At 33.3% G+C, this 72089-nt stretch overlaps 3 protein-coding genes and 1 pseudogene across 3 annotated transcripts; 1 reads left to right on the top strand and 3 right to left on the bottom strand.

Annotated features, from left to right (window-relative positions):
- Window positions 1-1351: 1351 nt before the first annotated feature.
- On the bottom strand, window positions 1352-2157 carry LOC109123484 (ATP synthase subunit beta, chloroplastic-like; annotated as a pseudogene).
- Window positions 2158-18728: 16571 nt separating this feature from the next.
- LOC100243491 (NAC domain-containing protein 104) lies at window positions 18729-20397 on the bottom strand. Its single transcript, XM_002266784.4, has 3 exons — window positions 20097-20397; window positions 19724-20004; window positions 18729-19625 (listed from the first exon to the last, which is right to left on the bottom strand). Exons 1-3 carry the CDS (start codon window positions 20257-20259, stop codon window positions 19491-19493), a joined length of 579 nt encoding a protein of 192 aa, XP_002266820.1. The 5' UTR covers window positions 20260-20397; the 3' UTR covers window positions 18729-19490.
- Window positions 20398-31431: 11034 nt separating this feature from the next.
- LOC100248628 (L-type lectin-domain containing receptor kinase S.4) lies at window positions 31432-33369 on the top strand. The gene has a single exon (XM_010659261.3). It carries the CDS (start codon window positions 31432-31434, stop codon window positions 33367-33369), a length of 1938 nt encoding a protein of 645 aa, XP_010657563.1.
- Window positions 33370-37251: 3882 nt separating this feature from the next.
- On the bottom strand, window positions 37252-60348 carry LOC100253726 (dynamin-like protein ARC5). Its single transcript, XM_002266693.5, has 17 exons — window positions 59883-60348; window positions 50442-50606; window positions 50234-50356; window positions 49610-49831; window positions 47380-47513; window positions 47201-47293; window positions 45408-45471; window positions 45037-45085; window positions 44775-44857; window positions 44217-44374; window positions 44047-44107; window positions 41522-41584; window positions 41285-41385; window positions 39050-39107; window positions 38328-38675; window positions 37737-37901; window positions 37252-37620 (listed from the first exon to the last, which is right to left on the bottom strand). Exons 1-17 carry the CDS (start codon window positions 60219-60221, stop codon window positions 37525-37527), a joined length of 2322 nt encoding a protein of 773 aa, XP_002266729.1. The 5' UTR covers window positions 60222-60348; the 3' UTR covers window positions 37252-37524.
- Window positions 60349-72089: the final 11741 nt, after the last annotated feature.

Genomic DNA, 72089 nt, shown 5'->3' on the forward strand with positions numbered 1-72089 from the left:
GGAGTTAGACATCACTTTTCAATAAGATTAAATACATGATAGACTCTCTTGAAAAATATTAGCATGGTGTAAACAAGGTGCTCTACCTAATTGAGCTATATAGTCCTTATACGTGTGATACATATTTTATCACGTAGATAAGTTATTTTCAAGATGAATATTCCTTGATCCAACATGATAGATCTTTTATCTGTTTGATTGGTTTTGCTTATAAAAAATATTCTAAAATATTTATCATGTTTGGTATTGCTTTTAAATAGTATTCTATTTCATATCATTTATTATCAAGATGAGTATTCCTTGATCCAACATCATAGATCTTTAATCTGTTTGATATTGCTTATAAAAATATTCTATTTATAATCCATCGATGTGATGGGTTCCACTTGGTTTTCCTTCAGATGATAAATGACCTATTTAACTTAGTGGTTAGAGTATTTCCTTCATACGGTAAGAGTCATTAGTTCAAATCCAATAGTAGGTAGAAATTCTAAGATACCATTGATTCTGGTGTCTAATAAGTTTTCTACCCACCTTCTTGTATTGATTCTGTATTTTTTTTTCCATCCTATTCTATTTTCTATTTGTATTTGACTTTTGGTTTTAAAATGCATTTTTATTTTTTCATAGGATCAAAATCTTATTCCATTTGATTGTATTTAATAGGCATAATCAAAATAAATATATAAACAAATTTTTTTTTTTTTTGGGGCACATGACTATTTATGAAGTCACATTGATAGTGCCTACTCATGTCCTAACTCATCTAAGAGCTAGATTTACCTTAATTATTCATTTGTTGCCTTCAATTTTCCTCAAGTTATCTTCCACTATTTCAAGAGTTCATTGAGCTTTCTATGGCTCAATGTCACTACCCTTCTCTACATCATTTACCAAAACAATGATCTCATTATTGCCTATTCTCATAGAATTACCCATCACAGCCATCCTTAACATTAGTCATTAAGGTGTACTCTTAAAATACCTATATCTACAACTTTGCCAATACGAGCATGATTTGATAATATGTTAATTTGTCCACTATTAGTAGATAAAATAATTACCTTTACTTATGAATTCTCAACAATTCAATTAGGGATTAGCACATAAAGATTTGAGGTCATTTCTTCAATTTTCCCTCCAATTCAAAGTTTATAGACTTTGTGGTAGCTTTATCAATGTTACCCACCAAATAAAAGGCTTTTTTGAGAAAATAACCTAATTCTTTGAAAATGATCAATCGAAACCCTCTAATTGTCTTTGCTAGGCCAACATATTTCCCTAGAGAACTGGTAAATACTTCTATCATGAAAAGGGGTTGTGATAAAATAAATAAAAAATACTCAATTTATCATGCTCTTGTTATGATTAAATTATCATCGTTGGATAATAAGTCTATCCCAAGGATAGCTATAATGGCTTGAAGTTCTTTGTAATATTGTAAAGTTTGCTTAACACTTTGTGCAATTTCATAATGTTCCTAACTAACAACACGAGGTTAGACCATAGTTAACATTGAATCTAAAGGATCAACTATTGGATAGATACCTTTGGCAGCTAATCCTCTTAGTAGTACAATAGTAGTATCTAAATGTGCACATGTTGTGGTAGGGGTAGGATCGATCAAATTATCCATAGGTGCATAAATTGCTTGAATAGAAGTTATGGACCCCTCTTTAGTATAAGTAATTCTTTCTTGTAAAAAAAAACTCATTTTGGTACTAAGGGTAGGTTGATAACCCATAGTGAAAGTCATTCTACCTAATAAGGCAAATATTTCATATCCTACTTAGATGAAACAAAAAATATTGCAAATAAATAGAAGTACATCTTGGAAATATTCTATCATAATAACTAGGGCAATCAAACTAACTCTCATACAAGCTCCCAACAATTCATTCATTTGACCGTAGATTAAAGCAACTTTTTATTCTGAATTTGTTCATTAAGCACCCTAGATTCTTTTATTTCCATGTAAAGATCGTTTCCTTCATGAGTACGTTCACTGACTTCACTAAATACAGATATACCCCTATGAGCTTTGGCAATGTTATTGATCAATTCCATTATGATTACTATTTAACCCACTTTAGCTCCCTCAAATACTCCAATTCCTCCACCATGGTGATAAGGAGTTAAAAGATCCACTACTTTCATTCCTATTTCAAACATAGATAATTTTGGATCTGATTATATAAAGGTAAACACAAATCTATGAATAGGAGATATTATGTGAGTATCTACAGGAACTAAATTATCATTAGCCTTTCCAAGCCTATTGAAATTTGTTTGATTCCTTTAACATACTGGAACACTTAAAGAAACTCTCATCTCAATCACTCTCATTCCTCTCATTAGACCATCCATATCATTTATAACCATAACTCTAACTTGATTATTTCATAATAATTGTTGTATCTCATAAGTCACGTTAATTTTTTGACCAGTTATATCTCAACCCTTACCAACTAGTGCATTGTAAATATTAGGCCTCTTGCCCAAGGAAAAAGATACATCTAGGATCAAACCAATGATTTGAGCAGTACACCCCAATTTTTTATTTTTTATTTTCAAGCATGGAAACCCTAAGACCAAAAGTAGTAGGATTTATTATCATAGTAATAACAAAGTCAAATTAATTTTTTGTGACAATTATCAAATCCAAAAGTTTGATAGAAAGTCATTTGATTAATTTGATAAGAAGTGGGAGTTAGCACCTAATTTCATTGGTACCATCCAACCAAATCCAATCCAATTTTTTACTTATTCAATGAATTAATTTTTAAGTTCAACCAAGCCATTTTCAAAATCATGAGTAAGATTGTAAATTTTTTTCATTTGTATATCATTTTAAACAATCCCAACCATTTTTTATTTTTATTTTTTATGGAATTTGAACTTGAATTCTATTCAGGATTTTTTTTTTTTTTTATGTTAGTTCTCACTAATTCTTATTTATTTCTTATTTTAGCATATTGATTTACACCTAGCATATTGATGAATTGTGCACATTTTCACACCTAGGATTTACATATACAACATATGTTACAGTCAAGGGTGAATTTATTATTATTTATATTTAGATATTTTGATTCAAAAAAGAAAAAGGTTAAAGTAAGGAATTAAAAACTTCAAAATTAACTTGAGAAACAAAGATTAGGTTGCACCATGCATATGATTGAGTATAAAATAATAATGCACTTGGGGAATTAAATACCATAATCTAATAATGAACCATTTTAATTAGTTGATAATATTAATTGAGAATTTTGTGAAAGATTCCTGTGAAAAACTTCATTAACACCTCATTCATGTCTTGTAGACCTTGTTTTGTTGTCGTGAGGATTCTTAATTTGTGAGTTGAAAGGAGATATTTATGTCACCACAAACAGAGACTAAGGCAAGTGTTGGATTCAAAGTTAGTGTTAATGATTAAAAATTAGCTTATTATACTATTGCATATGAGACCAAACCAACTGATATCTTGACAACATTTTGAGTAACTCCTTAATGTGGAGTTCCATTTGAAGAAACAAGGATCGTAGTAGCTATTGAATCTTCCACTAGTAAATGGACAACTATGTGGTCTAATGGACTTCCTAGCCTTGATTGTTACAAGGGATGATGCTACCTCATCGAGTCTACTATTGGAAAAAAAAATCAGTATATTACTTATGTAGCTTACTCTTACCTTTTTAAGAAGGCTTTGTTACTAATATGTTTACTTCCATTATGGCTAATGTGTTTGGGTTCAAAGCTTTGTGCATTCTACATCTAAAAGATCTGCAAATCCTCCTACTTATTCTAAAACTTTCCAAGGCTCACCTCATGGCATCCAAGTTGTGAGAGATAAATTGAACTATGGTTTTCTCCTATTAGGATGTACTATTAAACCTAGATTAGGTTATCCACTAAGAACTATGGTGGATCAATTTATGAATGCGTCACAATGGACTTGATTTTACTAAAGATGGTAAGAATGCAAACTCCCAACTATTTATGCATTGGAGAGACGATTTCTTATTTTGTGGTAAACAATTTTTAAAGCATGGGTTGAAACAAGTGAAATCAAAAGGCATTACTTGAATGCTACTATTGGTACATGCGAGGAAATGATCAAAAGGCTACATTTGTTGGAAAATTGGGAGTTGCTATCATAATGCATGACTACTTAATACAGGGATTCACTACAAATACTAGTATGGCTCATTACTGATGAGACAATGAGATACTTCTTCACATCCATCATGCAATGCATGTAATTATTGATAAACAAAAGAATCATGGTATGCACTTCCATGTACTAGCTAAAGCCTTACATATGTCTGGTGGAGATCAGATTCACTTTAGTACCACAATTGAAGGAGAAAATGATATCCTTTAGGATTTGTTGATTTATTATGTGATGACCTTGTTGAAAAAGACCAAAAGTGCGATATTTATTTTACTCAAGATTAGATATCTCTACTAGATGTTCTACTCGTGGCTTTTAAGGTTATTCACATTTGGTACTCACTCTGGCTAAGATCTTTGGAGATGATTTCATACTAATGTTCAATAAAGAAACTTTAAGACACCCTTAGGGAAATGCACCAGGTGTTATAGCTAATTGAGTAGCTCTTGAAGCATGTGTACAAGCTCATAATGAGGAATGTGATTTTTCTCACGAGGATAATGAAATTATCCATGCAATTAGAAAATAGAGCCTTAAACTAGCTACTACTTGTGAAGTATGGAAGGAAATCTAATTTGAATTCTCGACAATGGATACTTTATAATCCAATAATCAATGTTCATTTCCTTAATTGAATTGCAATTAAAATCGACCCAATCTTTTACTAAAAGAATTGAGTCGAACACAAAAAGACTATTGTATGTATATATTTTATATAAATACATACTTAGATACACAATGCTCAAAGACTCAATAAGTCAAATTTTCTATTATTGTGTTAGATCAGCAATTAATCCCATGGATCCTTAGGATTGGTGTATTCTTTTATATCTTGTAGTTTTGGTAATATATTGATCCAAGTGTCACAACTCCTTCTACCCCATTGTGTATATTGTCTTTTTGATTCCATTTTCGAATAGAAACTTATTATTAGATGATATTCTAGAAACAAATTGTGTATATGAGAGAACACATACTTCTATTTTTTAGATGTGAATTTGGCACCCATGGGAGAATTATATCTCAGATACTCCCACAAAATATAATCATTTCTTTCAAGACTCACTTTATTTGTAACTAATCTATATATATATATGTGCTTATTTTGATAGGAAATGAAATATTTGAATGCGTTTCCATCAAATGACTATTAATCTATTGTATTTTAATGTAAATAGGGGGGTAAGAAAGCTCTATGGAAAAATGATGGTTCAATTTGATGTTGTCTAACAAGAAATTAGAATATAGATGTGGGCTAAGTAAATAATCAATAGTCTTAATTCTATTGAAAATATCAATGGAAGTCAAGACTGGTTTATAAATAATAGTGATCAAAACATTAATAATTAAAGTAAAATTAAGAGTTCTAGTTGTAGTAATGTTGATCATTTATTTAGCGTTAGGGACTGTTGGAATTCATCCGTGATAACACTTTTAGAGTTAAGAATAGGAGTGGGGTTAGTTATTTCATATATTTTGATATTGATAATCAGACTTTTTAGATGAATAACAATCAGTATTTTCTAAAGTTTTTTTTTTTTATAGTTATCAAAATTCTAGTTATCTGAATAATGTAAATTCTAATTATCTAAATAATCTATGTAAGAGTAATCATTCCCATTATGATCATTACTTGTATAATATTAAATATAGTTGGAATAAGCACATTAATAGTTTCCCCTTTTTTTCTTATAAGAAATCAAATAATGGCATCATTAATGACAATTCAATTTTACATAGAAAAGTGAAAAATAATTAATATGATTTTGAGTAAATAGTAAATCAATTAGTCATAAAACATTCCTATTAATTCACAATTACAAAAAAAATATGAATATTGAATTATAAAATGAGCTAATGCAAACTAGTTATTTATGACTATTTTAGAAATTATAATTTCAATTCAACATAAAAATATATTATAATCATTCAATAATAAAAAATTAAAATAAAAAAAGTGTTAGCTACAGAACAATTTAACATAGAAACCATTAATATTGTCAAATTATTATAAGTTGCAAATGAAATAAATAAATAAATAAGAATGGGGCGAGAGAAACTCGAACTCATTGTCACATGATTATAAGTTGCAAATTAAAGAAGTTGATCTTATAACTAACTAAATGACAATTCAATTTTACATAGAAAGGGGAAAAATAATTAATGTGATTTTGAGTTTGTAGTAAATCAATTAGTCATAGAAAATTTAGACTAAATCACGATTACAAAATATATGAATACTAAAGTATGAAATGATCTAATGCAAAACAAATCTATTTTAATCATTCAATAAAAAAATAAAAAATAAAAAAACGTTAACTACAAATCAATTTAGCATAGAAACCATTAACATTGTCACATGATTCTAAGTTTCAAATGAAATAAATAAATAATGATGGGGTGAGAGAGACTCAAACTCTCGACCTTAGGATAACTTAGACCCTATGAGACCTACGCTCTAGCCAACTACGCCACCACCCTATTATTTTATGAATTGCAACTACCAATACTTCAACTATAACTGCTGAGGAAATGAAAAGAGAAAACGGAAGAGTAAAGAATCTAAGGTTATGTTTGGTTCTTTGAGAGTACTAAGGAAAGAAAAAAAATATTGAGAAAAATTATTTTCTCATGTATGGTTTCTCAATGGAAAATATGAAATAAAATCAAATACAATTAAAATTCGTTAGAAATTTATAAATTATTAAATTATTAAATCTTTAAATTGAAGAGAAGAAATATGTGAAATGAATTTGAAATAGCATACAAAAAGAATCTATTAACTTTAAATATAGTTTTTATTTTCCTTCACACTCTCTTTTCCTCACATTTTTCCTCAAATTTTTTGGCAACCAAACATAGCCTAAAGGAAATAGAGAAATTGAATTTCACCTCTTATAAATCCCTTAGAGATTCAATTAAAGTGAAAAGCCATTTCCATTAAATGTTGACTACAAATAAACCTTTTTATGTATCCTATTATTGACTTCAAATAATATCTTGATTTTTCATAAAATTATATTTCAATGTCTTAGCAAATAAAATATAATATCTTAGTTGACAAATCTTATAAAGTTAAATGAACACCAATTTTTATCAATAACACATCAAAGCACCCAAAATTTTCACGGTGATTTTGACTAGTTATGACAAGGCAAGATGACTTTTATATGAACCTAACTCGGGCAAACATTTCATCTAGTGGGAATTTGAAACAAAATCACTTATACATTACCAGGGTTGCCCAATGATATTCATTTTCTTCAATCGAACACCATAATCTTGAACATGATGTAGATTCAAGTAAGATTGATGTACATATCCAATTCAACATTGTTCAATATAACCTAAAATTTACAATGAAAATTGTAAAATAATTATCAACCTAACCAATACTACACTAAAAAAATACTTGAACTATTTAAAAATTTCTAAAGTAATAAATATTTTTTGTTCGCCATTTTAAACTATATTGCTCATTTTCCCACTTTCCAAATCATTCATAAATGACTTTTTATGGAATCACAATTTCAAAATTATTTAATTTTTATCTTAATAAAGGAAAAAAGAATTTAGTACATGTCATGAAGGAAAAGAAATTGCTACTAAACATGTCATCATAATTGATCATCAATAGCCTAAAATATTTGGAGAGGTAACTAATTATCTCTTTTATGCACAAGCAAAGTAATGTACTCAATTTAAGTATAAGCATTTATAGATAGAAAAATATCACAATTAAATTACATATCGATAGTTGTCATCCACTACTAGGTAACCCTAGCCCTAGCCCTATCTTAACCTAATCTTCATTTTCTTATATAAAGGCTTTATATAGGGAGAGGGGCTGATGGTTCATCTCTAATCAATCATTTAACTTCATAGGCATCATTACTGTTGCTAGTAGAGTGGAAGAGAATTAGGACAAAAATGACATTGACGATAGTGACAATGATGACCATCTTAAGACCAAATATGTGGTTCATTTGATCGAATCAATGATTTGGCATATGGTAACTTGTTTAATTTTGAGTGAATATTTTGAGTCATTTATGAATTGATAGGATAGACTTTGATTGATGATTTGAGAGTTATACCATTTTGATTAAGTAATTGGTTGAAAAGGAAATATCCAAACCCTAAGCTATCTATGCAAATATCTTAATTATTAGTTTATAAATTTTATTATCTTTTGTTTCAGTATATCCTATGCTTAGTTTCAATTACAAATTTAAATGTGTTTTCAATGTCTTTTAATGACATGATGGAATATGGATTATTGTGTTTTCGTTCAAATATATGTTGGTTTGAAATTTATTTCTTAGAAATAAAATCTAGGACAACCACTATCTACTCCTATTAAAAAAGATTGAATTATTTGTTTACTTTGTTACCCATAGTTTGTTTACTTTAATCATGCTTAACATCACTACTTGTGTGTTTCTTAACCACGTAGTCCCATTGAGTTGATCAATATCTTCGCCAAATGAATAAAATATTGCACCAAATGTCAAAGTACTGAGAATTTTCCTATATTTGAACATTGTGTTGAATATTGTTTAAAAGTTTAATTAATTTGAGCATTTTCAATATCAATCTATATGCCTATTGTATTATTGATGTCACTTCAACTCACAATTTTTTTTTCTTTTTTTTTTCTTATTTTGCTACACATAAATTGGTATTTTATTGCATAAACATTATTTTCCTTTAATTTTAATATGATATTATTCTTCTACTTAAATATTATTATAGATTATTAGCAAATTATACAAACTTATTGGATTATGCTATTAAATATTTTCTTTATCTTTTTAAAAATTTCTTGTTGTTATGCAAACAAAGGGAAAAATGGCTTTTACGAAAGCTTTTTTTATTTTTATTTTTAATAAAACTACTCCTCTCTAATTTGTGCTCCTTCACTAATCAATATCCCATCATAATGAGTCTCCCAATTAATCTCAACTCACTATTCTTAAAGTTAATAATGTTGAACAAATATGGATTTATCAAGATTTGTCTTTGAGAACCAATTAACGATTAATCATGATTAAACATTCCATATTATATATGATTTATCAAAACTTCTTTAATCAATTATGAAATAAATTTAGATGTGAGGATATTAAAATAATATGTGGTATTCCTCTTAACATGCTTCAAAGTTATGAAAGTTCATTAGACCTAGAATGGACAATATCAACATGGAAGAGGGAGTAAGTCATTCCAACTAGTATTAGAATTGATCCACGACTCTACTATGAGACTTCTGAATTCGTAAAGGATGTCTGTTTGTTTGACCCCCAATCCTATAAGACGTTGTTTATATATATTATTGGGATTGAGCCTCTAAAAGCACAACATGACGCAACAAAGATAGATTTAACTATCTCCTTGTTATCCCTTTGGTGTATTGACATTGATTTTAGCATTTAGTCCCATGTCTCTAACATTGTACACGACTTAGGTGCATTAGGAGTTGCACAAAAGATACAAGTCATGGGTTTCTTTGTAAGTAGATAAGTTATCTATAGTCAATTCATGGATTTAGGCAATCTAGTAGAAACTATAGTACATTACCTCTTAATTGGAGGGATGGCTTGTCTTGGCCGTTGGGATGGGTTTCTCATAGTGTGTGCACTGGTATATGTGATGCACACTAGATAAGACCTACGGTGAATCATGATGCAAGCTTATCAATTGTTATGATTTACCAAGCTCTTATACTGTGTGGACTCTCAATCTTAAGAGGATATTGAACCTATACCAAAATCGACAAGAGGCTTTAACTTATGGGTGAGACCCTAAAGTGGTCATATATTCCTATGGATTTGGTCACTGTTAATGGAGGTTTATGGCAATAGGTAATCTCAATATAGGCACCATGATATCTCATGGGGTTGAGACAGTGTGTCCCATTGGGTGATCCAAAGGACATGTGATCATGAAAACTGTGGTCATAGTAATTTAATTAGTGGAATTTGACATATGTTTCTTGAAACTAGAATATGTCAATTGATCACATAATAAGTGGGATCTGTAACTCAAGGATTTGAAAAGTAATTTTAATAGGTGATAGCACTACCTTATTATATTATAGACACTAGTTCATGAGGAGTCTGCATGCAATGGATAGTAGGTCATAGAGTTGAGCAATTGGTGTCTCATTATAATATACATAGGGTACTGGAGTGCAGTCGACTCTCTATAGTGGGATATTGAGTCAATTTCAAAATTTGATTATGAGAGAGCCAATACTCCTATGACTCCCAATGGTTCCCGCTCTAAGCTCGTATTCCTTTATGGCATGGTTTATGAGGGTTAGATGGGTTTCTAGTTCACTTTTGTGCATAAGGGCATTTTGGTAATTACGTAAGGTTGCATAGGGATAAGTAAGTGGTATCTCTAGACTAGGTTAATTGATTAATTAGGGCCTTATATGGTTAATTAATCAACTAGCAACCTTTTTAGGCTAAATTAAGTGATCCAAGCCCATAGTGGGTTTAAGTCTCTTAAGCCCAATAGGAAGCCTATAAATACTCCTTTAGGGGTTAGGATTTCTATGTCTTTCCATTTTCTCTCTACGGTCTAGAGAGAGAACACTAACCTCCACTCTTAATATCTCCGCCACCTTAGTGCCTAGACACAAAGAAGAGTCATCAGGTAGAAGATCATGGTGTTTATGAGATCCATTACAACTTGGGAGTTATCTACATCGATTGGAATCGATCCAAGAACATCCAGATCAAAGGTATGTGGCTTTATTCTCTAGATCTATGACTTCTTTGGTATCAATTTTGGTTTTTGAATACCTAGTTTCCACTGCAATAGTTTTAGAGAGCCTAGGATAGATTTTCATGCATCTTATGAGATACAAGGCATGGGAATGGAGTGATATGGGGTTACTAACACATCCCGCTCATCAGGGTGCATATTAGTTAAGTACATGTAAACATCATCATAATTCTCATCTATGGCGTGCCTTTGATTTCCTCTCATTATGCTATGTAATTAAGCTTAAATCTCATGGATAGCTACAACTTTCTTTGCTTTTGATTTACTCTTTTGATGCAAAAGCTCTCTTATATCTTGTTTAACTTTAGGAGGCACTATAAGACACTTTTTTGTGTTTGAGTTCAAGTTTGAGTATAATAAATGATATTTAAATCAAGTGATGTCTCTACTCTTAATCATTATACCACAATAGTTACATATTATTCCATTTTTGCTCCCCTTCACAAGTGTATAATGCTTCTATGTAGGATCTCATCTCATTTTTCCACTTCCACTTACACTACCCATTTATAACTTGAGCAGTTGTTTTTCTCATTTCCTTTTGGTTCTAAGTGGATTTTTTTTAAATAATTGCTTCTTGCATAACTTAATGTCATCACTTACTAAGAGAATGAACATGAGAACAATACCCTATTCTCCTTACTTCTGATTTTACTTCTCTCTCTTTCAATTAGATCCTTAAACAAACATACCATTGCATCATAATATCAAATAAAACCATAAAAATCGTAACATAAGTTACTCAAGATTCACCTACCTTACCATATGTTGCAATTAAACCATTATCAACCATGAATAATTATCCAATAGATTTAGGGATTCTCATCAAAGGACATACATCTATACATCCTATCACATGTCATTAGGATCTTCTTGAGGCGTTTTTAGGTTTTCCACCATAGAGACACAATGTTTTCTTCCTTTAGGGGCCCTTACCTAGATCTCTCTCTCTCTCTCTCTCGTTCCCTTTCTTTTTTTCGCTATATATATAATATCCTCCCTTCCCCACCCACAAACATTAAAGAACAAGAGCATACATTGCTTTCTTTTTGGGGCTCTTTGCCCTTAATTATTAAATAGCAAAAGCATATTATATAATCACTTTAATGTAATATACAGGCAACAAGGTCCAACATAGCACTCATAGGTTTAGCAAATAGTTAACAAACTTGAATGTTAAAACATCAACTCCAACTAGTATGGATCACCATCACAAGCACAAGTAGTAAAAACAAGGACTATTAACTAAATTTTCTCTTACTTCATAAACAAATCAAGTCCCAATTAAAACTCTTAGAACTTGGTTTGTCAAAAAAATTTATCATGCCTAAGTCCCAAAATAAAATCTTCCCTACCTATGCAAATGATCACCAAAATTCAACAATCTAGATTAACCTATTCCACCTTCTATGTACTTTGCTAGTTTTTTGTTTGCAACCTAGAGGAATTTTGCATTAGAGAAGAAAACAAGGAAGAAATTTGAATTTTAAGTTTTCTAGCCTTTCTAAGTGTCCTATGAATGTGATGACTGAATATATTTTGTTATATCCTTAACAAACCATTTGTTTAAAGACTTCAATGGTTGATTAGGATGATTACAATTGGTTGTTTGTTTTATTGTGTGATTAGTAGATGTTGATGCAATTGTTTGCCTTAGTGATAAACAGTTAACTAATCTCAACAACATATTCATAGTGATGCAATTGCTAACTATTTCTCTGCAGCTAAAGGTTGCTTTACAATAAAAGTGGTTATTTTTTGTCATAACTGATTTAAGGGTACTAAGACACAACTATCAGAAAAAATAAATAAGTGAATTAATCTCAACTTATCTCAATGTTAAACTTTGGTTGTAGCATATAAACTAGGGTCATCACGTCGATCCTCAATAATATATTTCAAAGCATTCTCTTTTTGCCCAATCTTAGTAATTTAGATTCTAACCTCAAGAAAATAGAATATCCTTTACCAAACACTCCATCTTTGGTCTTAAATCCTCTTTGAGGAATTGTCCATAATAAATCATTACCAATGCTACCAATAATTAATAAAACAAAAAATAACAACAAACTAAAAGGGGTAAAGAAAGTTAGATAATAGAATGAACATGGCTAGTCATTAGTGAAAAGTTGTCATTACACCAGATATTTTTAATCAATGTCACTATTTAACATTCTTTAACCACCAAAAAAATTATTAAAATTCTATCCTTATTTTGATGAACCAAACATTGAAATATTTCATTTTTTAAGGGTAGTATCCTAAACATCTTTATCATTTATCTAATGAATCAAATATGATGCATGACAAAATAAGGATTGTGTATAATGATGGTTTTTAGCAATTGCATGTATTATACTAATGTTCTACCAATAAGCATAATACCAAAACCCTACTTTTAGCCATTCGTAAGTTCAGTCTTTCGTAACAAAAACTTAAATGTGTGTTTAGAAATGTTTTGTTTCTCTAAATCTTGTATGGTGTTCCCATTCCCTTCTTTTTTTCTTTTTTGTACTTTTTCCTTAATTTTAGTTTATGAATTTCCTTTCATCATGCATAGGTAGTTTTTAACACTCCAAAGGGTAAGAGGAGTTAAGTTTTCCCATTTTCCAGTTCTACTAACTAATGTTTTATTTGTGCATCACTTAAAAGAATCTAACCTCAATTAATGGTTGCAATGGCCAAAAAGAGTAACAATAGGGAAAAAATGTATGCTTTAATGGTTGTAAAGGTTGTAACTCAAGCAACCCTGGGAGCATATTCAAGTTTAATCTGACTTATTTTATAAGTTAAGCACAAGCATGCTAACAGGAAGAGGAACCCATGTAAATCATCCAATTACAAGGATCTAAAAGAGAGTGATTAGACTAAGACAAATCCTTGTTGAGGTGGTTGTAATTCATCTCAAGTTGGAACTTTCTTGGTGTAAACCCTTAGCTTGATCCTAAAGTCGCAAGCATAGGTTCAGAGCCTTGTTGATGAGTTAAACTAGAATGTAGGAACCCTAGTGAATCTTTCACTCTTAGAGTTCACTTTCCTTTAATTCTGTCTTTTGAATTCGCTTTCTCTTTTTCATTTCTTTTTTTTAATCAAAACCATGTTTTGGATCTCCCAACGAGCACTCATACCCTGAAAACTAGTGTCTCTAATATCCGCATATATAAAGTTCCCTATGGAGACAACCTAACCATTATATAGTTGTTATTTTTTTTTTTTTAAGAATTGAAAGCCTTAATAATAGTTTGGCCTAATTTCTTTTTAGAAAATATTATTATATTTTTTAAAAATTTAAACCAAATATGCATGAACTAGTGGCACATTGTTCGAGGGATGTAGGTTTTTTTATTCATGTGTGCATAAGTGCATTTTGGTAAATATTTAAGATTGCACAAAAGCTTATGAAGGATATGTCTCGATTAGAGTCCAATAGGGTTAATTAATTAATTAGCGTCTAGTAGGTTAGATGAAGTAACTTAAGCCCAAGATGGGCTTAAGTCACTTAAGCTCACAAGGAAGTCTTAGGGGTTTAAGGTTAGACACTTGATTCATTTTGTCTTTTAGAGAGAGAGATCCCTTACCTCCATCCCCATAGAGAGAATTTCAACGTTCTCAAGTGCCAATATCTAAGAGAGAACCATAAATAAGAAAGATTACAAGGTTTTTGAGATCCACACCATCTTCCTCATCAATTGGAACTAATCTAGGAAAATCCAAATCATAGGTAATATTTTTTAGCACTTGGATTTATAGTTTTTTATTTCAATTCTTTCATTGACTAGATCTAGTATTCGTATGAAGATAGTTTTGCATGCATCCCAACAATCTAGGGTTTGGAATGGACTTTTCTAGATGTTCCAACATGAATATCTTCCTCCACAAATCTAGCTTCAAGTAAGCACAATCATGCGGGTAATCTCCTATAGCACTATAGAAGATTATGTACAAAGGGTGTAGAGAGCTCCTTAGTTCTCACTTGCAATTGTATCCTCTAACTAAAGTACAATGGTGCTTATATAAAGCTAGGGCTAAAGCAAAAGGATCATCTTGCCTTTAATCAGTTAAGACTACCATTGATGAGGCACCCTTGTCTTCCAAATAAGTTCTAAAATAATGTGTACATACAAAGATAGCTTGCATGATGGCCATCAAGTACACATAGCATAACCAGTTCCCATTGAATTACCAAAATTCTATAACTAATCTTTGTCCCATTAAAAAAAATTAATGAATTGCACTCCAATATTCTATGATAATTCAGTAAAGCATTAGAAATAATTTATGGCACGCTATACCATTGTATGTTGTTCCCCATGAATTGATATTCATAAACCAATTTAGTAAATGTTACTATTCGCTAATTCACATTCTCTATGACCACTTGATATTATAAATATCCACAAAGATGTATATTAAATTCCAATTAAATGCAATTGTCATGACCATAAACTAATTATGATCATTCACCTTTGGATTACTCAAGGGGTGTAGTTGTTTCATCAATGAGATATCATGAAGTTTACTATTGAAAATGTTTATAAGCAACTATTAAACTAATTATTTCCCAATTTATTGCGAATATATGATCACACTCATATAAAACTCAAAACAATTATTAATTCAATCAATATGACATCTTCTCAAGATTCAAAATACATACAATATAGTAGCTTGGAAATAATACATATTCCTCTTATAGCTTTTATAATATGTCTCTTCTTAGGTCTTTTTCAATATATAAAGATATATACTAGTATATTTACCTTAAAATTCAAAGCTAATGACCAAGATAAATCATTCCACCATAGAAAGAAGGTAATATACTATAGCTACTACTAAGTTATCCAAATTCATGAATTATTACGAATAACTTCTCAAGTTACAAAGTGTCCATTATACATCTAAATCATATATAATGCAACTTGATTAGGCAAAATACTCATAATAATAATTCTCAAAATAATAAACATTTGAACAAATATATGCAAGAACATATTGCATTTTATTAATAAATGTAAATTGTCTTAAAATAACTTTGCTTTCTAGGGTTAACTCTAACATACCCCAATTTAATATATTGTTTTTTCTTCTTCCATTTTTCAAACAAAACAAGATTTATCTCTACCTTTTACGAGAATTTTAGATGCATCTCCAAATGCAATATGACCTCTTTACACATATGATTGTTTGCTTTAATGTTAAAATACCATGTATTTTTATCCTTTATTTTTCTTTTATATTCTAATAATAAATTCATTTATTCTTAAATTTTCTTTTCAACATAATTGTTTTTTGATTCCACATTGTTAGTAGCATTTCTACATTTAAATTTGTAAGGACCAACTTTTTTACAATTATAGCATTGAATATAAGACTTTTCATTCCTTATCATACCTTGTCATTGCTCTGAATCATGTAGATCCTCTTAAGGAATACAAATTTTGACTTATTCTTTTCTTGTTTGATGAATTGAAATCATCTCTTCCTTTATTTTCTTAGTTGCGACCATGCTCATGACTATTTTGACTTCTTTCATTACAAAAATTCTCTCCCTTGTTCTTTAATGAAGTTTCATTCAAATCACTTGTTTCGATTTTTCTTCATTCTTCCTTTTAATTTCACAATTTCACAGGGGCTTGTAATGATCTTCTAATTTAACTAATAGTCATATAATTCAAATATTTAGATCTTCAATTACCATAACAATATTATTAAACTTTGAATTTAAGGATAAAATATTTTTTTAATCACATCAATATTGTTCAAACTTTCACCTCTTCCTTTTAATAGATTCACAATAATAAATATTCTTGAAAAAAATAATTAAAGATTGGTTCCAATTCTTTCATACTCAAACCTTTGAATTCTCCTCTAGAAGTTTGAAGATGAACTTTTCTTGCCTTATTAACTTCATTGTTTATGTTTTATAATATCTCTCATACCTCCTTCGAAGTGCTTGCAATTCAAATCTTCTCAAATATGCCTTTATGTATTGTTTAATAGTTGAGGATAAGAGCTTTTTTGTATCTTTCAAAAAATTCTGTTGATTTTAGGATAGATCAACTTCATCTTATGGTTCCTTATAGCCTTTCTCCCAAATATTTTGAGAACCAAGCAAAACTTTCACTTATATTCAAGTATTATACAACTCCATATTTATAAATATTCATATCTAACAAACTAAAATAGCTAATAACAAAATCCTTGGACTTAATTACTTAAATATAGAAATTAAATATATCACTCAAATAAAAATATTTCAATCAAATTTTAGAAAACAAATATGTAATATGATTTTTGGAAATTTCTCAAAATTTAAGTTTACTTTTTAACACTCTTTATTATTCAACAATCAAAAGTAGAACCTAACATAACAACACAAACTCTATATTAATGAATGTAAAAGCACACAAGGAATATAGGAGTTCATATGCCTTTAGAGGATCAATTAGAAGAACATCAAAGAATGGTAACACAATTGGACAATAGTTGTGAATAAATGTTGCATCATGAACCTTGAGGATACAAGGATTATCAATGCAAAGCATTTAATCATACATTCTATGGGTTGTGTTGAAGCACACTAAGTAAGTTTTAACCACACGTTCATGTAATTAAGTGCAAATGCTCAATGCTCAATGCTCAATACTCAATGTATTGAAATATTTGTAATATGACGGAGCACTCTATTTTATCCCTTCTTGTGATTATTCTCTAGAGCTCAAGCACAACATTTAATTAAATAATCTTAACCAAAATAAATCATTTTTAACCTATTGAAACTCAATAAAAAGTATATTAAAGAAAAAGAAAAAATAAATAAGATTAAGGTTTAAGGTGAGATCGATGAAGATTGAAAAAAAAAAAAAACGAGGTGATCATTTCACATATCCTCTTAAACAATACAAATTAAATAACCAAAACCTCAAGGAAAAATAAGTGAAATTAACCTTAATAATAATGATAATAATATTAATAAGGTGGGGAGTATATTTGACTTAAAAGGACTACAACTACAACTCCTATAAATTCAATTTTCTCCAATTACAAACCTATGTCCACTAACGAAAAGAATCTTGAGGTGATTTATACTTGGTAGAAAATGATTGAAAAAGTAAATTTACAATCTACTATGGTCCCTTGAGCTGCTTAGGCGTGGGCTTGGGAAATAGTAATCCAAAAATGGGTTTATCTACAAGCCAGCAATCAATTATTGGGCCGGGCTAAAATTCCCCTATAACAATCATCATGGGCCAGCCCTATTACATGTAACACATGTATACTGGTATCAAATTATTTTCTATGCTAATGAGTACACATAGGTGCCTTTTCACTCTCTTCAACAAGATGATTTTCTTGGCACAATCATACATATACCTTTTATTCTTCTCACTCCTCTCGTATTTAAACAAATTGACTTTAGATTATCTTGTATAGGACTTTGGATTTTTTAAAATTTTTAAAGACCAAATTGAGTTCAATAGATTTAAATCAAATCAAACCCGAATCGATATAATCTTCTTGCACTTTTAAGTATGAGCTTTAGTCAATCTCATTCATATTCCTAATCATTTATAATCATTTAAACACCCATATACTCATGCAAACTCGAGACATTTACTAGAAATCAATGTACGATCAAACCCTTGTAAGATGATGAATCTAAATATAATGAAGTGTAAATAAAATTTAATGCTAAATATAATTAAATTTTAAGTGCTTGTTAAGCAATTTCTAGTTACGAAAGTTTCTGATGACTGAAAAAGAAATTAATCTTCATCATGTTTAAAATTATTGATATACTAAGGAAATAACAATAATCATCCGTGCATGATCTTATCATTCAAACGTACGTATATAAAGAGACTAATATACACAAGGGGAGTTGAAGTTGAAATGTGCGAATGCTTGCATCACACATGACTCAATGCTTCCATAAGCAGCCACCCATAAAAAAATGGTTCCTTAGCTTTGTGCAACCAGACAACTACCATAGACCATCATACCCGCAAAAAGCTCAAAAGTGAGCATTCCCAACACAGTGCTCCATGGGCTCCACCCCCCTCCTCCTCCTCCTCCTCCTCACAATTATCCATCACGTGACACTCCTATATGATTGCTTCCACCCAAGTTTACACACTTTCCATGCAATGCAAGTCAACTCTTGACACTTGGAAAGACAATATCGCCCAACACAACACTCCACCTTTGAATATCGGTTATCTGAAATCTTTTGATTTGCCTCAATTGGTGGATGAACCTTCTCTTGGAGATTGTGTATATCTATATTTGTGGCACACATGTCTCCCTTAGGCCACATGGGTGTGAAAAATCTATGTCTCCCTAGGTTATTCTCCCCCCCAAAAGGGAGAAAAAAGAAGCATAATATTAGCATTGCTTGGGGAGTGTTAACAATGTGGAGCTACAAACATTTCACTACTTAATAACAATAATGAAATTCTACATTTGGATAAAGCATTACAATTGGGAAAGCACTTTAAGTATTCATCTCAATTTCTCTTGGTTAATTTGGCAGACTTATTTCATCAAGATCATCCAACGATAGGAAAACCTCGTCCAAATAAGACAACTCCGTCCCATCATCATCGTCGTCGCTATTTCTTTCAGAAACCCTACATACAACCCATTTACTATAATCCTGAAAATGAAAATATAACCAAAAAAAAAAATCAAAGTTAGAAACCCTAAGAAAGAAAAGAAAAAGAAAAGAAAAGAAAAGAAAAATATGGTAGTTACTATTTTGGAATGTCCTCTTCTTTTGGACGATGATCGACCGCTACTACTAGAAGAACCAGAATCGGAAAGCCTGTACTCCTGCATTATCCAACTGCTCTTAATCCCAGAAGGTGCCTCTCCTATGTAAAATACCATATATTTCTTCATGCCAACTCTCTTCCCACCACTGCTCATAATAGGCTCATCAATGCCCAATGTCTTCCAGTACCCGTTGTTGGTGCTTCGGTTCTGCGTCCTCCGGCTGAAGTAGTACCATTGATTCCCCTCCGCCAACGCCTTGCCTGGAAGAAGACCCATAAAAAAACTAGTCATATGACATAAGAACCCAAGGAAGTTAATAGTAAGAAAGGAAGCCCAGTAGTATGAATGGTACCATCAAGCTCCCAGGGATCATAGGGATAGAGATCAAGATCAGGGATGACGTCTGGATGGCAGGGCAAGAGGGCGGCCTTGCGGTGGAGGAAATGGACGACGAGCTCTTCATCAGTAGGGTAAAATCGGAAGCCGGGTGGGAGATTGAAGTTATGATCACCCATGAGAGAATGAGGAAGGAGAAGGAGAAGGCGAATGAGATGAAGACAATGATGTATATAGTAGTTGAATGGTGGGGGGTGGTGGAGTTTGTAATTGAAAGGGTTGGTTTATAGTGCAATGTGGCGTGATATTTATAGTGGTAAGGTGATGAAAAGAGAGAGAGGGACTGACGTGAGATACAAGGTGGATTCATCACCATTCTCAAATGCTCAAGCCTTTGTATTGGGTCATTTCAGGGTGCAGACAACCCATTATATCCTCCTACCTTCATTTTCTATACCTTTGGAATATTTAAAACTCCATTCTCATCCTTCATTTCAACTTTCCAATATTTGTCCATTGTGATGTAAAAAATACGTACCAAACCATCCATTCCATCAATATAAACTCCATTTTCATTCTTCATTTCAACTTTCCAATATTTGTCCATTGTGATGTCAAAAATACGTACCAAACCATCCATTCCATCAATATAAACTCAATTTTCATTATAATTAAGATAGACTAATGCTACATTTGATTCAAAAATGTTTTTAGTTTTTCTAATACCTTAAACATAAAAAATTTCAAATATTAGAATCACTGTCAAACATATTATAAGAACTCGTTTAGTAGTAATTTTAAAAAACACTTTTAATATTGTTCGCATTTAAAAAACCTTATCATTTAAATGTTAAAAATATTAAAAACGTTTTTTAAAATCATTATCAAATACACTCCATAACTCTATTTATATATCTTCAAATATAATGCTTAAATGAACACGATGCATATGCTTTAATTCAAGTATGATATATTTAGAATCCGATGAAAAAAACAAAAAGAGAAAAGTTATCTTTTTTTCTTAAAGATGATGTCAAAAAAAAAAAAAAGTTATCTCTTTTTCTTAAAGATGATATCTCCTTTTTGTTTTGTTATTATTAAATATAAAAGGTAAGCGATCATCGCAATTTATGGACCCTAATTAGGGTTTGTAATTAAAGTATGATAGTTTCGAGGCAACCATAAAGTTTTTCTTTAAAATTAAGGTAACGGGGAATTAGTCACAAGCAACCGGAGAGTTTGTTAGTGTTGGAGGGAGCTAAGTATTTAAACCTTTTTCTACATGTTAAAGTGGGTTTTAAATTTGAGAAAATTAATAATGTAAGTCAGCACCATACTTCATGCTTATATCAGCCACATGCTGTTATCCACGTGGCAAACATGAGCATGGGGCTTGGATGTGGAGAGTATGGTTTGTGGGTGGGCCACTATCTTGGAGTGCATATACACCCAACATTATCATAGTTGGATTAGTCTTAAAATAATTGGATCCCCTTTTTTTAAGTGTATAAAAATAAATTTGTGTGCCACGTAAGAGTATAATAAATGGAGGATTGAGATCCAAAGCCTCCATGTGTAAGCAGCAATCAACTATTACTTAGGATGGGAGTCGAACTGATTTTGATGGGTCCACATGCCTCCACATGTACTTGCCCTTTATATATATATATATATATATATATATATATATATATATATATATATATATATGTGTGTGTGTGTGTACACACCGTTAAAGCCTCACTTATTATGGGCCACAAGGGCCAGCATAAACCAACATCTTTTAGCTACTCAAGCAACACCCTTTTGGATTTCCTTTTCTTTTCCAAAGTTATGATTGGTTTTTCTGCAGGTTGCTCTCTTATGATCATTTCTTTGGCAACCCATCTTTCAAATTGTTTGAATTTTAGCTAGATTCTCCTACCTCTCTCATTAGTTCAAATATCTTTTTAAATGAACAGTGGATATATATATATATTCTTTTTAAAATGATTTTTGAAATTCTCAAATTTAAAAAAGGTTGCAATCATATATACATATATAATTATATATGCTCCAAAAATGAAAATGGTAGAAAAAGATATAAGGTCTATTTGGTAATTATTTTTAAAAACAAATCTGTAAAACAATTTTTGAAAACTATTCTATAATGTTTTATAAAACAAAAGTATGTCTGGTAACTTGAAATATTTTTAACCTGTTTTTATTATTTTTAAATATATTTTAAAAATAATTTTTATATCTAATGATTTATTTTTAATCATTCTACATATTTGTATAATTAGTTTTTAATACAAATCTTATAAAATACTTGAAACTAATTTAAAATAACTCAAATATATTATTTAAAAACATCATTTTTTTTTCTCTTTTTTAAAATAAAAAACAAAAAATAATTTTCTGATTGTCAAACATATTTACCTATTTTCTATTCTAGATAATAGAAAATTGTTCTTAAAAAGTTATCAACCAAGTCTATATTTACTCATTTCAATCAATAATAGGGTTGGCACACTTTCCCTCATGCTAAAGTTAAAGTTTAAAAATGATGAAGAAGAGAAAGAAGGGAAGTCCTATAAAGGGTTAATGCAGAAAAGATCCTCAGTTATTTCTTAAAGATTAAACAAATGTTCCCTAATGATTTGTAATTAATATATTATTTTACATATTTTTGAAGAATAAATGGAAGAAATTATTCCTTCAAGTATCATTTTCCTCTCTTCAAGCATGGGCAAGAAAACAAAAGATCTGCCATTATTGTTTGAACCCTCAGCTTGTTATTCCAACAGCTTTGCAATAATGCAAAGCTATGAGCCTTGCCATAGCTTAAATTCTTGTTGTTTTAGGGTAATTTTTCATAAATATGTTTCTTGTATAGTGGGCAAAAGAAGAAAAAGACGAAGTGAACCAAACCCACTAGCAGGTAGCTTTGAATGTTTGATTTAAAGTCATGTCATGTACTCGAGCATTTCCTACAATTTTGAGGTCATAAGTCATGGCCCAAGCATTGGGTTCAAATGGACCATGCAGCCTCTTCATTATCCTATCCTTTGGCAGCCCCACAACCATGTACAGGTAGGTATTTGGTTCCAAAATTTTCATTCTCCATCATACCCACTAAACTACAAGTCCATGCTCAGAAATTCCACTATCACTGCCCTTGGAATATTAGGAAAATTTTCCAAAACCAACTCAAAAACTTATGAAAAGTATGTGTTTCTTAAGGTTTACATTTGGTTTAGTTCACGCACACACTCTTCTTTGAACTTTGATATTGATTGTAATGTAAGTTAAATTTTGATCTAAAGAACATTTTTCCATTGAAAATTATTTTAAAAAAAAATATAGGACCATTCTACTAATGTTTCTATCTAAAATATTTTTATAAAAATGTATTTATAATGGATATAGATGGAAGTGATTTTAATTAATATTATTTTTTCATATTATATTATATAATAAAAATAAAATTTTAAAAAATAAAAAATAGAAAAAGGTCAAGATACTAATTCAAAACTCATTTTAAGTAAACTTTGAGGTTGTCAGAAAGTGACACTTCAATTTTATTTTTTCATTTTTTCATTTTTCTAGTGAAAAAAGATGGGAATTATTTTAATGATTGAAAAAGGGCACAGGCACTACATATTCCATACACTGGATGTGTTGGATCGACTTTTATAGCCATTTTTCAGGGTCTTGATTTTCCATTCTAGAAACTATGAAAATGTACAATGTCCTCTTTAGTACTATGACTTTTATCATGTGCTGCAGCCACTTCCCTCTCTCTCTCTCCCTCCCTCCCTCTCTCTCTCTCCAGATATGCAGATAAAATAGTTGAGGCCATAGTGGAGATATTATGAGAAAGGGTCTATATAAAGTTGAAATAAGGAAAATGACCCATAGCATCTTCTGAGACCTTTTTATTGGAAAACTACAGGTGGGCTGCAGGCAGGCACACAGAAATCCCTTAGGAAGATGCTTCTCCACGCTCCAAGCTCCTACTCATATCTCCTCCCACCACCATTCATCCTGCAATATAAAACAATAACACCCATCTTTTCATCCTTGTTGGAACCACTTTGCAATCAATGTACGTTTGGTATCTCTCAATGTCGAATGTGGATATTTTTTTAGTCTATCTAATTAATTCTCTACTAAATTATTAGCTATATATGCTCTTTAATTTCAACCTTATATATTGAGTTTTGTTCCTTTTATTTTTTCTTTTGGTGTGATTGATATTTGATACCAACCCTTAATTGGGTTAGCTTTATATATGTTAATTTAATGGAATTTATATATATATTGACAAAATTATCTAGTAAGGTGTATAAAAAGGAAAATTATTAAAAAAAAATTACAGATATATTTAGAATGTATTTGATAGTGATCCTACAAAATGTTTCTAATCTTCATAATACTTGAAAGATAAAAAATTTTAAATGTTAAAAGCAATTCTTAGAATCACTATCATACGCACTTGTGGTGTTTGTTTTTTTTACTGAATAGAAAAAGTCAAAATAAAATTAAAAATAACATATTAATATCAATCAACATAACTCAACTCAACTTATTAATAATAAGTTCACTTTAATTATATTAATTAATATCAACATATTAGTTTTAGTTAAATGTAAAAAGTCAAAAACTTTGATTTTTTCTATTCAATCAAAAAACAAACATCACCTAAGGTGTTTGTTATATATTAAACAATTTGATTTACATTGTTGAATCTACTTTATAATCATTTTATTTATTAGAAAGTCTAGCATAAACTATTTCTATAATTCTTAAATTAATAGTACTACTTATAAATAGTCAATGTTATATACATTTTTCTCATAAGGGTCAAGATAATTGGTTTGATATTAGTCCTTTTCTAAGTAGTCAATATTATTAAGATGATAGCTCATAATGCTCATAAAAATCAAAATCAATCAAACCACAGTAAAAATGACTTGTGTGATTATGATAACTCAAAACACAATTAGAAGTCCCTTTCCCCAAGTGCCAACAAGAGAAGCAATTATTATAAGGGTGAAGATAATTGGTTTGATATTAGTCATTTTCTAAGTAGTCAATATTATTGAGATGATCGCTCATAATGCTCATAAAAATCAAAATCAATCAAACCGTAGTAAAAATGACTTGTGTGATTATGATAACTCAAAACACAATTAGAAGTCCCTTTCCCCAATTGCCAACAAGAGAAGCAATTATTGTAAACCCAGATTTGTTGGTGGGTCACAAAGCATGGGGTTTTAGGGGCATGACATTTGTTATTAACCCATCATGATGAAGAGGAAAAGAAGGGTTTGTGCACTTCAAACTTATCCTAAGGTCTAAGGAGCCGTAATAGACTCAAAAGTGCTTTGAGCACATTTGAGAGTGAGAGAGAGGGGGAGAGAGAGGGAGAGAGAGAGAGAGAGAGGGAAAGAGATGACATCATGCTTGTGTCATCTCCTCCTCTTTAAGTGGACTCTGGTGGCTATACTTTCCATGCTCTGATCATGAAAAGAAAAAACAATACAAATTCATCTTGTATCTCCCCCACTTTTTATGATTTTGAACACCCATCTCCTTTTCCACCTAACTACATGGTAATAAGCCTCCATTTTTCTATCTTTCAATCTTAATCCATCATCTTTAAAGGTCCAATAATGAAGGGAAAACGAAATGAGGATGAATCTACATGCTTTTGGTTCTACCATTAGGTTGGGAAAGTGAGTAAGACGGGGGTGTGAATAATTATCATTAGTTTGGATGCATGATTAGAGAGAGATGTGGATATATATTGATGGTTGAGGTGGGGTTCCAAAATTTGGACTTTGCAGGCAAAATTAATCACTTTGGAAAGGAAGTCTAACGAACAAAATGCTAAAAGGAGAAGACCACATGGTTTTGGTATATAATTAGGAGGGTGACACTTGAGTAGATGAAATGTTCATCAATCTTGACAATCTCCTAACAACCATTTCTTATTCCACAATTGGTATAAAAAGTTATGATTGAAAATGGGCAAGTTATGGATGTGGCCCAAATTATTAATTTGTGGGTCATCCACTTTTATTAGAAGATTTTAATTATATATGATACTTATATTAGTTTGATTTTAGAGGAGGTGGCATATACTAGTATAAAAATTTGAAGGTAGGAGGTTGAGAAGCTACATGGAATAGTACATTATGATATTTTTATTTTATCTTTGAACTATTTTTCATAAATGAAAGGGAATGGAGGAATAAGGGGATTAGAGAAATTACACAGTAAAAATTCGGATTTAAGAAAGTTAAATCAGAAAACTCCATAAAAATTTAGAAATAGAAAGTTTGAGAAATCCTAATCCAAAAGTTTCCTTATGTCAAAATTTTGAGCAAATAAGATGATACGGTACATTTGTACACAACATTACATTTAGTAAGAATAGGATAATAATATTTAGAACGGGATAATAACATTTAGATAAGTCTTTATTTATCAAATCACATCTTTGCAACATCTTATATAATCAATATTAAGGAGTATTAACCCTATCACTAAAATGCAACAAATTTAGTTGGTTTTCTTGATGGGATCAATAATACTTGGATAGAACTATATTTGTCTAACCCTTGAATCATTTCATATAATCAATGTCAAATTATGTTGAATCATTTCATATAATCAAGATCAAATTATTTTGATGTTATCACCAAAATGTACAAAATTCAATTGGATTTTTTTTTCAAAGAACAATATAAGATATTAAGGTTATGTTTGGTTCTAAAAAATTTGAGGGAAATATGAGGAAAAGAAAATAAAGAGGAAAAAATTAAGGAAAGAAAAAATAAAAAATAAAAATAAAAATAAATACATTCTGAATCAATAAATTATTTTTATACACTTCTTTAACCTCTTTTCACTTACTTTTCGACGTTATATAAAGATGAAATAATTTTAAAATATATAAATTTCTAACCAATTTTAATTACATTTGATTTTTTTTTTTCATATTTTTCATATTGAAACTAAACATGATAAAACCATTTTCGTTAGCATCTCTAGGAACCAAACATAAAATATTATACATTATGTTAGCAACTAAGATTTTTAAATATGTTTTTAAATTTTAGCTTCTTCTAATGTTATCAAAGATATTTTTCTTAACAAAAATGATTATATAAAATTATAAAAGTGTCGTTATCTTTTCCACCTTAATCCATCTTCTCCTCATCCTCATCTCCATCTTTTTTCCTTTTCTCATTTCATTTTCTTTCCTTCATTCATTTCATCTGAAGGGAAAAGGAAGGAGAAGGAAGATGGATTAGGGACATGGTAGAAGACAGAAAACTAGGGTACTTTTATAGCTTCACATGCCTATTTTTATGCTTAAAAGAAATTATGGGTACCAAAGGAAAAGCTTCAATCCAAAAACCATTCTTTTATTCTATACTTAGAAGCAAATGATGAATCAAGGATGTTGCCCTCTAATTCTACTATTTATCAAGATGAAGATGTGAGCAAGGTGATCAAACTTGTGGCCACTTGGTTGAAGTTATGATAATGATTTGTAAAGTTCTGGTTAATACTTCTTTGAGAAGATAAGTGCCAAAAAATTTAATATCCACAATTAGAAAATAAAAAATCTACTTCAATATCTCTCTAATATTAGTGGAAAATCAATGGGTATTACCTTTCAAGGCAAATGACCCACAAGCACTCATAATTCCCTAAATTCAATTCTAAAATTAATTTTTACCAAAAAAAAACCCTAATTCCTTTTAACACAACTTTTAAAAATTACAATAAGGTAATATTTTATTCTTGAAAAATACTAAGGAAAGAAAAAAAAATGTAAAAGAAAATGATTTTATCATATTTGGTTGTCCTATTAAAAATATCAAAGAAAATCAAATATAATTAAAAACTAATTAGAAACTTATGTATTTTAAAATTATTTAATTTTTATATCGATGAGTTAAAATAAATAAAATAAGTTTGAATTAATAAATAAAAATAATTTATTAACTTTTAATTGATTTTTTATTTTTCTTCACTTTTTCTTTTTTTGTATTTTCTTTTCCTCAAATTTTCTAAGAAGCAAACATGGCCTAAATGAACATTAGGTATCATTAAAAGGAATTGATTTTTAGTGAGAAAGAAAGAAAGTGGGCATGGTGTGGAGCACAACACTATCCTTTTGCTTCATATTATTAGCTAGATAATAATAATTTAAGTAGCACTTTGTCTACTTGTCTGCTTGTCTACTTGTCAACTTGTCAACTTGGTTTGTGAAATATATGTAGTATGTGGAGATCATTTCCTCAATATCATGCCCATAGAAATTCACAAAATTCCCAAGTTGGTTTTTGAAAAATAATTTCCATTCCACAACCTCCAAAGCCTCTACTCCTTTGTAGTCCCCCAAAGCTTCTTGTAGGCCAAAATCAGAACATTACTCTTTGTTTTCCACAAGGCCCAGCCCACCATCTGCTCAACATTTACCATAGAAAATGTAGTGATAATTTCATTGTGATTGGTCATTTGTATCGTCAAAATCATGTACTGAAGTAGATTTGGAAAAGAAAAATTAATATTAATGGGGAGGAAATGAATGATAATTGGTAGGCATATGAGCTAACTTGCAGGCCAAGGATGGGTGCGACAGCAGAAACCATGCACGTTGCTTGAAATTAACCAACTCTTCTACCTTTATTTGGACTATTCAATCATTCTTGTAACCACTTGTTTCCCCATTTCCAAGCAACCCTTTTTTTTTTTTGCCTTCCCTGCTAAATTGTGGTTGCCCAAATATCTGTCTTGATTATTTTGAATTGTTGGATTTTTTGGATTTTCATTATTAAAAAAAATGAATGAAAATGGTTTACATTTCTATCATAGAAGACAAACCTCTCATATAGAAAAGAAAAAAGAAAAGTAGCATACACACATATATAACCAAAAAAAAAAAATTAAAAAATTAATCATTTATTAAATCAATGTTTAAGAGTATGTTTTAGCGGGTATTTAATAAACCAACTTAATAACTTAATATAACTTAATGGTATGATTTAAAGTAAAAAATTAATTTTAAGTAATAAGTAAAAAGAATTAACTTATTTTAAATTTGCATCTTCATTTTACCTTTTTGTTCTTATTTGCTTTAATTACCTTCATAACATCTTTTGTTACTTCATGACCTCTATTATTATTCGACCTTATTTACCCTAATTATAATTTATGAGGATAAATATATTAATTTGATACTTTTGAATAAATTTTAAGTTAATTTTATCAAACAACCTTAATATTTAAAATAATAAGTTTTAAGTCAATAACTTAAGTATAATTTAACTTAAAGTTAATTTAAGTCATTAAATAATAAAAATTAAGTTTTATCATATACTCACTTAATATATATTTTCTTTTACGAACCGTTATATATATATATATATATAATTAATTTTTAACAGCATACTAAAAAAGAAATTTTATTTCTTGTATTCAACTCTAATTAGCAACTATCAATATAATCAACCAATATACTTTACTTGGAAATTTATCTGAACGAAATTCACTAGAAATTTAAGTTTCAGATTAAAATATATATATATACTAAAAATGCATATATGTTATCTTTAGTTCTAAGTCTACAATACTGTGTCTTCCAAGCCCTTGGTACCACAACTCTCTCATAGGTCCTGGTCTTCTTGTGCACCACAAGCACTATGTTTGCTTTCTAGTAGATTTCAAAATATTTAAATTGTTTAATCACTTTAAAAGGAAAAATAATTCTATGTATCACATGGTATGAGAATAACAAACTTCATTTTCAATTAAAATTCTTTTTGCAATCCTTTTATCTATTCTTTTTTTTTTTTCGGTCCTTTCATAAGTTTTAACTTAATGAGTGTTTGGTAAACCAACTTAACGAGTTAAGTAACATTTGTTTTTCTAACTTTTTATTGAAAACAATTTGCTTTCAAATTTCAAATTATTTGTTTTTTTTACCTTTTGTTAACTTATTACTTATTTTTCAAAAAATTTAATTAAATAAGAAAAACCAAAATATTTAACTTTTTTTAATATTAAAAGTAGTATCTTGTATTTTTCTTTAGTTTTTAATACTTAATATTATTAATAACTATTTAGTTTTAAGTTTTATTTAGAATTAAGTAAGAAAACGGACACTACAAACTTAAGTCCTTCAGTGTATTAAGAATATTTGGTACAATAATTTAAAATTACAACTTAAAGTTAAAAATTAACTTATGCAATAAGTAAAAATAATTAAATTTTAACTTAAAATCCTTTTTACCTCATTGGCCCATCTAGTTAGACTATATTTTACAACCATGACTTCACATCCATGATTCATTTTTTATAGTAAATATTTTGTAATTATGTTATGTATCTACAATCCTTTAAATATACGAATGTTTAATAAACAAATTGCTTTGGATTAATAAAAATAATTATTAATTAAAATTAATGATGATAGATCTTTATTAAAACTAACGAGAATAAATATATCAATTTGATGATTTAAAATAAAGTTTAAGTTGCCTTTATCAAACAAACTTAATACTTCAAATAAAAATCAAACAATAAGTTTTAAATTGTCAAATTAACAATTTAAGAATAATTTAACTTAAAATCAACTTAAGTCATTAAATAATAATCATTACATTTTAGCATACACCAACTTATCTTCCTTACAATTCTTGATGATGTTTCTAATATGACTTACACAGGTGTATATACCCGCGTATGAGTAAACAATGAAAATGAGAGATCCATTTCATTCTCCATTTATTATTGTATTTGGATGACTAATTAGAATGAGAATATGATTTTTTTTTTTTTAAATTGTTCTTACAAAAATTAAATCCTCTCTTATTAGGACTCTAATTCCTATCATATATCATGCATATAATATAAGGAAGTCACCTCTGTTCTCACCCTTAACTTCAACTTCCACGTACTACAAGCACCCTAAGCTAATAAAGAATGGAGCAATAAGCAACTCCCAATCCACGAAGAGCTGTCGCAAACATGCTGGAAAATGAAAAGGAAAACAGACATGTTGACTTTAAAATACTACAAATAAACCAACAGTTGTTTTCTTTCCCGGGAAAAAAAAATTAAAAAGGAATGACGAAAACCTGTAGTTGTGGTTGGTTTCTTTTCATGGTAAGTGTTGAGTATTATCGCATCTCAAGGTCCCAAGTCTTGAAAATCCAATCCCCTAAATTTCTATTTCCATATAATAGATATCAGGAAGTTGAAGTTCAAACTACTTTTCACAGGTGACACTCCCTCCTCTCTCTCTCTCTCTCTCTCTCTCTAAAACCTGCTGCTCGAATTGGACCATGAAGGCGTTCTGCTTGTGTCTCAGCCTCCTCTTTTTAGGCTTTGTGAGTTCAGACACCAGTTTTGTGTACAATGGCTTCCTTAAAGCAGATTTGAGCTTGGATGGAGCATCCCAGCTGAGATCCAATGGTATACTCTCCTTAACCAATGATTCTGTAAGGCTCATAGGCCATGCTTTCTATCCATCTCCCATACATTTCAAGAGAAGCAAAGACCACAGGTCATGGGTCGTCACATTTAGCACCAACTTTGTCTTCTCCATGGCTCCCAAGTATCCTGGCCTCGGAGGTCATGGTCTGGCCTTTGTTCTCTTGTCCACCAAGGCGCCCATGGGTTGTCTTCCAAACCAGTACCTGGGACTCCCAAATGTTACTAGCAATGCAGATTTCTCGACTCGGGTGCTTGCCGTCGAGTTTGATGCTGTCCAAAATCTTGAGCTCATGGATATCAATGATAACCATGTAGGAATAGATATATCCAGCTTGATCTCTAATGTTTCTAAGCCAGCTGCTTATTATTTCACCAACAACAGCAATAACTCCATTGCTTTCAAGAGTGGAGATCCTATTCAGGCCTGGATTGAGTACAATAGCCAGGAGCAGTTGATGAATGTTACCATTTCTCCTCTTGGCATTCCCAAGTCGTTTCGGCCATTGATATCGTTCCCCATTGACCTGTCAATGGTGCTGAACGAATACATGTACATTGGCTTCTCAGCTTCCACTGGCCTGCTCACAGCCGCTCATAACGTGCATGGTTGGAGCTTCAGGATTGGAGGAAGGGCAGCAGACTTGGATCCTCTCCGGCTCCCATCTCCAGTGACAAGGTCCCGAAAGGTTCTGCATCAAAGGGGACTCACCCTAGGTATCATTTTAGCTAGTGCTACTCTAGTTATCTTGGTGATTTCTGGCACTGCTCATGTCGTACATAGGATTAGGAACAAGGAGGAAGTCTTAGAAGAATGGGAAGTTGAATATGGAGCTCACAGATTCAAGTATTCTGATCTCTTCTCTGCTACTAGGGGGTTTAGAGAGAAAAATCTAATTGGGTCTGGAGGATTTGGGAGAGTCTACAAGGGGATAATCCCCAGAACAGGGCTAGAAGTTGCAATAAAGAGGGTTGCTCATGACTCCCGACAAGGAATGAAAGAATTTGTTGCAGAAATAATAAGCATGGGACGACTTAGGCACCGAAACTTGGTGCAGTTACATGGATGGTGCCGAAGGCAAGATGAGCTTATCCTTGTTTATGACTATGTACCAAATGGAAGCCTGGACAAGATCCTGTTTGATGACCAACAGAAAAAGAAAATACTGACTTGGGAGCAAAGATACAAGATCCTCATTGGTGTTTCACAAGCTTTGCTCTATCTCCATGAAGAATGTGATCAAAGAGTGGTTCACAGAGATGTGAAGCCGAGCAATGTTCTCATAGACGCAGAACTCAATGCCAGGCTTGGGGATTTTGGCCTGGCCAGGATGTACAAACATGGAAACAATCCAGAGACGACTCACATTGTAGGAACACTTGGGTACCTAGCCCCTGAGCTCACTAGAATTGGGAAGGCCACAACAAGCATAGATGTGTATGCTTATGGTGTGCTCATGCTAGAAGTAGCTACAGGAAGGAGGCCAATTGAGCCCCAGAGGAATGCCCAGGAACTGGTATTGATGGACTGGGTAAGGGAGCTACATTCCAGAGGAGAGATCCTGAGTGTCATCGATCCCACGTTGGATGAGTACAACCCAGATGAAGCCAAGCTTGTTCTTAGTCTTGGCCTGCTTTGCTCTCATCCCCATCCTGATTACAGGCCAGATATAAGAAGGGTTATCCAATACCTCCTGAAGGATGTTTGCCTTCCTGAGCTACCTCCTGATGTTCACCTAGAAGTTCCAGGGACAATGATAGAATTCTCAGATACTTACCCTGATGCATGATTTGTAAAATACCCTCATCACAAGAGAACTAGTTTTCTCGAGCTTTGGCAAAATGGTTTCTGTTAATCAGGCTACAAGTCTTAGCTATTAAAAATGATAAAATTCCTTGGTAGCATAGCTTCTCCTTCCAGGTCTGAGGTATAAATATAAATTGTAGGGTAAGATCTTGGCAGTTTTCAAAAAATGTAAAAGGATTACACATCCTGTTTTTTTATTAAAATGCATATAAATGATTCAAGAAGAAGATTTTCTTGAAGACTCCAGCTGCAAACAGTATCCCTTCTCAACCCACATTCATCAAACAAATAAAGCAGCCAAAATCCACATAACCAAGTTGAATGTAATAGACATGCCTAGTTTCAGTCTAATTGAAGGTCAAGGGAACCTTCAGCCTAGCTTAGGTAGAAAGGGTTGGGAGAGAGAAGCCATGGTCAGGTGTGGCAAGGGATTGAGTTGGGAAAAAGAGGGGTTCAGGCTACATAACAAAAAGAGTCATGAAAAAATATATATCATCAGGACAAGGGTTCAAATCAAGCTTGATAGAATTACAGAAATTTTAAGATTGAACGGAAAATTAGAAACTTGTACTAGGTAGAAAGCATAGAACTGTTCAGTCTACCATCTAGTGATTTAAATTTAGCATTCGATATAATTTAAGGAAAGAAAAAATCACATCAAGGAGGAGATTTTTGAAGAATTGAGTTCTCATTCAATTTACCAACATTCATACGAACAATTCTCTTCCAAATAAAATTTCAACATATTTAGGACATGAAAAATGGAATTCAGAGGGAAATAAAAAATAAAAACAGCTTGAAAGAACGTCAGTATAGCACAGACTTTTAAAAAGGAAAAAAAAAAAAATTCCTACGTCAACTAAAACAAACTTAAAGAAAATGGGGAAAAGCCATCAAGATTTTCTTTCCCCAAAAAAATATCATTTCCAAGGTCATGTTGAATAATAACAACCTAAATATTGGCTAATGAGCTTCTGAAGAAATGTAAGAAGATGACAAGAAGAATTTTTGGTAGGAAAATGCTCAATGAAAAATTATAGCATTATAACGATCTCTATAATTGCAAAGTGGAAGGATTTTCAAAGGAATCTAAGAATAAGTGAACAATAACTTTGAGTGGAATATACTCGAGAATATATTTAAATTTAAATTTAAATCATTTGGAAATTATACCAACCAGGAAAATGGAAGAATAGTTTATTAAGCTGGAACACAAAAAAAAAAAAGAGAGAGAGAGAGAAGAAAAGAAGGATACTCAGATAAGAAAAAACAAACACCAAGAAAAGCACTCCTTAAAAAATGACAAATGCATTGTCAAAAAGACCAGGAAACAAAAGAGAGGGAAAAATAAATGAACAATATGTAAAGAGTGTAATATACATTTTTAGTAATTTAACATGTCAAAGCTATGGTTAAATAATTTAGTAGAGTTTAAATAATTTAGTAGACTTCCTAACTAAGATGGTATTAAAGTCATGGTCACCCAGAGGTCTTGAGTACAAACCTCACCTACTACTATTCCCATCTATTTATGAGCTACTGCTGCTTTATATGTCACTCTACATGCAGGTATAGGACAGCAAGTGAGGGAGGGTGTTACCCTTAACATTTAGGCCCATACCCTAACAGCATAAGAGTTATACAAAAGATTTTGATCAAGATTCATTAAAAGAACGTCTATTAGACAATGATAATTTTATGGTCATAACCACTGTAAACTGACAAAAAGACAAGTTTTTCGATCATCTAGGATCAGCTCTATTTCATTCAATTAAGGGAATCTTCATTTCTGCACTGTGTTCTAGCAATACCTATTTTTACTCATATACACACACAAACAGTCTACACAACACAATACAACCAAGAATATAGTGTTGAAGATAAAATGCTGAACAATGGGTATTTTGGAAGCCACAAGCACAACAAACATTCTCTTGTCCTTATATTGCATAGAACTCTGAGTTTGTATAGGCAAAATGGTTTAAAACTCAATCATTAAGTTCATAAGACAGTTCACATGCTCTGTATTTGTTCTCAAAGTTCTGTAATTTCTCTAAATGGGTAAATTTTCACACTGAAAACTCACTTAACATACCCAATATGCATACTTGGTCTGGTAACATGGTGACATTACCCAATGCATTGTAACCACGTTGTTGTTCGAGTTTTTCTCCAATAACAAGGCATACTTACTGGGTATTCCTCTAGTTCAAATTGTTTAAGCATGCTACTACCTTAAGTGGCCTAATGCCCTCATTTAGAACAAAGATTGCACTGTTGTTATGTTTAGTTCACTAATCAAATCACTGAGATAGGCATGCTCAGCATGTTTGTGCCTAAAGCTTCTAGAAACTTCTAGTAAAGTAATTGAATATTTTCCCATTTTTCATACTAGCTATGTGACACTTCAATTTTGTTTCGTTCTACATGATTTTTGTAGTGCATGCATGCTAAATACATGCAGCTTACAATCTCAATGAAGAGCAAAGTTATACCCTCAGCATCTATGTTGCATGGGTTCAGGTATGAGTGTCAGATGCAGGTATGCATCCAAGTGTCTGATCCTTCACAACTCAAATTGTAGGACATTGGGACTTTTGGTTAAAAAGGATCCAAAAAACAGGTACAGGTCCTGGAATATGAAATACTTAAAAAAAAATCAATTAAAACTAAATTGAAAGTGAAGATGTCATTTTTAAAAGCACCCATCTTTTCCCTCTAATCCCTTTTTTTTCTTCTTATCCTTAAATATTCTTACAAAAATTCAATTTTCAGCTAACTCTTCTTTTCCTCTAATGTAATTATTACTAAAAAAGCTGAAAGAATAAAAGAATATTAATGAAAAAATCAAACAGTCGTGTCCCAAAGTAAATAGAAGTGTCAGACAAGGATTCCATACCCACACTCATGTTATTTCGTGTGTCAACGACAGTATGTTGGATAAAATTGAAGAATCCAGGTATCATAGCTCAAATACTAAATATATGTGACCTACAACCTCAGCCATGTCCACAGTTTGAAAATAAATTTCTGTTTCAGGGGTACTATTGTCACACCTGCAACCCACCAACAAGCCAGACCCCAATCCACTAACACTAGAAAGATTTTGATGCTTCCATATCATCAGACATTAAGTGATGAAGAAAAGCAGAGAACAAATTTCTCATTCATTTTTTATTTTTATTTTTTGGTATACATTTATTTCTCTATTTAACACACATATAACAATACAATGCCAGCAATACCATACTTTATAATTTGATTATATAATTGATTATTGTACACCTCATGAAAAATGAGGTGACAAGACCACCCACAAAGGTAGAAATTTGAGCTGCTTACAAGATCAAGACAACAATTCTTGCAAAACTCAAGTCGCATTTTAATAAGGCCCAGGAATTCCATAGTTGCCTAGAAACTATAGTAGGTTACTAAGATATTATAGAGGGTTGAGAAGCCAGAAGTGCATGTTACCCTACTATAAGATTACAGGAAAACAGAGTTAACATAGAAAAATAAGAGATTGAGAGAATTTTTTTTTATTTGAAATTTTCCCAAAAAACAATAATTCCCCTCCTAAAGAAGTAAATTGTTAATAGAACTGAAGATGGGATTTCTTTTGACATCATCCTTTCCCCCAACTCCAAAATCTTTCAGGAATGACAAGAAAATATCGAGAGGCAGTTTAAGCAGCCTAGCTCAACCGTCACAATCTTGGGTTGCATTGGGACTCTTCATTGGACCAACCCTATTCCTAGAAAATTCAATCCAAGCTGGCCCAAGGTCAGACTGATATATAGTTGGACATGTGCAAACTTGCAGTTTTATAGCACAAGGCCAGGATTTAAAATTTCATGCAGATAAATACCCAAAAGAAGATTTTTAAATTGAATACACTGGTTTGAGGAAAGCTTACTCATTAGAAGAGTGACCATTATATGATAATATCCCTCATAGACTTGTAACAAGGAACAACAAGGACAACATGCTGAGATAACAAATAAAGTATAGAACATAAAAGAAATGGAAACTGGTTGGAACCGAGAAATGTTTGTCACTCATGATATCTCCAAGATCGCTTGCAGATGGTTACCAATCAGGATTCAGTTGAGAAGAAAAGATTCATTAAAAAGAAACCCTAATGTGATACAGAAACTGGTGGCAACTTAGACATAACCTGATGCAAACAAAGCTGCTCATGTATCTGTCTGAATTTCTCCTTAAGCCTCTGTATCTGCAAACCCACCAGCAAGTTCGACAAAACAAGAGAGAAATTGCCGAGATTGAGATTGTTATAAGAGGAAAAAGAAGGAAACAGAAGAGAGTGGAGAAACAGCATAGAAAGAGTACCCGTTTCAGCTCAATCTCTGTATCTCGCTTTCGCACTCCTAATGAGTGTCGCAGGTTGGTGATGTCAAAAACATTATCTAAATCATCTTCAAAAGCAGATTCAAGGTCCTCCCGGAGGAGTGCAGGCAACTTGTCTACAACTGGCATTAGAAGAAAACAGTTGAACTGCAAAAACATAAATGTCAAAATGAGCAAGCAAGAAAACAGAAAAGCAAAAGAAAAAGGTGATGTGGACAAAAATATAACAAAGTCAGAAAAACAAAGAAAAAGGTAAAACAAAAACAAAACAAAAGAAGGAAAATACCAAACAAACAACATAATTTTTTTCTCATGCATATGATTGACCAGAAATTTTGTAACTCATCATGTATGATCAACATTACCCCTAACAAAGTGAAGAAAAACCTTGAAAAGAAACTGCAAGATGAAAAAAAAAAAAAAAAATTTAAATTAAATTTTAAATAGGAAAAAAATAATGCAAGGAAAACCTTCAGCACCATGCTTGAAATATCCATCAATAGGTAGGTATTCTCGCCCAAGAAAACCAACAGCACTAAGATTCATTGAGAACCAGCAAACATATGCACAAACCTTAAGTTCTGCAGATGCCAAGAAATATTCTCTTATGCCATGGAATATCTGTTGTACCAAAGCATATACAATCCTTTCAGATGAAGGAGCAAGCCTTCGATTCCAAAGGGTGTTATCTAAAAGATCAGCCAGCCTTGTTTCTGTTGTCTGAGCACAAGTTGCTGAGTCAATGCCTGATGCCAAATGACTTAGTTTCACATCTGCCTTTGGCTTAATGTCCTGCTTGTCATTTGTAACAGACCCAAAAGATGACTCCTGAGCAAGACCAGCAGATATAGAATTACCACTTGCCGCAGACTGTTCTGTTCCACCAAATGAGTCTAAGAATTGACGTAGTCCAGCCCGATTCTACAATTTGACATCACATGAGAAGTCCCATGAGCACAGCAAGGCAGTTAACCAAAAAGGTAAACAATGATGAACATGTTTCAGTCTAAAAGGAGTTCTGAAACTCAGAAGGAACAATCCTGTTTCCTAGGCTATTTGAGGGCACAAATACATCCTTTTGAAGAGGACTGCTGAATGGATAAGAATAGAGATGCTGTATAGCTTAGACCCTTACCCAAAATGACAACAGAATGTAACATGCCATTTGTTGAGATACAGAAAACAAACTGATACATTAAACATACCAGTTTCCTTTCAAATGCTGAACAGAATAGACCTAAACAGAACAGACCAATTTCAAATGGGATGCAAGACAAACTGGAATTGCTTATAACCTTATTGTGGAGAGACCAAGTGACATAACGGGTGGTGCTCACTAAGTCTTCCATGCATCTGCAATGATATTACTAAGTGAGTATACATCAGTACAAAGCTTAATGAGTTAAAAATAATAGTTGGCAAGCAATAGATGCACACAAGAATGAAGAAGCTTGCAAGAATTGCTGACCATCCCAAACACAAGTATACAATCTAGTAATGTTTGCAGAGAAAGAAATAACAATTTTGATGTTCTCTTTTCTTCACAAATCATGACAAGGCTGATATTTTTTATCATCGACAATTGAAGCGACACAAACACAAAAGGCGGAAAATGGGTTAACATTAATATTTTTTTTAAGGTTTTAATACACAAAATAAACTAACTTTCAACATTTTATTCCAGCAGATATCCAGAATAACCTAAGTTCAAGCAGAAATAAAATTGTACTTTGAGGCAACTAGTCAACCTGTTATTTACTTGCAAGTAGAGAGAATGAAGTACAAACCATCATGTGCTGCATCTTTCCTTATGAAGAAATCGTACTTTATATTTTAGCAAATATGAAATTCTGAATGCTTAGAAAGCCTTCTACACTTTTTCCGGCATCCAAACACCAAATTCCATATCTTTTCTGAGGAAATAAATAACTTCAAAGAATTAGCAGAACAAGATTCTCATGCTACATATTCTTCTAAACTAGATAATGGTACTACAATAGCTTAAACTTTTCCAAAAAACTCTATGTTGTACACAATTATAACAGGTTATATATAGAATAGAACCTGGAATCTCTGCAACTTATGTAGGAAAAGATTATAAAGTTTATTTTGGACGATAATAACTTAGTACATATCCCATAAGAAAGTAGTTTTTCCCATTAACTTGTCTAGTTCAGATATATGGTTATCATTTGTGGAGTTCAAGGATTAAAATATTGGAAATTTACTAAAATATCGGTGGTTGGATTTTATGTAAAATACAAAAAATATCGGAGTAAAATTTGAACAAAATATGAGTGAGTTGGGCATTGATCAAAACTCATAGAAATATTGGGAAAAAAATGCAAGAAATGATCAAATAAGTAATAATACACTTATGCAAGTTATTTTCAAAAAGACTATATGACAAATATTCAACCTTGGACAATAATATACAATACTTGGAAACACATTTAATACTAAAATGGTGATATATCTGGTTTATATATATTTAAAAATATAAAAGAAACTATATGTGTGTGTGTGTGATTTTTGTTTAACAATGTTTATAATTTTATTTATAAATTTATGCTTTCTTTTGCATTTAATTATTACGATAAGATAGAAAAAAAGGCTTAGTAAGAAGATTATCAATCTTTACATTTTGAATGATCACTTTATTCAAATTTAAAGATAAAATAATTAAAATTAGTTTATTCACAAAATTTTTATTTTTAATATTTTATTTTGTAGAATGAAGATTGGTCAATTTGTCAATTCAAAAAACCTGTTATATACATATATTATAACAAGGGTCAAACTAACCTGATGGTTAAGGTGCAGGCTTTTCACACCTGAGGGCCAGGTTCAAATCCCAAGCGCTCCCTCCCCCTGCGCACGCCCCCCACCAATATTTTGGTGAAATTCCCAATTACATAAGGATTTTTGTATCTACTAAAACCTAACTGTGAAAGTCCATTTTGATTTCTTAATTTTGCCAAAACTTTTCCTATCACTACAAAATATTAGCTCTGATAGCCTAATATACATTGTAGACCCATATCCTAACAACATAAGCTTCTAAGAAAGTCGGTAGTTTGACATAGTGTTAAAGCTCAGGTTAACTAGAGATCCCAAGTTCGAATCTCTCCTACCATCTATCTTATTGCCCCACATATTATCCAGTTCTGCTGATTTGAGGTCTCAAGGTTAAGTCCTACTGCTACCATCCCCATCTATTTATAGCTTTGTGTCTCTCCTATTGCTGCTTTCCTCATCTATTTACAGTTGTCTCTCCCCTTATGGATGTGGGGCCAATGGATATTTTGAACTGTTATGGGCAACTGTCACCAATGGATATTTTGATGTTTTACTCCAAGAGTAGCCACCATCCATAATCAGCAGAAGTTGATTATTCAATTGGATGAACAGCACCATGAAAGTTTCAAACTTAAACCAATAAGCACATATAAATTTGACCTGCTTGTATCATAGTCATAGGAAGGATCAATAATTTAAAAAATTGATGGGAATCAAGGCAGGATATATACTTTTCATGGCATTCTCTTTCAGTGGATTCAGCAAAATTGTTGAAGGCCGAAGCAACACGCCGGAGAAACACCTCATGGCCACTTAGATATTCACCATCTTTCTATTGGAAACCAGTCAAGTAAAGGAAGGATAAGTAACCCCAAAAAAATTACCAGAAATTAGATGCATAATATTCAGAAAGTTTTATATGCAAAAGGAAAAAAGATTACCAGTCTAAGAGATGACTAATCTCATACCTGAAGAAGAAAGACAGAGATTGGAAGCAACCTTTTCAATATGTGCAACAACCGACAGCCCAACTGTACCAGGAAAAGAGTAACCTTAGTTTTTGCTAACATCTCCAAGAAGAAACTAATTACAACTTTTTTTTTTTTTTTTTTTGTAATCATGGGAAAAACCAACAGCATGGATCAAGGTATTAGAAGAACAATACTATCTATTGGGAACGTCATAGCCAATGTTATAAACATGAACATAAGTAGTAGAAGAAAAAGGGGAAAATGACAAACATCTTTTTGAAGATAATTTGGACTGATAGAAATCAATTATGCCAGACAGGAGCATCAACTTGACTGAGTTTGACAAATATTTAGCATGAGCCTGATATCTGAAAACAGCAGCAGAAATATGGAAGGGTTCCTACCAATAATTGAAAAGCATACCAAATTAAACAATAAAGGAACTTAAGCCCAGCTAAAAAGTTGTCTCATCACACAATTTAATTAAGCACAACCAAAGTTAATTAATTATGAAACTAAAGCAAAATTAATTAATTATTTAACTAAGCATAGCCATGGCCACCATGCTGTGCACACAAAGCATGGCCATGGCTTATCATGCTCTGAGCACAAAGCACAGCCCTGGCTGCCTCTCAAAAGAAAATAAAAGAAACACAAAGCAACCATGGCAACACATATAGCTATGGCACCATGGCTGTCCCAAAAAAGAAATCGCATTAATGCTGAGGCATCTAGAAAATAAATTTTCTTATCAGCTCTATAGATAGGTTTGCAAATTGCATCAGCAAATCAACCCCATAGCCACTGTTTGCAACTTAACAAACCTTTATGGCCAAGAAATCATAATGTAGTAATTATTTTGCAAAATACAAAAAGTATTTACCTTGGGAAATTTTTTAACCCAATTTTCAATTTGTTTCCTGAAAAAACAAAACCTCCATTTTCCCCAGAAGATTCCACTCCCATTCCTCTAAAACTTAAAAAAAAAATGGGCAAAGATAAAAACTAATTACAGAGTACCAGGTCTAGATGAAGACCTTATCATGATGCAACAAAATCAGAGCACCAACTGAGCCTCCACCTGGATTCCAAGGAACTTGCATAGGGGTTCAACACTGTGTGACCCCTCCAGTTCATCATCAAAGGCCTGGAGAGAGCACCTGAGATAGAAAAGCCGGCACAAAGACACAGAATCCAATCAAGAAGGACCCATGCATTGGGGCTCTGGGTGGGAAACTGAGCCACGACTTTGGACAGTGAGAGGAATTCCTCATTGCCAACTCTGGCAATGACATCTATGAAGTTGACTTCCAGAACTTAAGAAAAGTGAACATTTTCACATAGAAGATACAGAAGTCATTAGGCATTCTATAAAAAGCAATTCACAATTGACTCACCCAAGAATAAGTCTTAAATAGATTGAATTTATTTCATGTTCTTTCATCTAAAAATATGGGTTTTGAATCTTTAAAAAGTTCATCTCTTTGGAATAATCCAGAATTTAATTGAATAGATGTAACTAGGGGGAATTCACTATGAAGGAAAGGTTTTAAAGCCATTGGAAGATCTATGGTGTTGGCATCAGACAATTAGCTTGCCCACTTCTATTCCATATTCCTATTAGCGCTTGTTGGACATGGGGTTTAAGGTGCTCGCAGTTAAAATATAAGGGAAGAAAAAGTGAATAGGGATGAGGAGGAGATTAAGATGGAGATGAATTTGTGAGCTGAAGAAGGTGTTGGGTCAAGGTTTGTTTCAACAATCAGGATTTGTTTGGGTGTTGGGTTTTCCTATAAAGAAGATGAATGGAAAAGTAGTATGGGCTTTTTCAATTAAAAAAAAAAAAGGAAAAGAAAAGACAAACAAAAACTATTAGTGTATGTCAGTGTATTCCATCCATCAAATCAACTACAATTATACAGAAGTGATCATGTTGTTTCACTAAAACCTTGAGGGAGGGGGCGTAATTTCTAAAACTAAAGTAAGGGTATCATCCATCAAGGCAAACCCCAGAGAAGAAATAAAAAATGACAGTTTGCACTATTAGTTCTCAACAGCATAACACTTGATTTTTTGCATTTCCCAAAACCTGATTGGATCAGAACTTAAAAAGTGCCAGAAGGACCACTTCAATTGGTTGGCATGGTTGGCATGGCTCATCTATTTGGAATGCCATATAACTCATTTGAACAACTAAATCAAACAAAATCATCCAATATTTCTATGCCTTTTGCAATAAGAGACTAATCTCCTCAAATATCAAATAAACAAATATTTCATATTTCCACATAGCATATATTTGTGATCCAAAGTGTTCAAAATCCAGAAAAAGTATGAGGAGATGCCTCCAACAAAAACTAAATAAGTCTCAAGATGTACACAATTAGAACCAATTATTTAGTGTAACTCAACAATGTTAAGCTGCCAACAACAATTGTAGATTTAAAACAAAGTAGTCAATTCACAATCTGCTCAAAAGGAGATCCAATCAAGGGCCAATATGGACTACAGATACAACTCACCTGATGAAGAAAAGGTTCAAATGTATCTCGAGCCTTTGCAACAGCTATCACACAAGCAGTTCTAATTTTTCAGGAAAAAAATAGGAGACAAGGAAAATTAGAAATAAAGCAATGCTATTACGATAAGAAGTTGTTACAAAGTTTTGATTAAGCTTGAGGTCCATGGATACCTTGAATAGTTTGTTCCATCATGAATATCTTCAACCCCACATGCATTAACAATTTCTTCCCTTGTAATTGGAGGACATTTGATTCCTCCAACCACAAAACGGAATTCAGCCATTGCACGATGATATTGTGCACCCCCATAAAGACGCATCCCCGCATTCTACAAAATAAAAAGTAAAACCACACTCTTTCTGTATGCTACTCTATTTAAATGTAAACAAACAATGAATAGGAAAGCTTAGAGTTAGTATGTGCCTAGAGCATCAGAAAATGATAAATTTTAATAATAATGGTCTGGTATAAAATTTTACCACAAAAAAAATTGAAGCCGATTATCTCAGGCCATGTGGCTTGATCAATTGTCAATTGGCAAACTAAGATGTTGCAGAAGTTATAGGAAGAAGATAATAAAAAAAAAAAAAAAACAAATACTGCAAGGAACAAAAATGTGGATAAAGAAAGGCATCCTAGAATGCTCAGCAAGCTGGGAGCCATGCACAATAAATTAGTCTAGTCATGGAATGCCCATGTCCACACACTTCTAATGCTTACAGCCTTACAGGTATCAGCTTTTGTGGGAACTGAAGACCATCAGTGCCAACAAATGCTCCTCCATTAACCCTTTCATCCTGCAGTGTTTCCCCTGCCAAAGACAGAAAACCTATTCACAATCTGACCAAACAGCCTGTAACAATAATAGAAATAAATAAACAACAAATGAATGAAAGAAAAAAACAGTTCATACGGCTGAAAAATAAGAATAACATACAAAAATATCTACCATACGCTTGACTGTACAATGCAAATATCTAGATGGCTTACCAAATTTTTCCGGAGGCGCAACAACTGTCCCTTTCAGTAGCAATGACAACTGAGTAGTAAACCAAATTTTAGTCAGAACAAGTCAACAGGAGTAATAGTCTTGAAACCCTCATAAAACCAGACCGTTGAAAAAGAAAAAACAGAGAACAGAAATAAAGTGTAGCTTCTAATAAAAGCATGGATTTAGCACATGTGCCCAGGCTAGTTTGCACGAAAATTTTCCTCCAAGGATTTCTATGTTTGAGTAACAAAGACTGATAGGTTCATACAATTTATGATCACCAAATAAAATCGAATATATTGTTGAGTTAAACAATTCAATAATAGAGTATCAAACTGAAAATCTGTAAGGAACAGAAATTAAAAGAAACCTTGGTCAGGAACAGATCATGAAAAGTTCTTCCTTTTTCCTTTAGCTTTGCTTCATCCAAAGTGCTGCATAAGAGAAACAAATAGATAGACCAATCATTAAACAAAATTCAATGAAGAAAGAATAAATAACTTGACAAATATGACAAAAAACAATGCCAAATAGAAAACTAGAACAGGTGACTACCACCCTGACTGACTCCACCCACAAGACCAACTCTTTTGAGAGGGTGCATACATCTGTTATTACTGAAAAGAAAAAAAAAAATCCAATTATATTTGTATCTCTCCTTACTCCCTCTTATGTTAAAAAATAAGAAATAAAAATTATTCCTTCTCTGTAGGTTGTGTAATCCTGCTGGTGATCTAGAGGATTGTAACTTGGACCAAATCTAAATTTTTGAATGCATGCAGGGAGGATGAGGGGCAGGAGTTAAGGCCTTGGACACATAATGGATCCCTATTAGTGTCTCCCAGACCAAGTCTTGATTCATGCGGTTGTTGAAGAATCATCCACTAAGCTGGTTCTTTATAGTTTCTCCCCAATTTTTTAGGCCATTGAGAAGGAAAAGGACCAGGTTTCTCTCCAATCTGACGTTCTGCCTGTAATAAAGCCCCCTATCTTGGTCAGCTGGCACATCCAAGGTTGGACTTGGCTTGAGATCAATGCTCAGGTGGTTGACTGAGAGATGGAGAATAGTTGGTTCATATTTTAGAGTTCTATGTCAGCTGATTCAACGAATCTACCAGGTCTGAATTTTTTAATTTCCAGTGGCTGATTCATTAGTTGTTGTGGGGTATCTTGCATTTAGTACACTTCAAGGACCAAGGGAAGTAAAGGAGAGAGCCAATAGGCTAAAGCCCATGAAAGTTACCTAACAGGGCTCATATGAGGGTTCCAAGGAAAGTGCCAACAAGGCAAAACTTTTGGGCATAAATTTTGAATTTTTCAGATAGGATCTAGACTTCTAGTTTTGAAAAAAATTTCATCCTCATACTGTAGCACAATATAAAGAGTTGGAGAGGCAGCCAAGAATTTTGTACTCTTTCTTATTGTTGATAGTTTAGTTGATTTGTCTCTCCTCAGTGGATTTACAAAATGTTTCCAAACCACATAAATCCAGTTTTTTCTTGTGTAGTGGTCTCTGCACTTTAGTTTACTGTGATCCCACAAGATTAGCCTTCCAATTTTCAGAGCACCATTTTAGCAGTTGGAGTGTTGTATGTGTGATGGTATGTAGAATTTGTGTTTGATGATGTCAGTTCAAAGCCAGGTTTGCCCAAACGGGGTTTCCTTCGGTTTGTTGAGCCTCCCACGGCTGGGACAATTTATTATTGTTTTGTGGCAGGTATAATGTATAACTACATTTCTGTTGTAATCCATGCTCTTAGCCTGAGTATATCTACAACCGACACCAAATCCCTCCACTAGAATTTCAAGTGTGATGAGTGCATGCCTTAAGGGGCTAACGTCTTACTATCTCATCAAACAAAAAGGTCTACAGCTTACTGTTGCAAAGGTAGATTGGTCCAACAATTTGACATTATGTTAACAACAGCAAGATTATATCTGTATGCTTCTCTCAATTCCCCTTGTATATAAAGAAGAAATTGTCAGAGTGAGGGTTGATTGATCTCTCTTCTTCTTCTTCTTCTTCTATTCTATGTTTCTTCTTTGTAAATAGACATTTAACCATTTAGAATTTAAATAAAAAAAAAAATTAAAAGGCAACAAGTTATATCTCCATGTAAACTCTCTCAAAAATCGTGCAATTTGTTGAAATGGACTACTGACCTGAGTTCTCGATTTAAGTCATTTAGCTTTCTTGTTGTGCCCCGGTATTCTTTTTCAAGAAGTGGAATGATCAATGGGACGCTATCCATATACCTTCCAACCATAACCCTTTTAGATTTTTTGGTAATATGAAAACTAACAATGAATTCTAATCAGATTAAAAATTAAAACCTGGTTACCTTTTCTGCAGCAATTCTTCCAAAAATAGTCTAAGTTTGCTTACACCTATTCTACTTCTTTCTTGCTCTGACAATAACCGACCCAACTTCTCTTCTAAAGATGCAATGTCTTCCATCTCTCTTAATAAAATGGCCTGCACTAAGAAGTACAAAAAACAAGCCAATGAAGTTCTGAAATATACATAGAAATAAAACAACAGAGAAAAACATTAATATATATAAACTGAATGTCATGGTCCCAATCCTAAGATAACTACAGCTCAATTTTACAATTGCAACTTCCTCCAATCCAACTTTAATTCACTCCAGTATTAATATAAGTAGCAGAAAAAGGGGCAGAAAATTCTAAAAAGCAATTTTGCTATGACTTCCTGATACTCTGGTATAATTGATAGGGATTAACAATCTTTTTTTTTTTTTTCAATATGCAAATAAAGTAAGACTAACAATCATGGCTGCAGCATAAATAAACCTACATTTATTAGAACAGAAAACCGATTTCCTAGAAAGCAACCTACAAAGAAAAAAATTACGAAAAAGAAAAAAGAAAAATAAAGAAAAGAAAATGCAACTATTTTCCTTTAATACAAACACCTAGAGTCAAAATACAACACAAGTATATAGCAAGAAATTAGGAATTTCAAGAGTCCAAGGTGTGATATATTATTTATGAGAAATGTAGCAAAAAAAAAAAATCATAAACAATTTATATTGAATAAGCATTACATTTTAATACTTTTATGAATAACATAATGTACATAAGAACAAGAGATTAATGACTCTAATACTAATTATGTACGTATATAATCCAAACCCACACTGGACGTTAATGATAAGAAAGTAAAGAAAAAGATTTGGGATAAAAAAATCTATGGAGTTGTCAGCATCCATCACATCTCCAACATCAGGCATTGCACTCACTGAGAAGCATCCTTGCCACACAGCATATTAATTCCTTCATTTTGGGGAACAAAAAAAATGCCATAAACATGTATGCCATAAACACTGAAGTGAGAATCAGTGTCCATTACACGTTCAACAAGAGTATGGTTGTTGTCACTGATTCAACATGTCCCGAGGTGGGAAAAGCCCAACAAAATTCTAAAAATAAAAAAATAAATAAAATAAAATAAAAACTAGATGGACTCAAAAAACTAATAAAAAACATCTATTAAATTTGAAATTCCTTACATAGTTATACAACTAGCATTAGGACTGGTTTATGACAGTATTAAGAAATGAAAACTCTTAAAACATTATCATGCCCATTTTTGTATCCAATACTCATTTTGATAATGGGTATTATCAAAATGTATTGAAATTCTAGCTTGCTAAATAAGAATTATTATTTATCTTCAAAAAAAATGAAAATAACAAAGAGAAATGTGATGGTAAAAAGTCAATAATTGTTTTAAAATAAGCCATTTTCAATTTCTTATTTCTAGTCATAGATCGAGGCATTATTTCACGATTGATGTGAGGAAGCTCTAAACGATGCAAAGATTCTCTGCTTTTCTTTCTTTCATTTTCATTGGATCTGAGTTACGATGTTGTGTCTCAAAGGCATCAACCAAGTCAATCAATTTATATCTTAGTCATGACCGAGTCCTTGCTGAATCACATAAATTGACTCCATGTCGGACTCATCATGCCTATGGCCAAGATAGATACAATTCAACTGAGTCATACCAGTCTTCCAATACTTTGAACCATGAGTATGGAACTCATTGAGAAGTATCCTTGCCACATAGCACACAAATTCCTTCATTTAGAGAGAGCAATAAAAGATTTCATAAACAATTATTATTCTTTTGTCTAGTTACTATGATGGCAATGAGAGTTTTTTAGAATATTTACCAGTTTTGATTTCCCATATAGTGCCTGAGTGGCCTCAAAGAAGATAAAGGTTCAATTTATCCCATTAAGTGCTTTTAGAGTTTTAAGGTGTAAATATATGATTATAAGGAATGATTAAAGGAAATCTAAAAATGTGGAGCCAACATCTTGCTATACCTTTCTGATAAAAATAAATAAATAAATAAACATCTTGCTCTACCTTAATAGTTCGAGGAGAAAGTAGCATTCAGATCCAAGGTCAGAAGAAAGGAATATACACCATAATCAATCACATTAAACACATCCATAAGCATATTGCAGGGTTTCCTCAACCCTAACTTTACTATGAGAAATCAATGTCAAAGAAAATATAAAGCTTGAAGAATGAATTAACCTGTTTAAACTCATCATTTGATCTGTAAATGGATTCAGGTCCAGAACCAACTCTACCAGAAGGCACAGATGTGAAAAAGGGTGAGTCACCTAATATGAACCCATCAAGGGTACAAGCAGGTGGTGAAAGAAAAACTTCAACATCTGAAGCACGTGCAAACTGTGGTATTTTAGTGTCAAGCTTGGTCGAGACAATTACAGTCCTTGAAAGCTCAGGATCAATCTGTATGGGAACAATTAGAAATTTCAAGACTATGCAATTTGCAAGAGTGACAAAAAATTTAAAAGCATCTCCCATCCCACTGGCTGCATTTTCGATCAACTTGATGTAAATACTTTAATAAATGAAAAATCATTTTCCCCAAAAAGGTATTAAGTTCCCTCCAACATTCCTCAGAAACAGGTTGAGAGCAACTGCAGGTACGTTGGATCAAATAATCCTGCACTCCCCTGGGAAAGTTTTCCTTTCTTGCAAACCAAATGCAAGTCAAAGGTCACACATCACAGTGATATTAATTGTCCAGTGCCCCATCGTCTCTCTAACCAAATAAAGTCGAAGGAAAGATGAAAAATAAATAAATCAATAAAAAGGGGAAGCAGCACAAAGCATTAAAAAGACACTTACCTGCATCACCACCCTTCGCGTAGTTGCATTACTCCAATCACTACAATCCTCTAGGCATAGTATTATGAACTCTTTATGCTGCATTTTAGCACGCACTAGGGACTCCACTGCACGAGCTTGACTCTGCCATGAATAGGACCAAAAAATTCACCACCAATTTTCCAAGGAAGTGAATTAAATGATAGCATTAATGGGCTTGAAACTGGACCTGTAATGCTCGATTTTTTCGACCTGGAGCAGGAGCAACAAGCCCTGGTGTGTCTATAATGGTTAGGTTAGGGCAATATTTGTACTCTACTCTAATTATTATTTCCTTAGCAGAGAATTGACAAGGCTCACGTTCCAACCTCATGTTTTCAGCTTCAATATATGCCTACAGAAATCACAGAAGATCAGAATTAATTAGGCAAGGATAACATAAATAAATTGTTTTGATCTATCACAAAGCATGAAACAATCAATTTTTATTTAGAAAAAAAAAAAGAAAAAAAAAAAAGAACATGAGCAACAACAGCATTCAAAGTTCAACATAAAACTTTAAAAAAAAAATGTTATGCTGTAAAAATAATGGATCTTATTCCACATTATGGATATAAGAAGTCAAACATTATGAAAATAAAAAATAAATAAAACAAAAATGTTGAAATTCTTTATTCACGTTAAAGGCTTAACTTCATATGCACCCATTTGACTTCAAAAGTTGGTGACCATCAATTCAACATCCCAATGATACTCTACACTATGAAAAAAGATGTTAGATTTTTTTTCCCCATGGCCATTTGAGCAAATCAACAAATGCAATAATCACTGTAACTAGCAGTCTATGATGGTGTCGGCCCTCAACAGCTATCTTATCTTTAAACAAGGGGTCTTGTGGGGAAATGATAATAGTCATTGGCAGCACCCAAGTTCGCTGCAGGTGGTTGCTAGTCCCTCTTGTTTCGCTCTGCAACTCTGGTGGGAAGAAGAGCCCTGCATCTCCACTATGCTCCCCTCCCACGGGCTCGGTGCATGGAAGCTTAGGGAAGAAGAGGTGGCCCCTTCACGCGCTGAGGGGAGTATGGGTACCCTGCCCTCTTCCTCAGCCTGAAAAGCTGCCCCCGCCGGTCTTGGGGAGTGGTGCCCCTGCCTCGGACAAGACCGTTGCAGCTGCCCCCCTTTCCCATGCCTGCGAAGTGGAGATGAGCCAATGTTTGGATGCCAAGGCCCATTCGGGCTTGGCCTGTGTTAATAACTTTGGGCCTGGGCTGGGGAAGGCCCACGCCACCACACTGGGGAACCCATTTAAGCCCATCGCCGCTGCCCCTTCCAGCGACTTAGGGCAAGGAAGCCCTAAATGCTCGCCATGCCTGAGGAAAGGAACCCCCGCTCCTACTCCTACCTCCGTTGGGACCCCTCAGATGGAAGCGTCGCCGCCTATAACTGAGCATCCCCCCTCCCCCCCATCGAAGCACACAATCCTCAAGGTAAGCTCTCTTCACCTCCAATCTCCTCGAGAGGGGAGTCATCTTCTTCTTCTACTCCATTCTGGGATACGGGGTTTGAGAAGGAAAGGGGATCTTACTCTGGTCCGGTGGAATCGACGCCAAGGGAGGCAGAAGCGTCGCCGAATCCCCTATCCATGATGTTCAGAGATGGGTCGACAGTGGTTCTGACTGAAGCACCGAGTCCTCATCAGGAAAAAGACGTGGCGAAGCAGAGAGATCTGTCGTTTGTTCCCCTATGCGAAGAAGGATGGTCAGAAGAGGAGCTTTCCAAACTGTTTCACTTTAGTAAAGTCTTGGGAATGCCTGTCGAAGGGCATGAAGTCGAAATTCTGGCCTTGCTTAAGAAACTGAAGCTGAGAATTGGAAGTAGCACCCTTTGCAAGAGACAGAAGAAGAAAAAATCTTGCACCACCTGCTTCGAAAGAGAGTTAAAAAGATTGGAATGCTCTGTTAGTTATGGGGGGACATCAGGGATAACTAAAAATCCGGTCAGAGCTCCTGGGATTTGATTACAGTTGATTAATGAGAATTAAACTTCTCTGTTGGAATGTTCGAGGGCTTAATGATATTGAGAAAAGAAAGTTGATCAAGGGTGTGGTGAGGAACCAAAAACCAAATTTGGTTTGCCTTTTGGAGACAAAGGTGAAAGAAATGTCTCTGCAAATGGTAAAAAGTGTGGGAGTAGGACGATTTCTTAATTGGGCTTCAGTGGATGCTAGGGGCGCGGCAGGAGGCCTCCTTCTCTTTTGGGATAATAGAGTCTTGGAAAATTTGGAGGTGGAAAGCGGGGGGTACTCCATCTCTGTTTGTTTTAGAAACTGTGTTGATGGCTTGTCTTGGATTTTCTCTGAAGTGTACGGGCCAGTGATTGGCAGCGAAAAGGAATCTTTTCGGGAGGAGCTAGGAGCCATCCGTGACCTTTAGGAGGACCCTTGGTGCATAGGAGGGGACTTCAACGCTGTAAGATTCCCAAAGGAAAGAAGGAATGCTCCTAGTCTCACAACTGAAATGAGGAGATTTTCAGAGGTGATAGGGGAGTTGGGGCTGAGGGATTTTCCCCTAGCTGGAGGTCCTTTCACATGGATAGGGGGTTTGAACTCTCAAGCTACCTCTAGATTGGACCGCTTCCTGATTTCGGACCAATGGGAGGACCACTTTTCTGCCATCACACAATCTGCTTTTCCTCGTCTGGTCTCTGATCACAGTCCCATAGTTCTAGAAGTTGGAGGCTTCTCTTCAGGCAAAAGCCCCTTCCGTTTTGAAAATATGTGGCTGAAAATAGAAGGTTTCAAAGACCTAGTAAGAAGCTGGTGGAATGGATATTTTGTTGAAGGCTATAGCAGCCACTGCATTGCTGAGAAACTCAAAGCGCTTAAGAAGGATTTGAAGAATTGGAATAAGGAGGTGGTAGGCAATGTCTCATTCAATAGAGCAGAGGCCTTCTCCCGCCTACAGCGTTGGGAGGCCAAGGAGAATGAGAACTCTCTTACTCCTGGAGAAGTGGAGGCTAAAAATCTAGCTCTTGAAGACTATAAGAAATGGGCTCTTCTGGAAGAAACTTCTTGGAGACAGAAGTCAAGAGAAATCTGGTTAAGAGAATGTGATAAAAATACCAAGTATTTCCACAAAATGGTCAATGCTAGGGCAAGGAGGAACTTCCTGTCTAAAATTAGAGTGAATGGGGTGTCTCTCTCTTCTATTGATGAAATAAAAGAAGGTGTTTACAGAGCCTACCAGTCCCTCCTCTCAGAATCAGGGGATTGGAGGCCTAGTATTAATGGCCTTAACTTCAAGGAGTTGGGAGAAGGCCTGGCCAACAGCCTAGAAGTTATGTTTTCTGAGGAAGAAATTTTTACAGCCTTGAACAGCTGCTACGGTGACAAAGCCCTAGGCCCAGACAGCTTCACAATGGCCTTTTGGTTGTTTTGTTGAAATGTTGTCAAATCATAGATTTTGGGACTCTTTAGGGAGTTTTACCTCCATGGGACCTTTCAGAGAAGCTTAAATTCCATGTTCCTTTTGCTCATTCCTAAAAAAGAGGGGGTCGAAGACTTAAGTGACTTCAAACCAATCAGCCTGGTAGGGAGTGTGTACAAATTGCTTGCCAAAGTCCTTGCTAATAGGCTGAAATTAGTGATGGGGGAGGTGATTTTTGATTCTCAGCAAGCTTTCGTCCATGGGAGACAGATTCTGGACATTGTTCTAATTGCTAGAGAGGCCCTTGATTCTAGGTTGAAAGACAACACGTCGGGCCTCCTTCTTAAAATGGATATTGAGAAGGCTTTTGACCATGTCAATTGGGACTTTCTTATGGATGTGATGTCCAAGATGGGATTTGGGCATAGATGGATTAATTGGATGAAATGGTGCTGCTCTTCGGCTACCTTCTCGATCCTCATCAATGGGAGCCCTTCGGGCTTCTTTCATAGCTCTAGGGGATTGAGACAGGGCGACCCTCTTTCCCCCTATCTTTTCCTTTTTGCCATGGAAGCTCTGAGCCAACTGTTGTCAAGTGCAAAAAATGGGGGCTTTATTTCTGGCTTCAAAGTGGGAAGAAGAGGAAGAGAGGGGCTGGTCGTGTCCCATCTCTTGTTTGCCGATGACACCTTGATTTTCTGTGATGCCAATGCAGATTAGTTACAATATCTTAGCTGGACCTTCATGTGGTTTGAGGCGATTTCAAGATTAAAAGTTAATCTGTGCAAAACTGAGGCCATCCCAGTGGAGGAAGGCATTCCTATGGAGACTCTCGCCTCGGTCTTGGGATGCAAGATTCGGAGCTTACCCACCTCCTACCTGGGTCTTCCCCTTGAAGCCCCCTACAAATCCACTAGGGTGTGGGATGTAGTGGAAGAAAGATTCAGGAAAAGGTTGTCTCTTTGGAAAAGGCAATACCTCTCCAAAGGTGGTCAGCTTACCTTGTTAAAAAGCACCCTCTCTAGCCTCCCAACCTACTTTCTTTCTCTCTTTGTGATTCCCAAGAAAATGTGTGCAAGGCTTGAAAAGATCTAAAGGGATTTCTTATGGGGCGGTGGCGCCTTAGAGAACAGACCTCACTTGGTGAGTTGGAAGGTTATTTGTGCCACTAAAAAGGATGGAGGCTTAGGCATTCGCAATCTAGCTATTTTTAACAAGGCCCTACTTGGGAAGTGGTTGTGGAGATTTGCTAATGAGAATGAGTCCCTATGGAAGCAAATTATCTCTAGTAAGTACGACCTTCAAGAGGGGGGATGGTGCTCCAAAGGTGTAAGAGACCGTTATGGGGTGGGGGTTTGGAAGGCCATCAGAAATGGTTGGGAGAACTTTCGATCTCACTCCCACTTCATCGTAGGGGATGGCACTAGAGTGAAGTTTTGGAAGGACTTGTGGTGTGAAAATCAATCTCTGGAAGATGTTTTCCCCATCTTGTTTAATCTATCCGTCAACAAAGAAGGCTGGGTTGCTGAAGCTTAGGAGGAAGACGGAGTTGGGGGTAGTTGGGGGCTTCGTTTTAATAGACACCTAAATGATTAGGAGGTGGGAGAAGTAGGAAGCTTGTTAAGCAAGCTTCATCCTTTGACCATTAGAAAAGGTGTGGATGACTTCTCCGATGGAAAGAGAACTAAGAATGGGACACCTTTTCAATCAAGTCTTTTTATAGCTCACTCTCAAGGGGCATTAGACCCCCCTTCTCGGCCAGAACTATTTGGACACCTTGGGTTCCAATTAGGGCTAGCTTCTTTGGTTGGGAAGCGGCTTGGAGCAGGCTGCTCACCAATGATCGCCTGAAGAGATTTGGTTGGAGCATCCCCAACAGGTGTTTTTTGTGTAAAAATGAGGAGGAAACCACAGATCACCTTCTTTTGTTTTGTGAGAAGGCCAGATTGTTATGGCTTCTGATCTTCTCCCTTTTTAGGGTGCAATAGGTGATGCACTCCTCTATGAAAAGGAACCTCCTGGGATGGCATGGATCCTTTGTGGGCAAGAAAAGGGAGAAAGCTTGGAGAGTTGCCCCCCTCTGCTTGATGTGGACCATTTGGGAAGAAATGAATAGGAGGGCCTTCGACGATGTTGAGAGGAACGACCAAGAAATTAAATCCATTTTTTTGTACACTTTTGTGAATTGGGCTAGGGTGTATATAGAGTAACACACTTTCTCTTTGATAGATTTTGTAGATTGATTAGCTACCAAGTAAGGGTCAGGCTTGTTTGTCCTTTTGTCTTTTGCTCCTTTGTATCTTGGTATACTCCCCGTATATACTCTTTCTTTAGCCTCTTTGGCTTTTAATGAATTTCCTTTACCTATAAAAAAAAAACAGTCTAGCAAAAGATACAAATGCAATGGCCACCATGGTACACTAAACTTTAAATCCTATTGAGGTTACTAATTATGAAAGCTCTCTTTGGGCTTAAACAAGCCCCATGGCATTAGTTGTTTCAGTAACTTCATTTTTGGAGCTCAAAATTTTCCATGCAAGCAATCATCAGTCACCCACCTTCATTACTATTCATTCTATGCCAATGAGCTTCTTTTATAAAAAACAAAGGAATATATTAAGAATTAAAATCAGCTACAAAGAAGGACAAGACATCCCTCACACAAAGACAAAAAAACCCCAGACCCCAATTACACCCTGTTAGCCCAAGTTGTGTCCCCAAGGTTGATTTTGATTATTACAAAAACAAAGACATGTGATCTAATTGTGCATTAAGTGTTTTATTTTAGTCTTACAAATATTACACCATCAAAAGGACTAATGAGAACAAGATGCAGCACCATAGAGCATCCATCAAAGTCAAAGACAAATTTTTAGAATCTATGTAAGTAATACTGAGGTGCACTAACTAGGATTGCATGCATATTCTTTAAAATCCACCTTTCTTTCTAAATAACTCATCTAAATTGGTTTTTAAAGTGAATAAAATTCTTTAAAAATTAGATGACAAAGAAAACCAAGTTAATCTCATAAATTTATACTTACAAAGGTTTTCTAAAAGATATTGGGGCATATCTATTCGATTCCCTTAAGATTTTAAAGCTCAAAACTTGATATTTTGCAAAATTAGGAAATGCATACAAGTACCAGTCGATTGCTCGGTCAATCAGTTCAGCCCTCCCCTAAGGCAATCTCAAACAGTTGAACTGTGTTTTATAGTGCACCACTTCATTTGCTAATCCATCTTAATACACCTACAATCTTAGTTTGTCTTGTATTCTAAAGCATCAAATTGTAAAACTATGAGGATTATTAATTATTTTATTTGAAATTAGTATAATCGTTGGCATTTGCATTTAAAATTGTTAAAAGATACCGACACCCAATTCAAAACCAAACCACCCCCCCGCCCCCTCCTCTTCCTTTTTTACCTTCTTGAGTGTATACCATAGGCTTGATTAGTTAGACTTCACGTACCCTAGTTAAAAGCAAAAGGCTTTTGATCCAAAATAAGTCTATTTTTAGTGTAGTAAAGCAAACAGCCCTCTGGTTCAACAACATCAAACTAAGACGGATACCACCAAACTCTTTGGTCAAGAAAACCCAATGAGTGAATAAAATCCCTTAACTTTTTAGGACATCTCTATCTACCCTCAAAAACCCTAGATTCCTCTCAATTCAAACCATCTTAAGTGTGGTCAGTAATGCACGATGCCAATGAATTCTTCTCCTAACTCCCTCTATTAGATTCCTAAAAAGTGATAAGGAACCTCTCTTGGAGCTCCCCTTGAACACCCACCACTACAAAGATGTATATCATGAGTAAAGGAACAATGAGCAACTAATAAGGCAAAGGCTTTAACTTTTGGGGCTTATAGATGGAATATTGCGAGTTACTACAATTCCAGAAATAGGGTGCCGATAGTTGCATTTTAAAGAATATGCATGCAACCCTAGTTGATTGCACTTGATTGCAAGCATGATCACTTTTTTTTTATAGGTAAAAGCAATTGTATTAAAAGTGCCTAAAGAAGGGCACACAAAAGTATACACAATGTATACAAAGCACCTAAAGCCAAAAAAAATAGAGGGATACACAAAAAACAATACCCTTGCCTTATTACTTGCAACCCAGCCAATCAATTAAATCAAATAAAGTCAAGAGCTAAAACCTAAATGCACCTTGACCCAATGCAAGCATAATCATTAAGGATGTCTACTCTTAATTGCAGCTGGTATCAACCTCATCACTCTTGCATATATATATATATATATTTTATGAGTAAAGCAATCATGTATTATAAACAAAAAGCACCCAAAACAGCGCTCCCTCATCACTCTTGTATTTCATACAGGCAAGATAATTCTTTAAAGTTGTCTAAATGTTGGTTCCTGTGATTATCCTAGGAGTAAGAACTTCCACAAGATGACATTGCTTGTTAACAAAGCTATACCTTCAGAAGCAAAGAGGGCTGCAAGTGTAAAATTTATGGCAAAACAAAACCAAGTGCATTTGTTGGGCAATTCAGGCAGTTAAAGCAGAAGAGGTGGGCATTAGTCCACAGAAGTTTCCCTTGCCTACTGCTCTAATCAATGGATTCATATCTGCCCCATGTATGGCAATTATGCAACAAATTAAGTACCAAGAAAATCATTTTCATATGTAATAACTTACTGTAAGTTGTATTAAAATGGCATTTGCTTGTTCCCAATTACCACTGTTTCATCAAACTCCTACTTTATAACTCAGTTCACAAACTACTATCTGAGATTTGTAGCCAAGAGAAACCAAAACAGAGAGCTAGATTAAGGTCAGGAATTTTTTTATAAAACTGAGAACTTGGTACCAAAAATGTTTATTGCTAAATCTGCATTACCCAAAGCTCCAGGGCACTTAACAGAAAACACATTTGGCAAACTTCTAACAGAAAACAATTTTTTGAGAATTTGTTCAAAAAAAAAGTTGTTTTTTATAACAAAATTTAGCTGTTTTCAACTTTTTTAGTGTAGTGTTCTAAGTAACAATTGAAAATTGGAAAATTACTTACGTAATACTTATATGGAGAATAAGCCAAGAAAACTGTTTTTCATATTTGAATTCCTAAATAGAATTTTATTCTTGAAAACGATTGAGAATTATTTTTAAGAGCTATTCTCAAAACCTATCTCTTGAGATCTATTTTTCAAAATGTTCCCAAACAGGCTCATATTTTCTTGTATCATTTTCATTTTGTCTATTTATAAAAACAGTTGTTAGTTCCGTTACCAAACTCCTAATCAATGTTAAATTATTGACTAAACCAAAACCTTAAGCTAGTAAGTAATGAACAAATGGATCATAGACAAATAAATTGGCAATAAAAATGGGAAAATGACAAATTGAAAATAATTAGGCAAGGAATAAATGATAGACTGATGATAATTTAACTCAAAATCTTAAGTTATTAGGTAATAGACTGATAATATTTTAACTCAAAATCTTAAGTTATTAGGTAATAGACCAACCAACCAATGTACAAATAAATGGAAATAAAGAAATTGAATACCATATTAAAGTAAGAGTTAGTCCAAAAACCTAAAGCTAAGTCAAGTTTGCTATTAAACATATTTTCGATATCATTTTCATTTTTCCTATTTCAAAACAGAAAGTAGTTTCATTTCTGCTGCCAAAAATGTTGTTAATTTTAAACCAACACTTAACCCAAATCCTTGAAACATTATCCAACTGATCGACAAGGGACAAATAAATTGTCCATCAATGGAAAAATAGATGGGTAATCTATAGATAAACCAATATCATGTTAAACTATCCATTAACACAAAAGTTTAAGCTGTTAGGTAACTCGCTCTCTCAACTGCCAAACATATAGCCAATCTTAAACTACCAATTGACCCAAAAGCTTAAGATATTAGATACTGATCATATTGTACCCAATGCTTAAGTACCAGATAACCCAAAACATACAATGTTACATAATAGATAATGACCAGACTTATAGCCTATGTTCAATACTAGTTAACCCAGAAGCCTAACATATTAGATGATAACCAAACTTGTCGTCAATGTGAAACTACCAGTGAACCCAAAAACTTAAAATAGTAGATACAAAGACGAATAGACAACTGCCAGACGAGGTTTAGTTTATATCACAGCAAACAGTCACTCAATCAAAAGCTTAGCTGCTTAAGCTATTAGGAAATGAGCAAGCATTTTATACCTTTAAAATGTGTGAAACAAAAGAATACCTGAATTTCTTGGAGAGACATTTCTTGGGGCACAGTGGGGTCAGAGTCGGAGAGGAGGTGGCAAAGAGGGGCTTCACAGTCAGGGTCGTACTTCATGTGGAGAGTGATGGGGCGGCGGGTCTTGGTGCCGCCGCCGACGTGGTTGAATTGGAAGCCCATTAGGGCTTCGACGAGGGCGCTCTTGCCGTCGGTCTGGTGGCCCACCACAAGCACCGCCGGAGCGTCGAAGGGCGTCTCGAACTCCTGCGCCAGACCGTGCAGCTCGTTGTAGGCCTCGTACAGCCTCCACTGCTTCTCCATTTGGGAGCTCGCTCCATCTGCGTCTTCGTCTCTCACCATCGATCTTGGCCCTTTTCTCTGCCGAGAGATGTGAATGAGGATGCTTGGTTTTTCAGTTTTATTACGTTGTGTGATTTCAGTGACCTGAATTTTGAGGATAAAGCGCGTGTTTGGTTGTCATGAATCCGAAAGGGAAATAATGGAAAGAAATGTAATTTAATAATGAGATAAAACAAAGAAGTGAGTATTTCAATGTACAATTTTATTTTCATCTTATTTGAATTTTAAATTAAGAAAAAAAAAAGGGGGAAAAAGAAAAGAAAAAAAAATGCCTACATTCTTCTTCAATGTTGCTTTTTCACTTGACAATAAAAAAATTAAAATAAATAATTTTGTAAACAACTATCATTATGATATTTTTTTTAGATAGAATTATGTTTTGAGGTCATATGGGTCTCATAATTGGCCCGAGATTCTCACATCTCTTATATGTGTGCAACTAATGGTGTAGTAAAAATTGAGTTGAAAAACATTATCTTTTAAAATTTCCTAAAATGCCCTTTATGGTTAAAAAAATAAAAGAAAGAACCATCCTACTTCCCTATTTCTACCTCATTTTCTTTTTCCTTTTCTCTCTCTCTTCATTCACTTTACATTTCTCTCACATTTTAATTGGTGAGACCATGTAAATTAATTCTTAGTAAATATGTTTTAAACAATTCATAGAATTTTTTTTTTCAAACTTGCAAATTACATATATATATATATATATATATATATATATATGCTATTTTTTATATAAATATCTTTAAGATTATAGACAATTATTTGAATATTTTTTCTATTTTATGGATATTACATAAACATTGCCTTAATTGATTATTTTGTAACATGACCATTTTTAATTAATGGTGATAATTTAATTTTTAGTTTAATAAAGTACTATAATTTAATAATTTAAAAAATATTAAAATTTCCTTCTAAATCTGAAATTGATATGGAATGTCTCTCATCCTTGGCAAAGGGGAATGAGTGAGAGAGTTTTTAAAAATCAACTGAATTCCTTCAATTAAGGTAGTCTTATACACCCTTGGTGCATTTGTCTTGTACACTTATGTTATGTTTGATTGGTAGGATAGGTTGTCACACCCTTGAAAATCACTCTAAATTTTTCTCTGAGGGTGTGATGCTAAGAACCCTTTCTTAGTCAACCTTCCCCTTTAAGCCTTATAAAAGTAGAGTAAACAAGCCAAATGTCACGACCTGCTCAAATAACCCTCCCCATGGGCTTATATAAAGGGCAAGAAGCTTCTGGAGATTCCAAGAAGCTTCTGGAGATTCCTAGAACCACCTATACTTAGCCATTGGTGGAAAGAGTGTGGAAGGTTCTAGAAAAGGCTAGAGACACCCACACTTCTCTACATCAAGGGTGGAAGACAAGAGAAGCTTATGGGATGTTTTAGAAACTTCCAAATATGTTTTGTAAATACTTGTACATAGCTTTTGTATAAAGTCTTCTAGATAATTTTAGGATAGTATGGAACCTTTATGGGTTCCAAAAAGTTCCATTGGTATCTATAAATAGGTGAGGGCCTCAATTTGGTCAAGACACCACTCAAATCACTTCCTAACCAAGCAAGGGAGTTACAAAGCACTTATAGAGCATCCTTTGAGAGCAATAAAGTCTCTTATTCTTTAAGTGTTGCCTACGTGTGCCTACTAGCTCCCAAGTCATGTGCATCTTAGCCTAGCAATCCAAGCATCAGGAGTAAGGCTAACTTAGTAAGGTTAAGAGTGTTAGGGCCTGTTTGTTTAGTGTTTTCAAGAACTGTTTTCTGTTCTTGAAAATAAAAAACACAAAAAACTCGTTTGGTCGAGAGGGTCGTTTTTGTTTTTGTTGTTTCCCGTGTTCTCAAAATGGCACTGTTTAGAGAACAACAAAATGTTGTTTTCCCCGTTTTTTTACTGTTTACAGAACAAAATTAAACAAAAAAAAACCATCTGTTCTCCGTGTTTTTTTTTTCTTCCCATTCTCATCTCTTCTCCAGCACAGTCTCAGTCTTGATTCAAGGTTCGTGAAATTTAAATCCAATGGCACAATAGCAAAGAGACCCCTAAAACGGATCCAGAAAACACAAGGAGCAAAAGAAAATCCATTTTTTTTTGTTTTCCTTGGGGTTTTTGCTTGGATTTTCTCGGAAATCAAACGAGGATGAATTTTCCCGGAAATCGAATGGGGGATGGATTTTCTTGGGAATCAAACGGGGGTTGCAAAAAAAAAAAAAATTATAATAACATGATTAGATTAGTACCTGCGAGGATTGAGAGTGGCAAAGGAAAATAGGGCCTTTTAGGGATTCTCTCGGCTGGAGGGCAACTTCAAAAAAGGGCTTCTTGATGCCCGATGGAGGGCAACTTCAGAAAAGGGCTTCTTGATGCTCGAGAGAGAGAGAAGTGGGTGGCATTTTTAATTTTTGGTTTTAGTAGAGATAAAAAAAAAATTAACAAATCACGAGAACAATTTTATCTCAATTTAATAGAATATGCTATAATTTTTAATAAAGTTAAAGATTAAATAAAAAAATATTAATAAAAATAATTTTATTATGTTTGATTTATTTTAAAAAAATATAAAAAATATTTTTATTTTTAAATTAATAAAATAAATAATTTTTTTAATTTAAATGAACTATATATCTAAAAATTATTTATAAATTTATAATATAAAATTACTTGAAGAAAATATTTTATTAATTTGAAAAGAAAAAAAAAACATCTTTCAAACATGTCTTTTGTTTTATTTGTTCTAAATTTTTTTTTTTATTAACTCAACCAAACATGTTTTTTTGTTTTTGAGAACAAAAACTGTTTTTTAAAATTCAATTCCCAAACATAATTTTTTTTAAAAAAACACCAAAAACTGTTCTTAAAAACTGTTCTCAAAAACTATTTTTCAGAACAGTTTTCAAAAACAGCAACCAAACAGGCCCTTAACTTCTCTAAGTGTCGTACGAGCTTACGAAAAGACTAAGTCTGTGACAATTGGTATCAGAGCATGGTTGTAAAGCAGACATTATGAAGGAAGCACGTTGGGGTCCAATGTTAAGAACGCTAGTGAACAAACTCATGGAAAGGAGATTGAGCTTACTGCACGGGTCAGGGGTGGGAAGGATAAGTCTTGTGATGTCATTGCCAACATGGAGGCAAGGCTAGCCAAGGTGGAGCTAGCCATGGCGAACACTCAGGAGAAGTTGGACTTTATCGAGCAAGGCATAGAGAAGGGTATGGAAGATCTTATGGAATAGATCTAAGACCTTCGTGATGGGATGCTAGTCTCACAAGTTCAGCCAGTGTTGCATGATGAGTTTGTTTCTTCCAAGAGAAGGTCATAAGCGTGTTTAATAGCATAGAGTCAAGGATGGAGGTCTTAGCTACCCAAATGGAGTCCCGAGACCAGGATGTTAGGCAAGAGTCGGCCATCTACAAGGTCGTTGTGTCAGCATGGGTCATGGCCACACGAGAGGCATCTAGGGTAAAGGTATCAAAGCCACAAGGGTTTAGTGGCAAGTAGGATGCCAAGTAGTTGGATAACTTCTTATGGTATATGGAGCGATACTTCGAGGCTATCACACTAACTGATGAGGCGACTAAGGTAAGGACTACGACCTTCTACTTTACTAACACAACTGCCCTATAGAGGAATTGGAGGTTTTCCAATATAAATAAAGACATTTGCATCATAAAGACATGGGAAGACTTTAAGAGGGAGATCAAAAGGCAGTTCTACCCTAAGAACGTGGCCTACCTAGCTAGGAAAAACATGAGGCATCTCAAGCACATAGGCTTGATTCATGACTATGTCAAGGAGTTCCCTTCGCTCATGCTTGAGATTCCTAATATGACTGAGAAGAAGTTGTTATTTAACTTCATGGATAACCTATAAAGGTGGATCGAGTAGGAATTAAGGCGTCGATGTGTTCAAGACTTAGTCACTACTATAATAGTAGCAGAGTCTTTAATGGATTACAAGAGGGGACACTCCTCCAAGGTTGAGTCTTTGAAAGATAGCCACGCCACGGGTAGGGGGACGAGGTTTCAAGGGACCATAGTGCTACTAGAATGGGATCGAGCAAAATGCCTAACGTTTGAGAAGGAAATGTAAGGTGGAAAGGAAGGAGTTTACGCCTAAAATCAAGTGCTTCATGCGTAATGGTCCACATTGGGTACATGATTGTCCAAAGAGGAAAGCGCTCAATGCCATGATCAATGAGAAAGAATAGGAGGATGACACATATATGGGTTCGATGCAACTACTAGGTGTCCTCTAAGTCAACCTAAACCTAGAACGCCTAAGACCTCTTTACCATTAAGGCTGCAAGTAAAGAAGGCAAAAGGAGAATGAGTTGAGGTAGCCCGCCCACACATGGATAGGGTCACCAAGGGAAAGGTATACTCAATAGGCAAAAGAAAGCAACACTCCAATCATCAAAAGCACAGGTGCTTGCATTCATCTGAGGCCTCACAAGAAAAGGAGGTGAAGAATATCCTGGTTGAATGGGTCACCAGGAAATAAGGGGTCCCTTCAGTGATAGAGTATCTAGTCCAGTGGAAAGGACTACCTAAGAGGCAAGTAAGTTAAGAATGCACATATACTTTGAGAAAGTTCTGAAAACACATCGAGAGATTTCAAGCCGAGGCAACGATGGGGATGTCGACGACATGGGTGGGGGAGAGTATCACAACCTGCTTAAATGACCCTCCCCATAGGCTTATATAGAAGACAAGAAGTTTCTGGAGACTTCTAGAACCACCTACACTTAGCTATTAGTGGAAAGAGTGTGGAAGGTTTTAGAAAATGCTAGAGACACCCACACTTCTCTACATTAAGGGTGGAAGACAAGAGAAACTTACGGGATGTTATAGAAACTTCCAAATATGTCTTGTAAATACTTGTATATAGCTTTTGTATAGTCTTTAGATAATTCTAGGGTAGTAGGGAACCTTTGTGGGTTCCAGAGAGTTCCATTGGTGCCTATAAATAGGTGAGAGCCTCATTTGGCTAAGACATCACCCAAATCACTTCCTAACCAAGCAAGTGAGTTCCAAAGCACTTGTAGAGCATCCTTTAGAGTAATAAAGCTTCCTATTCTTCAAGTGTTGCCTACGTGTGCCTACTAGCTCATAAGTAGTGTGCATCTTAGCCTAGAAAGCCAAGTATTGGGAGTAAGGCTAACTTAGTAAGGTTAAGGATTTTGACTTATCTAAGTGTTGCACGGGCTTAGGAAAAGACTAAGTTGTGACACAAAGCAATAATTACGGAAATGCTTCCCAACTTGTGTTATTCCAATCAACTACAAGATACAAAACTTTTTAAAGTGTCTCAACACTTTACAAGAGTTAGAGATTACAATGCTTTACAACCTAAGCATTCAACAACGTTCTCATACTCTATCTTTAAGATGCAAAGGGGTTTTTATAACACCCAAATTGCAGTTTCCTTTCAAATTTCAAACCAAAGGAGCCTACTAGTGGTTATGTAACCACCCAATTGAAGACACCCCCTCTAAACTGAGGTGTCCCTTTGCACCAGCCACCAACTTCTCAACTATCTGCCAGTTCCCTATTGTTGAGTCTAGTTTTTGCCTTTTTTAGGTGCTACATTAATCATCCTTCCAACTACCCTAGTTAGCTAGCCACTACTGCTTCAAGTTGTGTCTCATAGGTCAACAGCTTAATAGATACCTCTAACAAGTCGCTTCATCCCCACAAAGTGTTTCTCGTGAACGGGTGCTGACCAAGGTGCCTTCGATCAAAACCTTTGAACCAGCATTGAGCATCCACTAGTTGATTAGGTGCATCTGGTGCATCTGGTGCATCAACGTGTCTTTCTCACATTGATGTTTAAGCTCGTGCCATGTCAAGGTGCCCATGGCCCAGAACATATGTCAAGTTCCCTCTGTTAGTCAAGGATCATTATTGCCTTGCCCATGCCATGCACTACCAATCTTGTCTACTGCCTCAAAGCATTGAGCCATGACATTGTATCCATGGTTGTTCAATTCTCATGCGCAGGGCATTGCATCCCTATGCCATGCATAGGTGTCATGAGTCTGAGTCAGTTGCATGTCTTGTGCCTCATCGAGCCATGGCATTGCGCCTATGGCTTCTCCAACTGGTTCAATGCACAAGTCTTTAGGTGTCCTCATGCTAGCGCATGGAAAAGGTAGGTCACACCAAGCTTCATGTCGTTGCAGCCACGGGGTGCGCACCACACATGTCGTGAAGCCCATGTGTGTGTGCTATAGTGTCGTTCATGTGTCCTAGGCACGCCCAAGGCCATGCCATAGTCTCTCTTTAGTGTAGTCAAGGTTTGACCTTGGTGCCCTCTTGAGTCACCTACCCCATTTTCCCTCCTTAAAGAACATAATGGGTAGTTCTTAAGACGTCTGGAGGAAACATTAGACCCTCTTGAAGAGATATAACGAAACATTTAAATAAATAATAATTAATATTCCATAAGAAACCTCACATTCCATCGACACCATCACCATCGTCCCAAGTGTGTCAAATGTGTGCTAAGTGGGCACATGGGTGTAGCTTGGTGTGCTAATGGTGTGCTAATGGGTGTCGGATGTGTGCTAAGTGCGCGTGCGGGCGTAGGGCTGATGCGCGTGCAGTGCTTGTTTGATGCATGCTTGGTGCGCATAAGGCCTGTGTCCAGTGTGAGTCTGGTGCACACACGACTTGCGTTTGGTGCGCACACGGCCTACGCCTGTGCTTGGTGCACATGCAACCTACAAGTGGCTTAAGCAAGTCTCCTTATTTTTCTTTCTGGGGCTTGAACCACCAAACCTCTAGGCTTTATTTACTTTTCTCCTAGGATCCTCATGGGTGCAAGGCCTACTCATGAGGCCCTTTACTTCGTCATTAGGTTAAGGGGCTAAGGGGTTGACAATAACCTTATACACCTTTGGTACATATGCCTTGTACCCTTATGCTATGTTTGATTGGAAAGATAAGATAGAATACAATATATATATATCCTTGAATATACATATCCTATAGACATGATATTTTAAGGTAGCATATCTAATGAGATATGTTATATTATATTTATATTTAATTTATGAAATGAATACAAGATAATATGAAATGTGTATTATTTTTCAATGTTTTAAATAAAAATTATATCACATTCAAATATTTTCTATTTAAAAAATGAAATTCCATTTATATTTAACAATATTCATGATTAAAATATTTAAACTTTACAAATAAAAAATTTTTATATTAGATTTTTTAATATATAAAAATAATTTAAATATCATATATTAATATTATTTATAAATATTTTTAATTTTTTTTAGTCAGAAATTTAATTTATAATAAAAAAATTATTTTGTAAAATAAGTATATTAAAATATATAAAGAATGATAAAAAATAAATTTTTGACACATGAGATATGTATATCTCATATCTTATCATGGGATTAACATATCCCATGTGAAAGGGATATATATATATATATAGATAAGTGGATAATATATCTCATTCCTTATCATATTCCATGCTATATCCTGTCAACCAAACATTGCCTTAATGTAAATACTTTGTACACTTGCACAAATTCCATAAACCTAGGATGCAATGTGTGCATATGAGTGGGTTAACCATGCTTCCAGTGTCATGGCTAAGGGAAATGGGGAAAAATTGAACCCAATTTATGTTCCTATTTATCATTAGTGGGATAGGCATTATTTTTATAAAGTTCATATTTTGTGATTATTTTTATATGAGTGTATGGAAACACACTATTTCCTTTGAAAAATTTGAGAGAAAATGTAAAAAAATAAATAAATAAAGAGAAAAAGTGAAGGAAAATAAAAGATATTTGTAAAGTTAATAAATTATTTTTATATACTACTTCAAACTCACTTAATTTAACTCTTTAATACAAAGTAAATAATTTAAAAATGAGCAATTATAAATGTATTCACCTAAACACTCTATGCATCTACTATTTTAATAAAAAAAATTTAAGACATAAACGTCTCTTGCTAAAATCCCTAAAATACCCTTCAAGACAAAATGCATTCATTTCCATCTCATTCCTCCATTCCTTCTCTTCTAATCTCTCCATAACTCTAATAAAATTTAGCAAGAGAGTTGTATTTCTCATTAATGGATAAGCAAATAACTGTATCCAATGATGTTACATAAGCACAAGTATGTTTTTCTTTTTCTTTTTTGCATTTTTTTATCACATTTTTTGGGTTAGCAAAATGAGATCTCATGATTATTGTTCGGAGTTCTAAGGTCAAATATTTTGTAGTTGGTCTGACCCTAAACCTTTGGACACTCTTAAGGGTGTCCGAACTTTTACTTAGTGATATTCTCAAGGGTGTTTGACATTTTACTTATTGATACTCTTAAGGGTGTTTAACCTTATTGTAGACCTGTATTTTTCATGTGTATTCTTATTTGATGACAATACTTGTTTTTTATTTGTAAAAAAAAATAATTTTTAAAAAGTTGGAGTAGTCACTTATTTTAATTTATTTTTTAAAGTAACAATAAAATTTAAAAAAAAAACGTTATATGACTTCTTATTTGACAAAAATGACAAGTCTACAAACAAAAAATGGATTCAAGATCAGGTAACCTATCAAAAAGGTACAATGATGAGTCGTAACACCCTTCTAAGTTTGTATATTTACAGTCTCCACTAAATGAATTAAGGGAATTACAACAATTGATTATTTAATTACAAATATTGAAAAAGTATGATGCAAATAATGAGAGAATTACACAAAGCAATTTATTAAATTAATTATAAAAATGAGTTTTATTATTTCAAATATCACAACATAATTTAAAGAAATTTTGAAAGAATCAATTTATATTAAAAACAATTTGAAATTACTGATTTCAATTTATTTATTCACAAAGCCTTAATTTAGCCACAAAAGATTTTATTTTTTATTCAAGTTAAAGTTTATTTCCAAAATGACTTTTCTTGTTTATATTAAAGGAGATTATAGAATCTAATTTCAAAAAAAAAAAAAAAATTGTTCAATTTGATTTTATTTATCAAAAATGATTTTTATTTACCTTTGCTAGAAAAAAATGACGAATGTTCACAAATTTATTTTCAAGGAATGTTTTGATTTGATTTTTTTTTTAAAGTGATTTTCTACAAAATTAAAGAAAAATATTTACAAGGTTAGGAATTCATCCCAGTTTTACTAAAAAGAATTTTTTGGATTTTATGTAGAAAAAGATTCTTTTACCAACTTATTTAGAGAAAGAATTTTAAATTTGTTTTCAAGGAAAGATTCCAATTTTATTAAAAAAAAAAAATTGGATTTCATCTAGAAAGATATTAGTTTACCAATTTATTAAAAAAAGTCTTTCAATTCAATTTTTATTTAAAAGGTTTTTACAACTATTATTTATAAAAGTTATTTCCAAATCAAATTTCATTTTAAATAAGATTTTTACAACTTCTAATCATGAAAACTATTTCCAAATCAATTATTATTAATTAAAAAGGGATCTTCATTTTAAAAAGAAAGGTAATTTACAAAATGATTTTTGACATTAAGAAACTCATCAATTTTATCAAAGAGAGCTATAAAAATCATTTCAAATTTGTTAGAGAAGGTCATTACCTTTAGAAAAGGAATTTAAGAAATATTAAGGTTATGTTTGATTCTAAAAAATTTGAGAGTAAATATAAAGAAAATGGAGAGGAAAAGTAGAAAGATAAAAAAAAAAAAAAAAAAGGGGACAAAAAACAAAATAAAACAAAAAACAAAAGAAGTAAAATAAAAAATAGATTTAAAGTTAATAAATTATTTTAATAAGCTGTTTCAAACCCATTTAATTTAATTTAACTTATCAATATAAAAATTAAATAATTTGAAAATGTACAAGTTTTTTAGTAGTTTTAATTGTATTTGATTTTTTTTTTTAGTATTTTTCATAAGATAACCAAATATAAGAAAATCATTTTTCTTAGTATTTTTTTTTCCCTTTCTTTAGGCTACGTTTGGTTCCCAAAAAGGAATAAGAAAAAAAAAAATGTTAAGAAAAACATTTTTGTCATGTTTGGTTTCACTATGGAAAATATAATAGAAAATCAAATATAATTAAAATTAATTTGAAATTTATATATTTTAAAATTATTTAATCTTTATATAATAGAGAACAAAAAGTGAAATGAATTTAAAGAAACATATAAAAATAATTTATCGACTTTGAATTTTTTTTTTTCATTTTTTTTCCTTTCACTTTTCCTTTCTATTTTTTTTCCCTCACATATTCCCTCAAAATCTCCGGGAACCAAACATAGTGTTATTATTTTTTGGGAACCAAATACAACCCGAAGAAAAAACATTTTTCTTTTCTTATTTTTTTTTATAAAAAGACTTTATCCTTATTGATTTTGAATTTTTATTGTTTTACTTTTAGTAACAAAAAGAAAATTTTTACAACTTTATTTAAAAAGGATCTTGTAATTTTATCTTAAAAAGTAGTTTTAAAATTTTTAATTTGAAAAAAGATTTTTAATTTTTTTTATTCGAAAATTTTATTTTGAAAATTTCTATTTAAAGAACTGATATTACTTTTTTTTTTTTTTTTTTTGAAAAGTGATTTTGCAAAAGAAAAGTTCTACTATATATCTCATTTTTTACATCTCCTAAAGCAAAAAAAAAAAGAGACAACAAAATATCTCAACTCTTCCTCACAAAACACAATTACTCAAAAAATATAGAGAGAAGATATAACAGAAGATGAAAGAGTTATTCTCTCCTATAAGTCGTCCACCACCTTAAACCTTAAGGATTCTGATCCTTTTAAGGGTCCCAACTCAAATCATCATCAAATAATAATCCCAAACCAAATAAACAACTTAAGGCCAAATCTATCAAAAAAAAAAAAAAAACTAAGCCTACAAATTAAATAAACCAAGGTTTAACATAAAATATCCAAACAAAAGCCTCAATTTGATAAATCAATGATGGCTACTAAGATAGAGAAAGTGAGAGAGGAGGAAAATGATTCTTGTATGGTGAGAAAAAAAATAAAATTGGGTGCAACAACTATGGTAGCTGAAAATGAGGAGATAAGCCAACCCTAAAAAAATATGAAACTATATATGGGTCTCTAATGTGTTGAGCTTGAAGAAAAATGGGTTGTGAAAATACCAAAATCAGTTCTGCAAAAAATAACCCACCTCAATCACGCCACCTAAACAACATCACTCCACCGATAGAATACTTGAGAGGCATAAATTGACACCTATCTTGCGTGAGATCGAAAAACTGATTACCTTTGTAAAAAAGTCAAAAGTTATCTATAAAGTTTGGAAATTAGCCGAAATTTCCACCATGTGGTTGGGGAAACAAACAATATAAAAACCACTCCATGCAAGGAAAAACAAAAAGAAATATTGATCATTTCATTGGTGCCATTTGTGGGAATTTGCAAAAATTAAGTTCCTGGCATGAAAAAGAAGCCATGGAAGAAAATGACATGTGGGAAGAGCGACATGCTCCTTCGATATAAGAGTTAAGTGAGCAAATAGCGATGCAAAACCAAATTTCGTAGCTACAACATCAATTGGAGCAACAGTAGAATGAGCATGGGTAGCAAATGGAAAATATACTAGTGTGATAGGATGATATTATGGAACAGTTGCAAAACAACTTGGTGAATTTGAAACCATCAGTCTGGCCGAAGATGCGACTGGAAGAAAGTGCCACCAGTCATGTACGAGAAGACTCGAAGAAAATTGGTCATCGTTTAGGCCATAAAATAAGAGACTTGGAACGAAAATACGAAAAATTGGTATCAGAACTACAACAAATAAAGTTACAGGTCAATTCCTCATCGGGAGCCACCTAGAATTAGCGGAATATGCT

The sequence above is a fragment of the Vitis vinifera genome, chromosome 12 (genome assembly GCF_030704535.1).
Source record: "Vitis vinifera cultivar Pinot Noir 40024 chromosome 12, ASM3070453v1".
In the NCBI taxonomy this organism is placed as follows: domain Eukaryota; kingdom Viridiplantae; phylum Streptophyta; class Magnoliopsida; order Vitales; family Vitaceae; genus Vitis; species Vitis vinifera.

Bases quoted from the DNA above. Each gene is read 5' to 3' on its own strand.
- LOC100243491 (XM_002266784.4), bottom strand. From the start codon at position 20,259: ATGGGTGATCATAACTTCAATCTCCCACCCGGCTTCCGATTTTACCCT. The intron at 20,005-20,096 runs GTACCATTCATA...GTCTTCTTCCAG, and splicing joins TGATCCCTGGGAGCTTGATG to GCAAGGCGTTGGCGGAGGGG. The intron at 19,626-19,723 runs GTAACTACCATA...TTTCATTTTCAG, and splicing joins GAAGAGGACATTCCAAAATA to GATTATAGTAAATGGGTTGT.
- LOC100248628 (XM_010659261.3), top strand. From the start codon at position 31,432: ATGAAGGCGTTCTGCTTGTGTCTCAGCCTCCTCTTTTTAGGCTTTGTG.
- LOC100253726 (XM_002266693.5), bottom strand. From the start codon at position 60,221: ATGGTGAGAGACGAAGACGCAGATGGAGCGAGCTCCCAAATGGAGAAG. The intron at 50,607-59,882 runs GTATTCTTTTGT...TGATTTCTGTAG, and splicing joins TGTCTCTCCAAGAAATTCAG to GCATATATTGAAGCTGAAAA. The intron at 44,108-44,216 runs GTATCCATGGAC...CTGAAAAATTAG, and splicing joins GATGGAACAAACTATTCAAG to AACTGCTTGTGTGATAGCTG.